Source organism: Ahaetulla prasina, chromosome 1 (assembly GCF_028640845.1).
Source record: "Ahaetulla prasina isolate Xishuangbanna chromosome 1, ASM2864084v1, whole genome shotgun sequence".
NCBI classification, from domain to species: domain Eukaryota; kingdom Metazoa; phylum Chordata; class Lepidosauria; order Squamata; family Colubridae; genus Ahaetulla; species Ahaetulla prasina.
In genome coordinates, this window is record NC_080539.1 from 170,937,674 (window position 1) to 171,009,762 (window position 72,089).

Genomic DNA, 72,089 nt, shown 5'->3' on the forward strand with positions numbered 1-72,089 from the left:
AATAAAAAATGGAACATATATCAGTAATAGGATGTCGAATTTGGTCAGCAGCAACAGCAAACATGCCCTACACCCAAGAAGAGCACCCTAGACCTGTGATGGCAAACCTATGGCACACGAGCCGTCACCCCAGTTCAGCTCCGCTGCACATGTGTGTGCGCTTCCCACCGTCCAGCTGGTCTTCAGGTCTCTGCTGCACATGTGGGGGGGCGGGGCATGCGCATGGGGCCTGCAGACACATGCATGGAGGCATGGGTATGTGCAGGCTCTTGTACGCATGCACAGGGGGGACAGGCCACGTGCGGGGAGGCATGCGCTCCTTGCATTTTGGGGGTTCGGGTGCACTTTGGGCACTCGATCTGTAAAAAGTTAGCCATCACTGCCCTATACCAAATCCTGGGAGAAGAACAAGGCCTTTAAGGTCGTCAGAACCAGTCATTGATGAGCATTTAACAGCCCTTGTACATCTCAGTGAGATCTTTTGAATTCATATTGGCTCTTGATTCAACCTCCTTAAGATCAGGGCAAGGAACCACAAACAGCCTAACACTCTTGCCAATTCTTTTTCTCTAAGAAGGGAACATTGTAAGAATCATTCCTGACAAGATTTATCTCTGCTATTTTATCAAAAAAAGCAGTAATAAGTATATGACATTCTTGACTTATGACCACAGTTGGGGCCAGAATTTCCACTAAAACGAAGCAACCTGATTGTTCAGTGAGTTGGGTGAGTTGCACCCAATTTTATGACCTTTTTGCCATTTTGGTTGTTAAGCAAATCATGGCAGTTGTTGAAGTGAATGATGAGGTTGTTAAGTGAATCTGGCTTCCCCTGATTGATTTTGTCATAAACTGGCTGGGAAGGTCACAGATGGCAATTTCGTGGCCCAGGACACTGCAAGTGACATAAATACATGCTCATCGCCAAGTCCCTAATTTTGATCATGTGACCAGGGGGATGCTACAAAGGTCATAACCATGAGGATTGGTCGCAAGTCTGTTTTTTCAGTGCCATTTTCACTTTGAACAGATGTTAAATGAATGATTTTAAGTTAAGGAGTACCTATAGACCAGGAGTCACCAGCCTTTCAGATCTCAGGGACCACTAAATTCATAATTTTAAATCCCGTGGACCACTAATATAATCTGCCTAAAGACCGACTGGGTGGGCGTGGCTGGGTGGGCGTGGCCAATTCGATGTCACTCAGGTCGAGGGTTGCCTCGCCAGCCTTTACTCGCCCCTCCCCTCCCAGCCACTCCTCGCCTGCCCACCCAGGCTCCTTAGGACCCCAACAGGAAGCAGTTGTTGGAGCTAAGCAGCCACCATGAGAAGGAGTTGGCAAAACAGCTGGCTCTGTTCAAATTGGATCTGACCGAGAAGGAGGCTCAGCAGAAGCACCTCACTGAGGACTATGAGCATAGGCTTTCCAAGGAGAGGGAAGGCCTACGGGAGTGCAAGGCCAGGTAGCAATGCCTGGAAGCTCAGCGGGCTGAGATGGTCAATCAGTTCCAGGCCATAATGCAATCCCACTGGAACAAGGCCCTCTGGCTCCTTGCCACCAGCAGCACTTCCCTCCAGCCTTCGCCCAAAGCCCCACACCAGGAGGATGAAGCAGACCCCAAATCGGAATTTCTCCCCCCCCACCGACCTGCACAAGAAGACCCTGAAGGGGGAGACTCTCTGCAGCAACAAAAGCGTTCATTGCATGTATCCAGTCCAGGAGGCATAGTTTGAGGACCCTTGATTTAGTGCAATATAAAAAATGCAAATATTTTTTCTGCGGACCACCAAAATTTTCTCGCAGACCACCAGTGGTCCACGGACCACCAGTTGGTGACCACTGCTATAGACAGAGCTTGACTGTAGCCCTGCCCATAAAGCAAATGATGAATAAGGGTTAATATTAGGGTAAATTTCATTACCATTTATGGGTCAATGACATTAGATGCCTTCCTATCTTTTTAAACAGTCAAGGACATTTTTTTAAACTTTGTCTTATGCTAACTTCTCTGCCTGATTGTGGGTCATTAGCGTTCATTCATTCTTATCTTTTCTTATTACCTAGAGATAGGGACTTTTAGTTTCTCTTTGTATTCCGAAAGGAGATAATTAAAACCAAAGCGCATTTCTCCTTCATCGGGGTGTATGTTGAAGATGAATTACACATTGAGACACTGTTGCTATGGTAACGGGGGGGGGGGCATGGGAAGCCTGCAAAAATCAAACAAAATGCTTTGGCCTGTCACAGCAGTAAAATATTTTAATAGAGACCCAATTTTATAGTAAAATACAGAAATGAGTCAATAGGATGCTAATCTGGAAAAATAAGAAGAAAAAAAGGCAAAAAGTAAAGGAAAGTGAAGTTTCTTTTAGTGTTAGGATATAATTGTCTGTTAAATGAAATTTCTTTCTAACTTGAGGATCATAGGCCTTGATTATTCTCAGAAAAGTAAGCTATGCAGAAACATGATGGCCTGTATTCAGGTTTAAGTCAGTGATTCCAAACGCCATTATAGAAGCATCCATAACCAACATTTGGACCCGGTTTCAACAGGAAGCACCCCATCTCACCAAATGGGTGATTTGAGAGCAATCAACCAGTGGAACAGCTTTCCTTCAAACATTTGGGTGCTCCATCACTGGAGGCTTTCAAAGAGAGACTGGACAACCATTTGTCTGAAATGGTATAGGGCGGTGATGGTGAACCTTTTAGTGACAGTGTGCCCAAACTGCAACCCAAAACCCACTTATTTATTGCAAAGTGCCAAAATGGCAATTTAACCTGAATACTGAGGTTTTACTACCTAAATTAATGATAAACGATCTCTCTTTCCCTCCCTTCCTCTTTCTCTCTCTCTCTCTCTTGTTTCCCCTCTCCTTCCCTCCCTCCCTCTCTCTGCCTCTCTCTCTCTCTTTCCCTCCCTCTCCCTATCTCTCTCTGCCTCTCTCTCTCCATCTCTGTTTCTCTCTATCTGTCTTTCCCCCCCTCTCTTTCCCTCCCTCCCTCTCCCTCTCTCTATTTCTCTCTGCCTCTCTCTCTCTTTCCCTCCCCCTCTATTTCTCTCTACGTCTCTGTTTTACTCTCTTTCCTCCTCCTCTCTTCCTCCCCTCTTTCTCTCTTTCTCTCTCTCTCTCTTTCTCTCTCTCTCTTTCCCTCTCTCTCCCTCTCTCTATTTCTCTCTGCCCCTCTATCTCTCTGTTTCTCTCCCTCCTTCCCTCCTTCTCTCGATCTCTCTCTGCCTCTCTATGTTGCTCTCTCTCTCCCTCTCTTTCCCTCCCTCCCTCTCTCTCTCTCCCTCTCTCTCTTTCTCTTTCCCTCCCTCTCCCCCCCCAGGGAGGAAAGGAACCCCTGAACTGGTGCTGGGTGGTGGGAATCTGACACCCAAGAGAAGCACACTGACTATCAGCTAGTCGGTGGAGAGCCAAAGACCAGCTGGCTGGCAGGGAGACAAGGCATCACAACATCGGCAGCTCTGCAGGAAAAGCAACTGACATCTGGGAGGCGAGAGCAGGCTGACAACGACGCAGGGTCGCATTGTGGCTCTGCATCATAATGGGCTCCAGGAGGAGGGGACCCATTGTGAAGCACACTAAATTTCACTGTGTTGCACAAGGCGCTGTGAAAGCAGTGGGCAGGCCATGGAGGTAGCAACAGCAACTGTACTGCGACGAAGGTGGAATGCTGTTTCGTGCAAAGGCAAGTGCAGGGGTACTTTGCTGCCACACTAAGGCTCCAGACATCACCACCACTGTGACAGAGTGACAGCTCTTTCATCCCTCTGCTGCGACAGGGTGACAGGGAGCCGCAGCAGAAGGATAAAAGAGCCACATGTGGCTCTGGAGCAGTGGGTTGCTGACACCCGCCCCAAGCATTTCTTTGCCTACCTAATTTCCAGCTCTGTCACATTTCTCTGTCACATTTCTCGCCATTGTGTGCAGGGAAACAAAAGTTTGTGGAACTAAAAAAAAAAGTTCAATCAATTCCAACTTTGCGAGATATTTTTCTTTCGCAAGAAGTTGGAATTGATTGAGTGAACTTTTTTTTTAGTCCCAGAAACTTTGTTTTCCTGCAAACGACAGTGAGAAACATGATGGAGAAACATGATTTGAGCTGGGCAGGGGTGATGATGGCGCTTGTGCCCACAGAGAGGGCTCTGAGCGCCACCTCTGTCACATGTGCCATAGTTTCACCACCACTGGTATAGGGTGACCTGCTCAAGCAGGGGGTTGGACTAGAAGACCTCCAAGGTCTCTTCCAGCTCTATTATTCTATGTTCTGTTAAATTAAGTATAACCTCACAAATTAAGTTGCACCTACAGTATGTGTCTCATACCAGAGGATTTCTGCATAACCAGATATGAGACTGGAATTAAAGAATTTTTTTAGAGTTGCTCGATGTTCTGGTTTCAGCTCAGAGTAAATTTTCAAATGAGTGCATATTTCATCTATGCATATTTGACCATTTTGTAGATTGGATATGGCACATCAATTCTACTCCGTCTGGTCCACAACAGCCAAGGGAAGGAATTCGTACTTGAGCAATTTTCATAATCAGTTAAAAGTCTTCAATAGTGAAAAAAATAATAATGCAGATTTGGCAGCTATTCTCCATCTGTTTCAGCAAGGCAGGATTTTCAAACTGCTCTCTTTGATCCAAAATGCAAATAGGAGTTATACATCTTTCTCTTATTATTTATTCATGTGTTTATTATAATTGTATACTGTATCTCTTTTCATCTCTGGATCCCAAGTGCCTTACCCAAATAAAATGTCTACAAAGTTAAACACAATGAGAAAATTTCCCCTGCTTTTTCTGAAATAAAATGAAATGCTTTTATTTGGTCAAAGACCAGCAAGATTTGAAAATGGACAGCGTAAAAGTGAAATCAAATGGATGAGGCAAAATATTGGCATAACAAGGTGTGTCTGCAATAAAAATGTAACCTATGATGGTGTGTTAATTACCTATGTAAGTACAAATCTAAAATATTATAATCTTCTTCTTCCTAGCGTTATTCCAATACTGTGGCAGGGTCCGCTTTAAAAAAAAATTACCATCTACGAGGTAAAAATATTTATCACCTAAAAGCAGATAGCTTATGTTTTTTTTCATGAACAAAATGTGAGCTTTATTTCTTTCCTTATGGACTCTCACTGGTTTTCAAGGAATCTCCACAAGCTTTCATTCCTGTTGACAATGCCTGATGGGGAAGAATACGTAGCGTTTGCCATTGTCCACCATCTTGTTTGGTTCACAACCGCTGTGCTGACAGTGGTCTGTATAACCAATGATCTAGAAGCAGACACAAGACAGCAAAAGTAAACGTATAACAAGGATTCCTGTGTACCTCAATTGAAGAAATGAATCAAGGTAAGGAAATAAATCTAACATCACTATACACTATGAACGTTTCAATGACCTGAACTGGATTCATAACTGAAGAAAAGTTTAAATGTCTTCTCTCTGAATTTCTCGGGACCAAAGGAATTTAAAATTGTAATTTTTCCATGTTCCTTGATTAACTTTGTTCAGTGTTATAAGAGCCCTGCGAAATAGCAGAACAAAACCAACAGTTTGTGAGAATAAAATGCCATATAATTTCATGCAGATGCATTCAAACTCTTCCTCCAAGTTTTCTCTCCTCAGAAATAAATAGGAATTCTCTCATGCAGGCTGCCAACAATAATCTTGTTTGGAAAATAAGGCCTTTCACTGCTATACTGAGCCCTTTGGTCTGCTGATTCCTCACAGCCTTCTCTTGAAGGTCACCCATGGACTTTCTAAAAATCAAGGGTAAACCTTGTTTGCAGAAGGAGAATAAGGAAGAGGAAGAGGAGGAGGAGGAGGAGGAGGAGGAGGAGGAGGAAAGAAATGGGTTCAGTCATAGGTATCTTGTCCAGGGAATTGATGATGCAGTTAAATGTCTTGCCATGTTCACTCATTGTTCTATCATTCAACCAGTTACTTTAAAACAGACGGAGGGAATGCCAGTGAATGGGATACGGATGGTTGGGTAAGTTGGAGCTTGGAGTTGGTCTATCTTTTGCCATCTCTAGACTCTTTGGTGGAAATGATTAGTGATCATTTGTCAGTAAAATGAGAGATGGCAATTTTGATGCCAACTTGAATGTCCCTGATGCTGGCCTTCTCCAGGCCAAGATCATCTCACTTAATCGGATGCAGTTTGTGAGCAACTGATGCCAACGAAGGGCACTTGACAAGCAGCCCTTTGCATGCTGGGTCTACTATCCAGACTAGGAAGACATAGCTGAGATTTGCCGTCCAGAAATTTATCGTTCATGGCCACACACATCTCATCTGCTTTTTGAGTGAATCATCAGAAAGCAACCTCCATCTCAGCCTGAGATGTGTAATTTGGATGCAATTTGGTTTCCACCTCCAAGTACTATTGCATCTGTGTCAGAAGCACTTAAAGCCCTTCCGTGGTAAAAGGATCAAGTAATGACATCACTATTCCCAAAATCCCCAAAGCTTTAACCAAAAACTGTCTACTATTGACCTCACCCCATTCCTAAGAGGTCTGTAAGGGGCGTGCATAAGAGCACCAATGTGCCTACCATTCCTGTCCTATTATTTCCCTTTATTATATCCAATTAATATAGTTATTACATACTTATGCTTATATATATGCTTATATATTGTATAGTTATTTTATGCTTATGCTTATATATACTGTTGTGACAAAATAAATAAATAAAATAAATACTGCCCAGGTGACAACCAGTTGGGACTTCCCTTTGTGTCCCTGTTAAGCTGCCCACCCAAGTGGTACCCATCTATTTACTCACAGTTGCCTGCTTTCAAACTGCTAGGTTGGCAGAGCTGGAGCGAGTGACAGGAGCTCATCCTGCCACATGACAGCAACCAGGTCTCAAACATGAGCCAGCTGATCATCAAACAGCATCCTAACCATGTGAGCCACTGCACTACCAATTCCAAATTATATTTGCTAAATAAATTCTGGCAGCCAAGCAAGGAAATAAATTTTATTTTGTATAAGGGTACCAATCTTATGTGAGAGATGAAGAAAAATCTGTCTCTACTTTCTTTTCCATCAATTAACATACTTAAGACCCTCCAGGATAAATGATGGCTCAAAAGCAGGGGTCTCCAACCTTGGTCCCTTTAAGACTTGTGGACTTCAACTCCCAGAGTTGGAGACCCCTGCTCTAAAGGAAGGGGAAGACCAAGGTGATCTGATTTGGGTTGCAAAAATCCAACTGACTATCACCTCGGAGCAGTCATCATCATCTTCAGGACTTCTTTGCTGCTATGTAGTGGTGTTCAGATTTTTGCAGTACAAGAGGTGATTCCCTAGGCCAAGCACCTAAAACCAGGTAGGATTTGGTTGCTGCCAAAATGCGAAACATTCTGATTGTATCGTGTTTTGTTTCTGCTGCACTATGAGTGATCTCAAATGGTTACATGAAACTTCCAGAGTTCAATCTGGTTTCCCTTTCCAAAGAACAGCTCGCTCCCCATTTTGTGCACATTACTTGCCATTTCCCTGAGAAATCACCTACGGTTTGGAACGTGGAAATGTAAAATTCCTTTTAAATAGTTTTTAAAATCTCCCCTGACTTCTGCTCACCCGTCTTGCTAACCAATATCCTCCGCACCAAGACTTCTTGGGAAGTGATTTACAGAGTTCTTTTTAGAGAGGAAAGCAAAACTATTTGCCAGAATATTAAAGCCTTGAGTTCCAGGAGCTACTGTTAAGCTACTAGCGGGGGGTTTTTATGATGGAAATAATGTTGAAAAATGATGCTCAGCCAAGAAGTCTGATTACAGAGATATGGTTGCTTCGTTATGGTTAGAAAGCACAAATTCTGCATTCATCACCTTAAGACAGTTTGCTCAGCCTCAGAATTCACATTAAGGCTACACAGAAACATTTCCCGTGCAGTTCTGAGATTCCGAGTGCTGAATTGGCTCTCCATTGGACCATTTTAAGAACCTTTCTTGCCAGATCTTTTAAAGAAAGAATAGATTTATACCCAGCCATCTTCGGAAAACTGGACATAATAGGGTTTTTTTTGTTATGGTTGCTGCTGCTGCTATTGTGTTTTTCTCCCCAGATTATGGAACAAGATACTCCATGCCAATGCATTGTAAGGTTCTGTCTGTCTGTCTTGTTTCTTTGTCACGGCATTAAAAATATATGGATATACTGAAATAGGAACTGATATTCTTTGCAAATACGCAACTCTAAGTCCTTTCTTTTGATAGTTGTGGAGAAAATGATGGATGCTGTAAAACAGCAACCTTGAGATAATATGGTACGTTATCACCACACTGTCACTGGTGACTAACAGAGGGTGCCTTGCTTCATTTTTGCAGGGCCAAACTATGGGTAGCTTGATAAGAATGAATGGTGAAAAGAAATTTTGTGTAGAACAAACGATATAAAACCAGACTGAAGTATTTCAACCAGGGCACCTTATTCACATCATAAATGATCATCTATGAAACATCATCTTCACAACATCTATGAAACATCATAGAAAAGTTATAGAAATTCTAAGGGATTTATGTGGGGGGCGGGGGAAATGTAGTCTCTACACCATCAGTGTAATAGATTCTAGAGCAGTGGCCCCCAAACTGTTGGGCCCCATAGAGGTTTTTCCATAGACCTGAAGGGGCATGTTTTTGTGTGCTGCCTACATCCTGTGGAAGGGGCTTTGCTTGTTTGTGCAACCCAGTTCCTGCATGCCATGGACCGGTGTCGGTCCACAAACTGGAAGTTGGAGACCTCTGTTCTAGAGAACATGAACTCAAAATGCAACAGATCTTTGGAATTCATACTGCCAAAACTGATAACCAGAAAGGCAAAATGCAGGTAACTCCATAGAATCCCAAATCTTTTTCCAAAGAAATCAGCTTATACAGGAGGTCCAATGTAGGAAAGATTTTTAAGCATATTTAGTCAACTCATTTAATAACTCATACAGAGGAAGGATATATGGTTTCCCCCATATGCACATTATTTTATACACATATTCAGTGAAAGCTGCTAAATTCCAGCCCCTCCCCAAAAAATCTCTGACTTATTGTTATTGGATCCCCCAACTCTTATCTCCAGCATTTGTCACCCACAAGACTCTAAGCAAAAGAGGGAGAATCATCCACTGTTTTTTCTTGTCAGCCACAGGAAAGCTTTGATTACTAAAGGAGAGTTGAAAAGCCTTAAAATTATTGCATGGTTTCATTTCTTAACAACTGGAAATTCCTCTATCCTAACTCCAGAAGAACCTTCTAGTTTTGTTGTTTAATTGGGCTACTATATTTGAGCTGCAAAAATTGAATTGACCCCTAAAAAGGTAAAGGTTCCCCTTGCACATATGTGCTAGTCGTTCCCAACTCTAGGGCTCATCTCCATTTCAAAGCTGAAGAGCCTGAGTTGTCTGAAGATGTCTCCATGGTCATGTGGCTGGCATGATTCAATGGCAAAGGCGCACGGAATGCTGTTACCTTCCCACCAAAGGTGGTCCTATTTTTCTGCTTGCATTTTTTACATGCTTTCAAACTGCTAGGTTGGCAGAAGCTGGGACAAGTAACAGGAGCTCACCCCGTTACGCGGCACTAGGGATTCGCTGAATTGCCTGGCCTTTTGATCAACAAGCTCAGCACCTTAGCCACTGAGCCACCACGTCCCTAGTGGAGCCTAGGTAGCAGCTATTCTGACATGTAGTGATCTGGAATTTTGCAGTCTGGAGTTTAGCAACCCAGATGCAGTAACCCTAACTAATCTTCCTAGCACCGTTCACTTCCTTTGCAATAATGACACTTGTCAATGGGATCTTATTTTCCCTCATTTAGTAAAGTAGTTAATTATGTTTCAGGCCATAATTGGCTAAGGGGCTCAGGATGTTTGGCAGCTGTTGCCTGACCAGGAACTGTGACCTCTTTCTCCCTTTTCTCCCTTTTGAGTGCTATGATGTCAAAATTCATCTGTACAACCATTAAATGCAATTGTGTGTTGCGTCCTTCTTTCCACCTAGTAAATCTTTCATCCAGTTCTTTTTCACCTATCATAATGTCTTTAGCTGTATTCATGTTACACACTAAACCATGGTGTAAATTAGATTAACCTGTCATGTTAAGCCATAAGTCATGCTTTATAATTTATAATAGCGAATTCAGGGATCCCAGCTAATCTGTAGTGTTTTGTTTGATTTTGTTTAGCACATTGCTTGAACTGTAGCATAAAAATGATGTTTTATATGGTTTACAAGTAATGTTGGCTTATAAAATAAACTAAGCTTAGGATCATAGTGCAGTGCACTATATCAATCCAGTTGTTACGACTTTATACAATGTGTGAACCCACTTAAAATACAAAATAACAGAGTTGGAAGCAGTGGTGAATTTTTTTTACTACCAGTTCTGTGGGTGTGGCTTGGTGGGTGTGGCTTGGTGGCCATGGCAGGGGAAGGATGCTGCAAAATCTCCATTCCCACCCCACTCCCGGGGGAAGGATATTGCAAAATCTCCATTCCCAGCCCACTCTGGGGCCAGCTAGAGGTGGTATTTGCCAGTTTTCTGAACTACTCAACATTTCCGCTACCGGTTCTCCGAACTGCTCAAAATTTCCACTACTGGTTCTCCAGAACCTGTCAGATCCTGCTGGATTTCACCCCTTGGTTGGAAGGGACCTTGGAAGTCTTGTTGAAGCAGGAGATCCTAAACTATTACAGACAAATGGCTGTCCAATCTTTTCTTAAAAACTTCCAGCTATGGATCACCACAACTTCCATTGGCAAGCCATTCCACTGATTAATTCTTCTCAATGTCAGGAAATTTTAGTTTGGATTTCTTCTTGATAAGTTTCTATCTGTTACTTCCTGTCCTGCCTTTATATGCTTTGGAGAATAGGTTGACCCCTCTTCTCTTTGACATCCTCTCAGATATTGGAAAATTGGTATCATGTCACCCCTAGTTCTTCTCTTCATTAGACTGGACATAGCCAGTTCCTGCAACTGTTCATCATATGTTTTAGCCTCCAGCTCCCTAATCATCTTTGTTGCTCTTCTCTGTACTCTTTCCAAAATCTCAACATCTTAACTTGTGTGTTTGTGTGATCGCATGCACTGTATGTATGTGATTACATGTATATGTATACACTCATGTATACAGTACGTATATTTATGTAGAGTACACACATAATCACATATACTTCTATTTCATAATGTTACAAAAAAATGTGATCTTCTTTGAATGGTATGAAATCCAACTACATGTCTCTTTTATTTGAAAACTAATAACAATGACAAGGCTTGTTTCAAGACCATAAATGAGAAATAATGAAGCAATAATTACAACCAAAGATAAAGTCTTATGGGATATAGTCCCAAGTTTATGTTGAGAAGCCTGCGCACAGGAGGGCCATGGTCTAAACTCCCTGTTTTCTGATTGCAAGATAGTTTGTATTGCTTTTTGAATGATCGCAAATATCATTTAAATTACAAGCAGTGAAGTTTTTTTTAAAAAAGATGAATTCATTTGACAATTGGTCTTTGGAAATTAAAGCCTCCATTTCTTGATCTACTCGTTAGCTACAGTACATGGTTGCTTCTTTATACATCTGCCTGATGGTTTAATCTATGTTCTTAGAAAAGTTACATTAATTTTACATGATTAAATATTGCTCTCTCTCAAATAACTTGTAAGCTAAGCTATGTGCCTTTCTTTGGGATTATGTTAATTCTCAAAGGAAACCAATCTGTGATTAGTGACAGGGATGCAATTTAAATTAAGTTCATAATTTTTAACTTTTCTTTTACTCAGTGCCCTCCTAACAAAAGAATATAATCCAAAAATAAGATACCCAGCAATTTAGGTTTGGTGATTCGCTAACAAACTTGAGTTAAAGCGGTGGTAGTGGAACAATTCACCAGGAAAAATAATAAAGGAGACCAAAAGACAGCAGTCATTGCAGTTGTTTGGAATGCAAGGTTTTGTGCAAACAAATTGGTCCCGCAATAGTTTCAGGACACTTACAGAACAAAGTCATAATTTTTCCAAGACAGGCAACAAAGATTTATTTTTATTTATATAAGCAATTCATATAGCCACCCACCTCATGGTATTGATTCTGGACAGCACACAAAGGATTAAAATCCACAAAACATAAAATAAGAAAGGAAAAACCTAAATTAGAGATGATAATAATCATCCATAACAGAACCTCAATTTAAAATTTCAACCTTAATCCATCGGGACCAAATAATAAACTCACTAATAGGGCTGATGTACTGTAATTTTCTGGTGCCTTGCCTGGGAGAACATCCAGGTCTTTAATGCCTCACAAAGGGCTATAATCAATTCATGTAAGCAGGCATGGAAAATTTTTCTATGAGAATCTGAAAGGCCGAGGCTGACATAACTCTGTCTGGGTGCCCATCCACACATGTATGTGAGAGCACGTACAGCCACTCATGCAGGGCACATTAATTTAAGGCAGTGTTTCTTAACATTACGAACAGAGGTGGGTTTCTGCAGGTTCTGACCAGTTCTGGAGAACCGGTAGCGGAAATTTTGAATAGTTTGGAGAACCAGTAGTAAAAACTCTGACTGGCCCCACCCCCATCTATTCTCTGCCTCCCAAGTCCCAGCTGATTAGGAGGAAATGGGGATTTTGCAGTAACCTTCCCCTGGAGTGACGTGGGAATGGAGATTTTATAGTATCCTTTCCCTACCACGCCCACCATGCCACACCCACCAAGCCACACCCACAGAACCGGTAGTAAAAAAATTTGAACCCACCACTGATTACGAACAGTGTGTGCACTTCGCCTGTCACATCATGCTGCCTGGAGAATTCTGGGAGTTGGAGTCTCCATATCTTAAAGTTGAGAAACACTGATTTAAAGATAGGATGGCAGGTTCTCAGCCCATACTGTATTAATACTACGTATGTCTTTGAATTTAACTAGATATGTTTTTCCTTGAAAGCCTTAAAATGCAACTACAATCTGTGATCTGGTTCCCCTTATCATGATTTTCACTTTGTGCATTAAATATTGTTAAATGGTTATAAATCATAAAAGAAGGCAATCATGCGATTGTTTCTTTGAGAGACAATGATTGGAGAAATGCAGAAATACAAGCTAGAACATTCCATGTCGTCTTTAAAAATACAGGACTCATCTTAACAGTTCTTTTAACCTTCAGCAGTGTCAGTTTGTGTTTATTCTTATGCTTCTGCACCACTAGAGTCTCCTCTTTTTAGAAAATTTCTTTCGTGCTTATTCTCTCACTTTCTACTCAAAGATAAATACCATAAAACCTGAAACAGAACAGAAATACTGCTGTTGTTTAGTCCTACAGCTGGTTTATCTATCTTTTGTTGTAATAAATAACTCTGACTTAGATAACATAAGGAGCCTTTATTATTTTCTGCTATGTGCCTTAATTAAACTTGGAGATAATGTACAGCACCTCTCACCTTTTAGCTGGAGAAGGAGGAGGAATACATCAGAATGAATCAGATTCCACCTCCCCTCACAACCAGGGGTGAAATGCTCCCGGTTCAGACCGGATCACGCGATCCGGTAGTGATGGCGGTAGGTGCTTCGAAGAACCGGTAACAAAAATCTCTGAATACCACCCCCCAAGCCCAGCTGAGCAGCGTGATCATCAGAAGTTTTTTTTTTTTTTACTTTTAAAAGCATTTTTTCTTTGGCTGATGATCACGCAGCTCAGCTGGGTGCTAGGCAAAAAATGTGGGGAGAAGTCCATTTTTCCTCCCAGCAGGCTCTGCTAGCCAAACCAAAAAACAGGGGTTTTTTTTCTGTTTTTCCTCCCAGCAGACTTCCCTGAAGCCTGATGGGAAGAAAAATGGACTCCCCCCCATTTTTTGGTTTGGCTATCAGGGAAGCCTGCTGAGAGAAAAAAGGGGGTGTGGGGGGTTGTTTTTGAGAGAGAGAGAGAGAGAGAGAGAGAGAAAGGAAGGAAGGAAGCAGGGAAGGAAGGAAGGAAGGAAGAGAGGAAGGAAGGAGTACAAACCTAGCACTAGAGGCAGCTTCAGATGATAATCCAGGGCTGGAAGGGACCTGGAGGTCATCTAGTCCAACCCTGCTCCAGCAGGACATTGCTAGTGAGTTTCTGTCTTTTGATCCCCCAGTCACATAGCCACGCCCACCTAATCACATGACACCCCCCCTCTACCAAGCCATGCCCACAGAACCGGTAGCAAAAAAATTTAGATTTCACCCATGCTCACAACCAATGTTAAGCAAGGTAAACGGGCACAAGTTCAGAAAGGAAGGCAACACGAAATTATGGTTTGATTTAGATTACAGAACAAAAGGGGTACCAGTAATACCTTTTGCCCTATCAAGGCAAAGCCCAGGTTGAATCATGCCTGAGAAATACTAAAAAGGGAAACGGAAAGATTTCCCCTGTTAATCATGCCTGATTCTAGGGGTGGTACACACCCCTAATTCATAGCCTAAGACCCAGCATTATCTGAAGATCTTCTTGGTCATGTGGCTGGCATGACTGGTACCACGGTGCTGCAGTGGTTAGAGTGTAGTACTATAGGCTACTTCTGGTGACTGCCGGCTGCCTGCAATTTGGCAGTTCGAATCTCATCAGGCTCAAGGTTGACTCTGCCTTCCATCCTTCCGAGGTGGGTAAAATGAGGACCCAGATGGTTGAGGACAATAGGCTGACTGTGTAAATCGCTTAGTGAGGGCTGTAAAGCACTGTGAAGTGGTATGTGAGTCTAAGTGCTATTGCTATTTAGTAATTGGACCTACTTTGGCTCCTGTTCTGTTTAGCTTCCATCTACGGATTTGGAAATAGTTTTCCAAAGAATGCACATTTTAAGCATGCCCTGAAGAATGTAGAGAGATCAATGTTGTCTACTCAAGCCTTTTATATATCTGAGGCAGCAGCAATTAAATGATGTAATACTAAAGGCTGAGAACAACTGATGTTTAGTGACAGAGAGAACTCTTAAAAAATAACTCATTGATATAGTCCTTATTACTATTTAAATTACTGAGAAACACTTTTTAGGTCTCATGATGTATCCCAAAGGTTGTTCACTGGTTGGAAACTTGTGTGAATAAAATTGAATATGCATTGTGGCTTAATACAATGATTAAGTGATTAAAAACAATTTTCCGCTCCAACAGATTGGTCATTTTAATTTCTCCTGATTAATTTATTAGTATTGTAACAGAGATGTTTACAAAGTGTGCCCCTTTTTTCATTTGATTCCTCAATTATATTCAGTACATACCATAACACACTGTCAGATGGAATTTTATAAGAATATAAAGGGACTGCGCAATGTTTAAAATGTGCTTTAGGAGTGGTACTTCAAAATGAGATATATATAATCTTTTATTGTTTTTTCAATGTATAAAATACAAAGCAAAACAAAAATAGGGAATTAATTTCCTTAACTGCAGAATGCTTATGAATACAAGCCCAACATCTATCTGTGACTCATTAAAACATTTGTATCTTTCCCAGTTTGTGCTATAGCCAGAGGTGGGCTGTTGCTGGTTCAGAGCGGTTCGGGCAACCTGTAGTTCCGACCACTGGCTGGGCCCACACACCTGCCCCAGCGCTATCCCATCCTATATATCTCATTCTCTGGCTTGCTCACCCGCCCACGCAGACCAGCTGATCGCCGCGCCTCCCCTGCTCTATTCACTGTGGCTGCCCAAGGAGGTGTGCTGGAAGCTGTGCGGATGAAATCGCCATGTGTTTGAAACTGCATGAAAGGTCACATTTTCATTTCTGCACTAGGCGAACCAGTTGTTAAATTATGTGAAGCCCACCACTGGCTACAACCATATAATTTTGGAAATAGACCTGGCTGCTTTAATGAATAACAGACAGCAGAAAGAGGTGAATTTGGGTATTAGTATTTGATATTGTCATCCTCTAATTGAATATGTTTATTTGACATAATCAGACTCAAAGTAGTGGTATTATGTACGATTCTCAGGCACATTTTCATCCCATTATTGAAATGTGCTTGGTTTCAGAAAACTTATATAATATTACACCTTCAACCCAGTGGTGGGATTCAACCACTTCGCACCACTTCAGGCGAACCGGTCGCTAACTTTCTCAGCAGTTTGGCAAACTGGTTGTTGGAAGAAATCATTAGGGCAGAGAACCGGTTGTTAAATTATTTGAATCCTACCACTGCTTCAACCCATTCCCAAAGTAATTTTAATGTACTGCTTAATCTTTGTTTTTCATTTACTTCTGAAGTTTTTTTTAATGCAGACGTACAGAAATAGAGTCATCACAATGCATTAAAATAAATTCGGAGGCATCCATGTAGATAGCAACCCGCATTCACGGAGCTCTGAAGCAGAAACAGGTGTGTTTCTTTAAGCATTTCAAAAGCACAGCAGACACATAAATAGATTTTAAATCTTTTATCGCTGCTAATTCTCTCGGTGGCTTACAAATAACCATTACTTTTCATTACTGGGGAACTGCCCTGGAAATGAGAAATGAATTTCAACCACTTCAACCTGATTCTGAGTCTTCAGTGCTTCCCTACCCCCAGCTGAAAATAGAGTTGTGTATATCAATTTTGTCTAAATTGCCATTTTTTTTGTCTGGAAATCTCTAGCCCAGAGACTTGTCATTTCTGTCTCATTCAGTTTATTACATCCTGCCAGCTATGTCCAGATAAACGGTAATGAAGGTGGCTTCCGCTATTCTAAACCTCATCTTCTCTAGCAACAACCTTTCAAAAGCACGACCATTATGGACAGCCTTAAAACTTGATCCACCGCTGATGACAGAAGACTTTAATTTGTGCTTGCCAGACAGCAGAACGGATCTCCAAAAGGCACATCATAAGCCTTCTCCCTTTCCCCCTGACTTAGAGGACCATTTCAAACTCTTAGTTTCCTCCCCTTTAGTATGAAGGTCATTCCCTTGAAGCAGAAATTAAACTTTAAAGAGCAACACGGAGATATAACAAATAACCCCTGGAATTTGGGAGCATTTATTCAGACACTTGTCATTTGGCAAAGCGTTTCATTTATCTCTGTACAGAACACTACGCTCAGTCCATCTAGAGTAAGGATATAGAGTTATAGCTCTGCTTCCATTTGATTTCAAATGCTACATGTTTCCATCCATAATCATTGGATGTGGATTTATATCTAAGCAGCAAATAATTCTTCCCTGGATATTAAAAACATAACCCTCTCTCTCTCTCTCTCTCTCTTTTTTTTTGACAGATGGATAAAAGACTCCAACAGTAGGGTTTGGGATACTTAATTTGGGATACTTTCAGTCCCTTGTTTTTGAAGGCAACAGTGGAAAATCTGCTATTTAAGAGAGATCTGCAAAGCGCAGATCCCAGGCTGAACCCACCCCTCAAAAAAGGTCAATGCAGGCCTCAAACCCTTAGGAATATGTTTCCTTCTCTTCAAAGTCCCAGCTTTGAATCCGGCTTCCCCATTTACTTTGCTTGTCAGAAGGTCGGAAAAGGGGATCATGGCAACCGTCATAAGTATAAGCCAGCTGGCAATCGTCCAAATTTTGATCACGTGACCACGGGGATGCTGCAACTGTCATAAATGTGATAAATGGTTGTAAGTCGCTTTTTTTCAGTGCTGTTGTAACTTGGGTCACTAAATGAACATTTGTTAAGTCGAGGTCTCTTGTCCCTCTCTCCCCAAGTCATGATCTGTCCTCCAGATGTCTATCTTCAGCCTCAAAGGCAAGGGGCAAAACTCAGCAGCTGATTGGCAATATTTACTCCTTGCCTCATTTCTCCATCAAATAAAGGAAGGGCTAGGACTGGGTGTCAAACTCAATTTCATTGAGGGCTATGGTTGACTTTGGGAGGGCTGGAGGGGGCGTGGCCAACTGGGTGGACTGGTCAGCTTGATGCCACTCCCCAAACTGCTGCCATGTTTCTCTTTGCAGTGGGTAAACTAGGCTGAAGCCATGCTAGCTTGATCTTTCCTCTGTGTCACACTGGGTAGACCGGACTGAAGCTACACTGGCCTGATTTTTGCTATTCACATCAGGTAGACCAGGAAAGCCCCGCGGGCCAGATCCCACCGCAGGCCTTGAGTTTGACACCCCTGAGCTAGAAGAAGAAATAGCTAGGATTTGCTTTTATTTATTTATTTTTTAAAAATAATATTTATTGAATTTCCAAAAGTTAAAATACACAATACAAAAAAAAGCACAATACACAAAAACAAAAACAAAAAAAACACACAAAGACAAACGCGTCAAAATTACATTACTCATAACAGCTTTTCCTACATCGGAATTTCTTATCCTATTTAACCTCTATATACAGATTCTACTTCTAGGTATCTCTATAAACCAACATTCTTATTTAAGTTATTTTAACCTCTATTCAGAATTCAGTCTCATAACAAAAATCTCTCTTAAGTTTTATGCTTACTCTCCAGCCAGGAATACCATCTATTCCATATTCGATAGTACTCAGTATCTACCCTCTCCTTCATTTCCATCAATAATCTGTCCATTTCTGCACATTCATATATTTTTATTATAATTTGATCCGGTGGGATATTTGAACGTTTCCAGTTCTGTGCTATCACAATTCTACATGCCATCAATATGTGTAATATGATATATTGTATATTTCTTTCCATTTTCCTTTCCAGAATGCCCAATAGGAATAGTTCTGGGTTTTGTTCTATTTTCTCCCCTGTTATTTCATCCAGCCAAATTTGTATCTTCCTCCAAAATTTCTTAATCTTAGGGCCAGGTCCACCACATGTGGTAGAACATCCCTTGTTTGTGACCACATCTCCAACAATTCGGGGACCTATTTGAAAACATCCTGGCCAATCTCGCTGGTGGCAAATGCCATCTATAAAACATCTATAAAAGATCTGACCACAGGCCTTGAGTTTGACACCCCTGAGCTAGGAGAAGAAATAGCTTGGATTTGCTTTAAAGTCAAGTCAATATGCATTCTCCTGGTTAAATATTAAATATGCATAATGAAACAATGGATATGCATCAGTTTTTCATTCATACTGCACATTCAACCGTAACATGTAACACTGGTCCATTTTGCACTTAATTTCACTTGCAAAATGTGGCTCATACACATGGAGCACAGTGATGAAAAGCCCACTTTTGCATTTGTGTATTAACCACATTTATATATGAAGCACAGGGAGGGATCTGTGTGAACAACCATTCTCATAGGTCTGTGGATACCTTGGCGAGTTCTTGGCCTGGTGAATTGTGGCTTGAACTGGAAGGATGGCAAGGAGAAGATGGAGAAAGTGCCATGAAAATATAAGAGTGCAATGTTAACCTCTGCTATTCAGTTGGAGCAGGGATAATTTAGGGAGACGATAACTATGCATGAGCAATTTGCACAAGATACTAAGTAGTGACAAATAGTTATTACTGTTGTATAACATACTGTTGTATAATATAATATTACTAATAATAGAAATATACTGTTCGTCAGAGGAAAGCAAATACTAAAAAATACATTACTTAGTATATGCCAAATTCAGAGAAGCTGATAGAGAAATTGGGGAATAATAGGTTGTGGTTGTTGTTGTTTTTAGAGGGGAAATTGGTGAGGAAATGATGCATCCTCTAAATTATAACAAATTGGCCTTTGGCGGTGGTTTCTGCAAACCAGCAGGATAGTATCCATTTCTCTGTGCAGAGAACTCTCCAGAAAGCAATTGTTTGCATTTCTGTTTAAGCAACTCCGAGACAAATATTCTGAAACAGATCGCCATCTAATTTAATTGGCTTCCAATGTGCAACCACGAATGGAAAATTCAGTAAGTGTTATGTTGCCGAAACTATTTAGGTCAAAAGCTCAGCTGGTAAAGCCCCTATCAGTCCTCATTGCTCTTGTGAAAAATCTCTCGGTGTGTGTGTATGTGTGTGAGAGAGAGAGAGGGAGGGAGGGAGGGAGGGAGGGAGAGAAACAGTTCTTTGCCCTCATATCCTAGGAAGCCAGATAATTTTGCTTCAGCATTGCAAGTGAAACTTTTGTGCCATTTGTCACTGGTTAGGTCATGAAGCGGGATTCATTTTTAAAAGAAGCTGCCAAAATGAGTAAATATAAAATTTCAGTGCTCTCCAATTATACAATGTGAAGCCAAACCGTTTTTTGTGTGTGTGAAGACAAAAAAGAAGAAAACATACATCTCTTTTTTTTCATATGTTCCTTTCCCATTTAAATTAAGATATGTGAAAGCTGTAGTTTGATTTCATGTACATATAGCGTAGGAAGTAAAATGTAATATCAAAATCAAATTAAAATGTTTCTCTCCTATCATCAGATCAGTTTGGCATTCCTAGGCATAGCATAACTGAACTGTCAAATCTCTTCTAAAGTTGAGATTGGGGTCATTCAATGCACCAGTTTTAGAAACTGATTTTTAAAAACCATTTGTCAGCAAAAGGACCATCAAAGCTGTAAAACCTGTAGCTAATAAGCAACATCAAGGAACTATTAGAAAGTTGGCAGACTAAGGAACAAACAACACAAAGATCCAAGTACAAGTCAGGTGCCCTAAGAGAGGCAAAAAACCCCCAAAACCCTGGTTCATCAAACCAGAAACAAGAACCTGGAGAGATTTATTTGGTCAGGAGTGCATAATTGCTTCTGAAATTATATTGAGATAAATAAATACTGTTTAAATGTTTATTGCTACTATACTAATGATAAATGTAAACAACCCAAAAAATTCTTATATTGATGTTAACTCCTCTCTTTTAAACTTATTTATTTTCTTGTTATAGATTTAGATATCATCCATCCATCCATCCATCCACTCACTCATCCATCCACTCATCTACCCACCCACCCACCCACCCACCCATCCTTTTGCTTTTCTTTAACCATGTATTCTCGCTTCTGATGTTTTAATTCTCCCATCCCTGCACATGAGTATCTGGTATAGGAGAATAACATTTCCAGTTTTGTGTAATGGTTAAACTACTGTATTAGAAACTAAGACATCATGAATTCTAGTCCTTCCTAGCATCAATGTCAACTGGGTAACATTGGCCAACTGGGTAATGTTACAATTTTTAATTGTACAAATAAAATCAGGATAGAAATATAAGAGTAAATAAATAAAATGTGAACAGAAGTTGAATTCATAGTGATATCAGATAGCAATAGTACTTAGACTTATATAGAATAGAATAGAATAGAATAGAATAGAATAGAATAGAATAGAATAGAATAGAATAGAATAGAAAAGAAATTATTGGCCAAGTGTGATTGGACACACAAGGAATTTGTCTTGGTGCATATGCTCTCAGTGTACATAAAAGAAAAGATACGCTCATCAAGGTGCAACATTTACAACACAATTGATGATCAATATATCAATATACCACTTCACAGTGCTTTACAGCCCTCTCTAAGCAGTTTAAAGAGTTGGCATATTGCCCCCAACAATTTGGGTCCTCAATTAATTGACCTTGAAAGGATGGAAGACTGAGTCAATCTTGAGCCAGTCAGGATCGAACTGTTGGCAGTTGGCAGAGTTGGCTTGCAATACTGCATTCTAACCACTGTGTCATCATGTCTCTAGTTGCTTACACTATCTCTGCATGTTGCCCTACCTTTCTATTATCCTTGTAAATATCTACTTAATCCTTTATTTGCTTTAGTAAGTATGCGTTGTATCATTTCATTATAGGGATATAGCTGAACTATTGACTATGGAAAAGTGTGTGAGATTAGAAAACTGCAATGAAACATAATTAGTTATTTGCATCTGTCCTCACTACAGAAGACATATGGTAGATTCAGAATTGAAAGGAATGAATCAAATAGTGGTAAAAAGAGGTGAAGGTCTAGATTTTGTTTGCAGAGAAATCAGAAGTGAAAGAACATCCATCCAAAAGTTCTTAAGTTATTCACATGTTCAATGGCTAATTTCCAACCAAAAATGTACAACATATATTACTAAAATGTGCATCTGTGCCAGAGGACTGGAAGGCAGCCAGTGTAAAATAGATTGTTAGAAAGTCATCTACAAAATTACACTTACCTTAATTTATGCTTTGAGAAAATTGAAAGAGAAAATTTCTCAGAACCAACTGAGAAAAATCCCACAATGAAGAAATAAATAACAGATTCAACTAAGGATCTGTAAAGTGTGCCCTTAAATTTGTCTATAAGTGACCTGGAGTTAGAGCATTAGTGGGTTTCAATTTTGTTCACTACTGGTTCACTCATGGGCACGCATGCCCATGCGATGCTTCTGCATAGAGACATCCAGGCAGGTGAGCGGAGCCTCCTGCCGCCACTGCTTCCGGTTCGCCCGATCTGGGGTGAACCAGTAGCAACCCACCTCTGAGTTAGAGGTGAGCCTCTAACTCAAGACCAAAGTACTTATAATATTGAAGGTTAAGAAAAATATTTTTTTAGTCAAAATAATTAGCAAAAAATTCTACACGAATATTTCCACCACCATTACCACCCCCATTATGAAGTACATGGATGAAATTAAACAAATTGGTAAGTATTGGGACAATAAATCCTGTAATGGGCCTTAAGATGGTAGTGAGTAGAAAGGCAAGGAATCTTAGTATCGGAAAAAAGACTATATCAATCTACTGAAAATTTCACCTAATAGATATGAATAAGCAAATTCTATTCTTGTCCAAGCAACTGAGAAAGAAAAAATATGAACAGGAAGTACAGTGATGAGTATATGAATATGTGGGCTAGAGATTGTCCTACACTTAGATATTTCTGCTGAAGAACTTTGTAGAATTATAAATTTATGCTATAAGGCACAGGACACATAAAAAATTCAGTAAATAATTCTGGATTAATTTTTTGGGATACAAAATTTAATTCTGAAAGGTCTTTTAAAATGGAAGTGGGGAGGAGAAGGCATGTACAAATACAATATAACTTTCTTATTTACTCAACATGTGAAATTCCATCCTCTTATGGATGAAACATTGGAGGTATTTAACTCGATGGACTCCGCACTTTCTGTATGTTTATTTGGCAATCCACAGTTGTCAAAAGTTTGAGAAATGCTGTTTTAATATTCTGGAAAAAGAAGGGTATTCATTCGTTCGTTCATTCATTCATTCAAATTTATTGGCCACCAATCTCCCGTGAAGTACAATGATGATTCCAATGCTTGAGATGGATTTCTAATAAGACTGGGCAGAAAATAAGAACCTTCTACACAGTTGTAGAAAGGTATTTCAATCACACGAATACATTTCCTGGTAGTGCATTTCTCTTAAATGATATTTAGCTGGCATTTTGCTTAGTAGAATCCCACTTACTTAACCAAAGTTCTAAAGATGATGCCAGAGCTGAACTGGTGGAAATTTCTTTATTCCCAGAGGTCATAGGATGATCTCTCAATAGAATCACTAGCAGTTAACTCAACCCTTTTCTATAACTCAACAACTAAAACAAAAACCAGAATTTGGGAAATGGAATTGCACCAATTTCTCCTCTTAACACCCTTATTTATGTGCAACTGTATTAACTGGATTTAGACAGGATCGTCGGGACACTTACATTATGATGACTTTGGTTTTGTTTATACCTTGTCCTGAGTGAAACAGTCTTTAATAGGCAGAAGCTTATTCAGAATTTTATAAAAAAGAAAGTCGCATTGTGAAAAGTCACATTTATCTCCAAATTGCACAAATGCCAACTGATACCCAAATGTAAATTATAGTGAGGATTTAAAGTAGCATTTTAAAATGTCATGCTGGATGTTTCACCTAACAGCAGGATCCTGCTAGTGGCAACGTATTCCCTTCTTCACATTTTGAAAGCTGCACATTTATTCCTGTCCTCTGCTTCTTGTTCTTTAGCTAGCTAGCAATCTGCAGAATATTTGTGCTCCCCTTTGGTATAAATCCTCCATCACTGCACAAGGGATAATGGTATAATTGCTTCTTATTTTCTGTTATCATAATTTGATGAACTGTCTTCCTCTAACATTTCCAAGCCCCATATAGCAAGAAGTAAGAACCACACAGATTTCAGAAAGAGATCTTTAATGCGAGTCATAATCTTGAAATCTGTAAATTAAGTTTTAGGCAGACTTACAGCAAACCAATTAAGGCAGAATCTCTTTGAAATGTTTTCTTCCTTTCTTCCCAGGGTGAAATGCTACCGGTTCGGGCCAGTTCAGGCAAACCGGTAGTGATAAAAACTACTGGTTCAGGTGAAACGGTAGTAAAAAAAAACTACTGGTTCGGTTGAACCGGTAGTTAAAAAACTACCGGTAGTTAAAAAACTACCGGCAGTTAAAAAACTACCGGTTCGGGTGAACCTGTAGTGAAAAGAAGCTACGGGTTTGGTTGAACCAGTAGCTAAAAAACTACCAGTTTGCCCAGACCAGTAGCAAAAAAAAGATACCGGTTCAGGCGAACTGGTAGTTAGAAAAAGTTACGGGTTCATTTGAACCAGTATTTCTGACTATCAGCTGTGCCACGCAGTTTATATTTGCTAGAAAGCAGGAAATCCTGCTTTCTAGCTAAGCTAAATCACGCAGCACAGCTGTTCCCCCCCTCGCTGTCTACTTACCTAGTGAAGTCTTCTTTTCCGCATGAAGCGCATATTTGGTGCACTGCGCATGTGTGCGCAGCATGCTTTTGGTGTGTGTTGTGCAGGTGCGCGTGCAGCACTTGTTTGGCATGCACTGTGCATGTGCGGGCAGTGAACCAGTGGAATCCGTGGAGGATTTCACCACTGCTTCCTTCCCAGAGCCTCCAATTCTGGACTATGTTGCCTTTTCTTCCACTCACGGGAACTCTCCTGCTCATTCCTGTAGATGCACATAAACATAAAATTATAACCAGAAGAGAGCCAGTAATGGTCAAGGTGCCAAGCTAAAAGCTGGGAGACTCTGAGTCCTATCTGAGGCATAATGCCAGCTCTGTGATCTTGGGGCTGTCACTCTCTCTCAGCCAAAGAAAGGAGGCAATGCAGGGGTGAAATGCTCCCAGTTCAGACCGGCTTGCCTGATCCGGTAGCGATGGCAGCGGATGGTTCAGAGAACCAGTAGCAAAAATCCCTGGCCCCACCCCCTGCCCCTGTTGAGCCCCGCCATCATCAGAGGTTTTTTTTTTTTACTTTTAAAAGCATCTTTTCTTCAGCCGAAAAAATGCCTTTAAAAGTAAAAAAAAAGCCTTTGATGATCCCGCGGCTCAGCTGGGATCGTCAGAACCCTTTAAACTCTTCTTTTTAACAACCTCTTCAGCTGAAGAGGTTGTAAAAAAAGGTTTTAAAAGGCTCCTCTGGCGATCCCAGCTGAGTTCCTCATCACCAGAACCTTAAAAAACATGTTTTCTACAAGCTCTTCAGCTGAAGAGCTTGTTAAAACAATCCTTTTAAGAGGTTCTGTTCGATGAGGCAACTTCAGCTGGGATCATCAGAGAAGCCTTTTAAAATCTTTTTTTCCTCTGGTGATCCCAGATGAGATTCCTGATCATCACAGGCTTTTAAAATCATTTTTTAAATAACCTCTTACAAGAGACCCCACCCATGCCCACCCAATTGCCCCCTCCCCCACTTACCTTATTGCTGCTTCTTTCGGGCTGGCAAAGCCATGCTTTACCTCAGTTGCATCAGCTAACAACTGAATCTGCTTGCCTGCAATCCATTTCCTCAGTGAGCAACTCAATCTGTCTGCTTTGCTGGCTGAGGAACTCTGGGAGTTGAAGTCCACAAACCTTAAAGTTACTAAGGTTGGAGACCCCTGATCTAAAAAATATAAATAAAATAAAATAATAAAATATTTGTGCAGCTTTCTGAGATTTGGTGTGTTTCTGTAGTGTTTCATTCTAACCACACAAACACACAAAATCTCACAAAGCTGTATGTGGCATTGTGTGTGTGTGTGTATGTGTGTATGAGTCAGTTGTGTTGTGTTGTGTTGTGTTGTGTGTATGTAAAGTATGAAAGTGTGAGGTTCCTGCTTGTTGCAGGAGCCATTTTGGGTGAAGTGCAGCTGCTTTTACATTGTGTGTGAGTCAGTTGTGTTGTGTGTGTGTAAAGTGTGAAAGTTGGTTTTTGGTACCTCTTATTGTTTTGTATACTTCGTTTATTTTATTATTTATTGTTATAGGCCACGCCCACCCAGTCATCTGACCACCAAGCCACACCCACCAATTAAGTCATGCCCACAGAACCGGTAGGGAAAAATTTAGATTTCACCCCTGAGGCAATGGCAAACCACTTCTGAAATCTTCACTAGAAAACTGTGGAGACTTTGTCCAGAGAGTCTCCAGGAATCAAGACTGACTGGCACAGACAAAATAAATAAATAAAACAAGAGGAATTAACATTTGCCATTTCTAATGCCTGATGTAATTACCAAAAGCTTTGAATGCCTTGGCTTCCAAAAGGGGTCAATATTTATGAGAGTAAAAATTAATTATTACACACTCAGAGTAATATTAAATATATAGCACTATGTTCAGTTCCTGGGGATAATGTTCGTGTATTTGTGCTAATTTCTTGGCAATAACAGGGAAGTAGAATGCCTTTGCCTTCCGGGATGTCATCCATGGATTGCTTCTCCATAGCTCCCAAGAATTTCATGATGGTGAGAGCTATTAAAAAGTGGCACAGCCTCCCTTCCACAGTTGTGAACTCTCGTTTCTAAAGATTTTTAAGGAAGGACTGGGGAGCCATTTCTTTGGGCTGGTGTGTGGATTCCTACTATGGCCAGGCGGTTGAATTAAAAGATCTCTAAACTCTCTTCCAGCCTTATCCCTCTACGATTTTATTATTGTATTCCTTGTCTAACCTAAAGTGGATCTAAAAACCTTGGATATCCTTGGATATCCTAGTGGTTCCTATCCAAGTACTGTATTAACAGGATCAACCATGCTTTGCTTTTTTGAGATCAGCCAAGGTTTTTTAGATCCATTACCAGCTTTGCTTTTCATTGAATCGAATGTAGGGTTTTTTGTATTGGTTCCATTCACGTTTTGTTCCTGTTCTTGGGTATATTTTGGAACCTAGTCTCCAGCATGCCAGCAAAATGTAACTCTTGGTCAAAAAGCAGCATTCTCCTATTAAATCTCAATAGAAATAAATCTCTCTTTAGTCAAGAGTAGATCCCCTGCTGCAAACCGTATTTAAAAGGCAAACCTGCAAAAAAGCAAGCAATGCAACAATCTTCTCTTGAATTTATTACATTGAAATGCTGCTTACTCTAATGTTGGCTCCAAGTTGTAAAGAAATACTTATTTGGAAAAAGTTCTTAAAAGTGTACACAGAAGAGTAGTTCTGTTGTAATCTATGATGCTTGCACCTGGCACAGCTGCTTGTCGCAGCCTACTAAATAATGCATTCATACATTTTTCAAAGGAGATTAAAACACAACTTTAAAAATTAATCCATGGAATTTATATCTTCCAGGGCCATTGAATAAATGTGTATGGAATCAACAGAAAATAAAGTAAGCAGAATCTGTGTGCTGAACCCAGTTCCAAACATTTTGAACACTGAACTCCTAGGCAGGCAGTGTTCAATAGATAAGGCTGTGAACAGGCAACATCTTTAGCCCTATGAGCACATCTGGACTTTCAAAAGCATGTCACAGTCAGTTTCAGAAATAGCTGCTGGGCATAATCATTAGCGAAACATCCCATGACCTGAGGCAAATTGCTGATAAAGTCCTAGTTCTTGGTGGCATTTCTGAGAAACCAGCCACATTTGGCAGCAAGAAGAAGAAATAAGCAATGTAATAATCAGTGACAGTAAGAACTAATAAGTCATCATAAGAATGAATTCTTCCAAGAGCTTCCATCAGCTATCAAATTAAGTTTGAGATTTTAAGGCACAGGAAAAAATGGAGAAATGTCAGAGATGGACAAGAAAGTTATTATGACACAATATATCTGTGAATCTTTCTCAAACCTATTTTACTAACAAACTTCTTACGTGGGCTCAAAAGCACTGGGGCTATTGTTTAGTAAATCCAGACGGTTGCAAGTAATTTATCATTTCGGACTCATTCTTGTCCCTAGCGTGTCTCAATGACTTATTAAGGGTACTGACATAAACCCACAGAAGGCAGATGATGCATGATTAGCTTCACTTAATGTTAACCGCTTCAATCTTGATTGCAGAAAATATGACTTCTGTAACAGAGTTGTTAATGCTTGGAACACACTATCTGACTCTGTGGTCTCTTCTCAAAATCCCCAAAGCTTTAACCAAAAACTGTCTTCTATTGACCTCACCCCGTTCCTAAAAGGATTATAAGGGGTGTGCATAAGAGCACAAATGTGCCTACCGTTCCTGTCCTATTGTTTTCTTTCATTATATCCAATTAATATAGTTATTGCATGCTTATGCTTATATATATATATGCTTATATATTATATAGTTACTTTCATGCTTATGCTTATATATAATGTTGTGACAAAATAAATAAATAAACAAATAAATAAATAAATAAACTTGATTTGGGATTCGTCAGACATATGTAGTCCAATGCTATTCTATGGGTTCAAGTCCTCTACTAAGAACTGACCTCATGGATCTTTGCATTTTAGTTGACTATGTACTATGCATTAGCTTTTGGAACCACCCAGTTCTTGGTGTTCAATGGTTGTAGGATAAAATAAATAGAATCTATCAGTATGATAGCTTCACTTAACTCCCAGGCCATTGAAGTAGGGATGTAACATTACACTTTGGTAATGTTGTGATAATGCAAGGTCACCAGATTTTCAAGAAGAAAAACTGGAACATGTTACATTACATAATTTTAGAGGTTCATTACTATATACTCTTGATTTAATGGAACATTATTTAATGGTCTCTGGACCAATGGACAAAATTCTGTCTGAATATTGTATGCTTCTATCTTATTCACCATTTATATGTGTATAAAATACTCATGTAAAATATATAAAATGCAGATGCATGCAATCCTATTCACCATTATACCTTTGTAAAATAGTGAATAGGTTTGTATGCATCTGCATGTTATATGTTTTAAATGAGCATTTGATACACATATAAAATCCTATTCAGATTTAACAGGGATTCTGGCTTAATGGACACTCCTCCCAGGTTAGTCCATAACTCAAATACAGTACTTTTAATCCAAAACTCAAGCTTCTCTGCAGTCCTTTGCAAAAATTACAAAGAGGGTGAAAGAGACTGAAAGTTCATGTTTGAATGAGATCCTCTCTAGTGAAGTTTTCTTTTTTTAGTAATTCCAAACTATTCATATTCCCCATTATGTTTCTACAGGGTGTGAGAAATGATTTCCAGGTCAAGCAGCATTAATAGATGAATGGAAGTCTTGAATCATAAGAATATCTGCACTACTATTAATCTTCTCATCATTCCCATCACCAATCTCTTTCCACTTATGACTGTGATTGTGACTTTGTTGCTGGTAATTTTTATGATTTATATTGATATTGATTGTTCCTGATTGCTTATTTGCACCCTATTATTATCATTAAGTGTTGTATCATTAAGTGTTAAATTTGTACCCTATGACCATCATTTGTGTGATAAATGTTGTCCCTTGATGAAGGTATCTTTTCTTTTATGTACACTGAGAGTGTATGCACCAAGACAAATTCCTTGTGTTTCCAATCACACTTGGCCAATAAAAATTCTCTTCTCTTCTCTTCTCTTCTCGTCTCGTCTCGTCTCGTCTATTCTATTCTATTCTATTCTATTCTATTCTATTCTATTCTATTCTATTCTATTCTATTCTATTCTATTCTATTCTGTATGGAATCGGGTCAGTTGGTCTTTTAGTTTTGAAGTTAATTTCCCTCATGCATCTATCTTTCGATCTTTACCCAACAGATGCTCTGCAGAATAACAGAACAAGACAATTTGTTGTTGTTGTTGTTGTTGTTTTGCATCTTCGTTGAGAGGGAGACAGTGCCCACCCTAACCTTTTCCACAGGTGAATGCAGGAAGATGGGAGCAGGAAAAGAATAATCAGGATACTACAAATTTGTCTCCCAAATGTTTGTACATACATATTGTACACGCACATATAGTCTCCATCTAAAAGGGGGGTGGAAGGGTGTTTTTTTCATCCTCAGCTGCAATTTCAGTGAAAATTTCAGCAAACACATTGGGGACAGAGAGTGCCGTAAGAATGACAAAGAATATTTCATTTTAGCAAAGTGCAAGAAGAGTCCCGAGGGAAGAGGGGTGGGGGAGAAGCATACAGAAGAGAAACGATATAGTGAAGAATAGGAAAGAAGGACAAAGCAACCTATGAGAAATTGTCTGAACCTGAATCCGCAGAAGTGACACGGCAGAAATAAATCTGGCGTGCCCTCTTCTATTATGCCTGTGTCTTCTGCATCTTGCAGAACATTCACATTTCATGACAGGCAAGTTTCTTTTGTTGGTATTTTGAAGCTATCAGAAAAAAGGAACTTAGAAATGCAAAGGTGTTGTCAGTAGTGACATTACATTCCAAACTTAGGCAGTCAGCCTTCAAAAAGAGGAGAAAGATCGGGGCATCACTGTCTGGTTCTTTTCCCCATCACAGCAAGATTGCACTATAATTAAAGTCAGAATTTCAAACACGCATAAGTGTTCTACATTCCACCTAGAAGCACTAAGGGAAAAAGACTAATATCAGGGAATAAAGCTTTCACTCCTCACGTGTGCTGTTTGTGAGCTCCAGATGCTGCCTGGAGAGCGGTAACAGAGAAGCTTAGAAATCTGTTTTCATTTTATTTATTTCCTTGATAACTCATCATTCTTTCCAGTCAGCATAGATACGCACAGCTCTTTCTATCCACTGAATTTCAATCTTATATCAAAAGACAGATAAAACTGGCTGTCACCTGCATTTCGTGGCAGCTCAGCCCATCTCACCTGATACTACAGTCCCCCCAACCGGTGATTTCATGTGCTCAAGGGAATATAATAGAGCCCTGAAGAACTCCACAGCACAGCTATGATGGGGCAGAAAAGAAAAAAAAAATGCCAGGGCCACCCTCTGGGATCAGCTGGCTGTATAAAAGACAAGCTGCTAAAGTTATATACCCCGGTATTTCAAGACAAACAGACTTAGAAAAGGTACATTGATCCATCTGGAATATTAAAGTCCCTGAGAGTTTCAGGAGAAGAATAGAATAGAATAAAATAGAATATAATAGAAGGGAAGGGAAGGGAAGGGAAGGGAAAGGGAATAAAGTCCCATCACCCATCCGTCTCCTGTAATAGCTCATCCCATAAGATGTTTCCAAAGGCATACCTATAAAATGAATTGAAATTGACCAAGAAAAGAAAACCACATGCTCATTTGCCTTGTTTAATAGGGCATATTAAACAAGGCAAATGTGATAATAAATTAATTATTATTAATTTATTAATTAATTCACTATTTATTATAAATATTTACTATTTATTTACTAATTATTAAATATGCTAATAATTGACTTTCAGTTGTTTCATCTTACAAATTAGGATTTTTTTCAGGAATGGGTCAATTATTCCCTTCTTAAAAAGGCTGATTTCACCCCTTTTTAAAGGAGGACTTTGTAACTTTTTGAGCAGATATCCCATTCCCATAAGTAACTAACCACAAAGAGCAGGGATCAAACACAGAATTAATTCAGCATGTATCTCCAGGATATATATAAAATAAATAAAAAACCCTTTTGCACTGTGTATTGGACTATCTCTGAGGCTTCTCTGCATAGTATGCACTTCAGGTTCTGTCTAGTATGGTAGATCCCTGCTTTTATGAATCTGGTGCTTAGTGCTTGCTCTTGTAGCTGCTACAACCAACGCCTCATTGCTGACATTTTAGTCAGGAAGCCCTTTCCAGCCACTGATAGGATTTCTCAATATCTACCACCTCTTGCCATGTCACTTCTTCTGCTTGATCTTTTTCCCACTTCTGCTGCTGCCTCAGGTATTCTCTCAGCAGCTCATATTTGGATGCCATATTACTGAAGTACTCCTGGATGCTCTGGGTTTCATCCACAAGAGTAGCTTTGACACTCACCAGGTCCCAACAGCCCTCTTTCCAGCTGGTGTACAGTCTCAGGGCTTAAGGTGGAAACCTCAATACATTGTGAGGACTTATTCTGAGTCTTCACATTGGTGGATTTCATGTCCTTCTTTGGCCAGCTCACTATTTCAGCAGGGCATCTGATGACTGGCAGAGCAAACATGGTGACATGGATCTTTATCTATTGAGTTGGCTCGTCAGGACCTGTCAGATCCTTTGGTGGTACTTGGATGTTGCTGTTTTCTTTGCCTCCTCCTCCTCATGGTTCCAATGTGACTGTGGGATACCAAGGTACTTGTAACTGGTCTGTATGTCCACTATGTGACCCTCTGGTAGTTCCATCCCATCAGTCTTAACTGCTTTGCCTCTCTTGACTACCATCTAGCTACATTGCTTTAGTCCAAATGACATCCTGATGTCCTCACTGTAAATCTTTGTCAGGTGTATCAGCGAGTTGAAATCTTGTTCATTCATTGCATACACCTTGATGTCATCCATGTAGAGAAGGTGGTTGATGGTAGTTCCATTATCAGTATTATATTAACCACAGACTCTAACTCATGACTGACAAAATGATAAATTTTGACAGTCATTAATATCAAAATGACTTGCAAATGAGTCAAAGGTCTCTGCACGGGTATACCTATTTCTTTCTCTTGACCAAGCGGCAACAACTGTCTCCCCATTAGAATAACCCCACTGAACAAGGTACCAAGAAAACAGGAAAGAGATTTTTTTTCCATCCTCAGAATCACAAAGGAGGCTCAAGAATAAACTCCTATCTGGATTCAATCAGACTTGGAATTAGTGTTCTCCACTTGAAGTATTATCCCATTTCATGGTTCTAGAGCAGGGCTGTCAAACCTGCAGCCTGCGAGCAGGATTCTTCACCCGCTGGCCATGCCTAGGCCTGGTTTAGTGAAGGGGGAAAAAGATATATCACGTGATGACGTGGTGACAATGCAAGTCTGACACCCCTGTTGTTGTTGTTGTTGTTGTTGTTGTTGTTGTTGTTATTATTATTATTATTATTATTATTATTATTATTATTATTATTATTATTATTATTATTATTATTATTAATTCGATTTCTATACCGTCCTTCTCCCGAAGGACTCAGGGCGGTGTACAGCCAAAATAAAAACAAACAATACAATATAAAATTAAAACAAGAATTAAAAAACTTATTACACAATTGACCTAAGATTTTAAAACATTTAAAATTCTAAAAACCCATTAAAATTCATAATATAAAGTTAAAACCCACAAAAATTTAAGCCAGCCCCACACGAATAAATAAATGTGTTTTCAATTCGCGGTGGAAGGTCCGAAGGTCAGGTATTTGGCGTAAACCAGGGGGAAGTTCGTTCCAGAGGGTAGGAGCCCCCACAGAGAAGGATCTTCCCCTGGGGGCCGCCAGCCGACATTGTTTGGCGGACGGCACCCTGAGAAGTCCCTCTCTGTGTGAGCGTATGGGTCGGTGGGAGGCATGAGGTAACAGTAGGCGGTCCCGTAAGTACCCAGGCCCTAAGCCATGGAGCGCTTTAAAGGTAGTAACCAGAACCTTGAAGTGCACCCGAAAGACCACAGGCAGCCAGTGCAGTCTGCGCAGGAGTGGTGTTACATGGGAGCTACGTGGAGCTCCCTCTATCACCTGCGCAGCTGCATTCTGGACTAACTGAAGCCTCCGGGTGCACCTCAAGGGGAGCCCCATGTAGAGAGCATTACAATAATCCAAGCGAGAGGTGACAAGAGCATGAGTGACTGTGCATAAGGCATCCCGATCAAGGAAGGGGCGCAACTGGCGAACCAGGCGAACCTGGTGGAAGGCCCTCCTGGAGACGGCCATCAAATGATCTTCAAACGACAGCCGTTCATCCAGGAGAACTCCCAAGTTTCACACCCTTTCCTTTGGGGCCAATAACTCACCTCCAACAATCAGCTGCGGCTCTAGAGCATATCGACAACTATGCGAGAGGGCATATAAGCATGATATTGGATTCCGAACAGTGGCCAGGGCTTTGACAGGAGCAACAATCATACCAACAAGAGAAGTGTCCACAACCCTCCATTAGCATAAGTCCATTATGGTGTGTGTGGACCAATTTAATAAAGTCTCCTATCACTGCAGAATAAAGAAGGTTCAATAAAGAATTATCTGAACGTGAAAAAAATAGTGAAATGATAAATCCTCTAATTCAGTTCACCATCATCCTGCAGTCGGAGTGTTTTGTTACATGTGTTGGAATAATTGGGATATAACGTACAACCTATTTCCCCTGCACATTTCCCCAATCTTTATCCATTGTAGCAAAGTACGGTACATCTAACAAAACTTTGCACTTTGGAAAGATGGGAATATTTCATTCTGAGTTTCAGATGGTAACTGATGAACCTTCACAAAGTTTCATGCTTTGGTAATTAATCTCATACAAATGACTGTTTGTCCCTTGAAGATAATTCAGAAGCTGGAATCACCTAGTTTGAGCTGTGGATTTTTAATTTTATTTTATTTTTAAAAATCTCTCTTGCAGATGTTGGAGTTTCGGATTTTGTAGGTATCATCTGCAGGCTTGACAGTTTTAATATTAAAATCCGTATGTGGTTTAATTTTGTACCTAACCATATTTAATGTTTAATATTTGCTATCAAAAAGTTTCTATTTCATTTTATTTGATAGTTACTAACCAGTGATATTCATTACTAGATGTACTGATGCCTGGTATTCCATGCAATGTCAAAGTAATTTTTAAATGTTAATCTTCACTGTCAGTCTTCTGCCAAGAATTTTTGTACGTCTTCCAGAGAACCTTCTGCATTATAGAGAATCCCCACAAGGCGATGTTAGACTTCACTTTATATGGTTATGAATTATAAAGATATCCTTAAGTACAACACAGTCATTCTGCAGTCTATAATACTGGTCAGAAAGTAGCTTGAAAAAATATGAGAAGCTATCAGTGCATTGTATATGATAATATCTACAATTGGCATGCAATAATATTTAACATGCAATAGTACTGATAAATGCTGTGGTGTTTTTTATAGAATTGCATTTGAGAGATAGCAGAGTGATTTGATAAATAACAACAGGTGGTTTCGCAGCTGAGAGCTTATTATATACTGGGATGAAAATGCGCCAATACTCAAAATAAGCCACAATTTTAAGACAATTTTTGTGTTGAATTGAAAGTGAATAGAATAGAATAGAATAGAATAGAATAGAACAGAGTTGGAAGGGACCTTGGAGGTCTTCTAGTCCAACCCCCTGCTTAGGCAAGAAATCCTACATCATTTCAGACAAATGGTTATCCAACATCTTAAAAACTTCCAGTGTTGGAGCATTCACAACTTCTGGAGGCAAGTTGTTCCACTGATTAATTGTTCTGTCAGGAAATTTCTCCTTAGTTCTAAGTTGCTTCTCTCCTTGATTAGTTTCCATCCATTACTTCTTGTTCTACCCTCAGATGCTTTGGGAAATAGTTTGACTCCCTCTTCTTTGTGGCAGATATTGGAACACTGCTATCATGTCTCCACTAGTCCTTCTTTTCATCAGACTAGACATACCCAGTTTCAGGCACCATTTTTTAAAAAAATATGTTTTAGCTTCCAGTCCCCTAATCATCTTTATTGCTCTTCTCTGCACTCTTTCTAGAGACTCCACATCTTTTTTACATCATGGTGACCAAAACTGGATGCAGTATGCAACAGAATGCAGCAAAAGTGAATGAAATGCATTCTTAAAAGAATAATGCCGGAGAGGATAGAAATCTCAACTTTAATTTCCTGATAGTGACTGGTAAAGGTACCTGAAGAGAAGAATCAAGAAAAAAAAATTGTGATTGATATTCTGCAGAATGGCTGATGGTCAGAACAGATTTACAGAATTATATCAGAGGTGGGTTTCAGCAGGTTCTGACTAGTTCTGGAGAACCGGTAGCGGAAATTTTCAATAGTTCGGAGAACAGGTAGTAAAAATTCTGACTGGCCCCACCCCCATCTGTTCTCTGCCTCCTGAATCACAGCTGATTAGAAGGAAATGGGGATTTTGCAGTAACCTTCCCATGGATTGGGGAGGGAATGGAGATTTTACAGTATCCTTCCCTTGCCGCGCTCACCAAGCCATGCCCACCAAGCCATGCCACGCCCACCAAGCCACACCCACAGAACAGGTAGTAAAAAATTTTGAAACTCACCACTGAATTACATGAATTAATTTTTGCAACGAATTGAGGAAATAAAGTCATATCTACTGTGTCTAATATTTCATTGTATCAGTCCTCATCCTTCTCCTCACCAACTTTCCAGATAAATTGGTTTGGGCAAAAGTACTTGAGGGCGAGGAAGGAAAGTAACACAGGAACCCATTTTCTCCCCAGAGAAAGCTCTCTGGCACATTAGCAGCCTAATTCATTCAGCAACCCTGTTCCTTTTGCTTTTCTAGGCTGCTCCTATCCTTTTGGGATTTACTATGTAATGGTAATTATATAATGATAATTTAGAGACCTACTTAGGGTGTGAAAGCTAGAAAACTCTTGGATTTTTATTTTTTTCAGAATTTGACCTGCAACTTCTCTCAACAACGTTTTTTTTCATTACTTTTTACTGTTAGTTTTAAATGTGATTTTCGAGTCCCTTAACTGCCTTTCATCATTCTTTCCAATTTAATATTATTTTAAAATGGAAGGATATGTTTAAGGTATTTTATCTTGCGCTGTATAAACAGAATCATGTAATATGTCACTATTATTTTAAGAGATTGTCACGGGGAAAATCTATGGGGTTGCTTAGAGTCACATAATCAGTTAATCCATCACTCAATCATTTTAATATTACTGTTAAAACATTTGCCACAAAACTACATTTATGACATGGTCCCAGATCTTCTATCACTTTTGAAACAAGGACTGTGTCTTTCAGGATCAACACCTTTCTTTGTGGTTAAACTTAATTCTAGACTTGGAAAATTCCTTGGTTACTAAATCTCCTTGACATTCAGATGGACATCTCAGTTTTGGCACTTATCCCAGTTAAAGGATAATGGCCTATTCGTTTCCGAGCAAGGCTATAAACGTAGGGCTACCAGTGGAGCACAGACAATATAATGTCTCTGATCTCTTGGCACTGCAGTAAGCAATCAATTGTTGTGTTTAAAGCTCCATTCTCATCTGCAATAAAGATTCTTTTTCTGGAAACCTTTGAGAGATGACTTTAGGGTTAAGCTTCTGGCCATGATTTACTACGGAGCTTCACTATGCAACTTGTAAACAGAAATGAGGCTGGACCAAGCAATTTTGTCAAAAAAAAACCCTCCCCCCAAAAAAAAACCCAGAATGAAAACAGATGAAAAAGAATTGGGGGGGCTCTTCCCATCTTCCTTTTCTAGGTCATCGCAAACACTGAAGAATGATAGTACAGAAAGCAAGGCGGTGTGAGCATCCAAGACAGTTGTGTCTCAGGATGAAGAGATTCCTCACACTATCAGGCAATTAGTACTAATTAATTCAGGCAATTAGTAGCACCTGGGCTTCTAGGGACACCTACACTCTCCCACGCATGCACAGCAGTATTTAAACCTGCATCTTATTTTCAGTGCTGCCAGCAATTCTGGTTCTCTTTTCCCATAGAGAATAACTCTTCCCTTCATATATAACTTGATCAGTTTTGTATGTAACCTTGGCTAGATTCCTCTTAGGTGCATTATTTTAGTAGGACAGCAACAGATACTTGATTCTCCTTTAGATCATAAATGCTTTCCTGCTTGTTCCAACTATGAGCAGGGCTTACGATGCCACAATTTAATGGGACAGCTCCTGTTGTATATTCAGAGGTGCCAGGTTCAATCCACAGCATCTCCAACGGAAAGGCTCAGCCCGGTCCTGAGACCCTAGAATTAGAGTTGAGAATAAAAAAGTACCTTGGATATAGCAGGCTTATATTTCCTACATAGGATACAAAATGGCTTCTCTTTATTCAGAAATAGTGCCTCCCTTGTGTCAAAAGATTTCTTGGCTCAATTCAGAGCAGACCCAGAAAAGTATATTCATTTTCCCCAAAGAGTAAAAACAAAATAACACAAACAAAACCTCTGAACTCTTCCTACACATCTTAGTCTCAATCATCAAAAGAATGACAAAGCCTGAATATCTGATTTCCATAATGTGTTTTCCATGATGTTTTTATGTCTCAACCAAGAAACTGAAGATTCTGCAGAACCACATTCCTCAGGGTTTTTGAGGCCAGTGTTGTATTCAAGATACTGGGACTTTTTACACAAATCCCATAGGTGCATCCTATGTCACTGCAACAGACCTGTCCTCTTACGGTTCACTGTTATCATTAGTCCTCTGTTCCTACCTTGCTTGCATATCTTTCAGAATCCGCTGACTAACCTACATGCCTGCCCCAGTAACACAATTATATGGCTCTCAGTTTCTTTGCTACTTGACTTCCTATTGGACAGTGTTACCTGTCAGGGAGCCTGTATCTTCTGCCAAGAGGTGGGAAACCATCTCTCTCCTACTAGGAACTGGCTTTGTGGTCATTCTGCCTCTTCTTATTTAGAATGTTGCATTTCTTCCCAGTTCTGTCCTGCCTACAACTTGACCCAACTTTCACATAAGCTTACATCTCTGAGCACTTTTTCCCCTCACAGAAGTGGATTGTTGGATGACTGCTGAGCAATTGCTTCAGCACTTTTAGCATCTTTGTCTGACAGTGCATAGCTATTGACCTGACACTGGATTGTTCCCAAGTGTATTAAATCAGCTTGCTCTTGATCTAACCACTAGAGTGTAAGTAGCAGAAGCTAGAATGCCGCAGTCCATTTCCTAGCAGAGATTAAAAGTAACTGTAGCAGTTCTTCAGGGTAACTTATCCTAAACAGGCTTCCCATTAAATTCTGGGATTTACATCCTACTAGATATATATATAGGATTGCAGTATTAAATATCACCCTTAAGAGAGTCTTGCAATAGCCTTAAAGGGCTGATTTCAGTATCTCCTTTCAGTGGAACAGAGTGCTCTTATCAGTGCTAACTCATTCTACGCAGTGCTCTAGTCCATCGAAAATTGCTTTCTCTGCTAGGCTTATTATTATCCTGTCCCCAATAGTAGTAGCTAGAAGCAGATGCTTCGGAGGAAGTGTGTTTATTGCCAAGTGTACTCAGCGTAGAGCAATAATGAAGTACTGAGTTCTTTTCAATAGCCCCAGTTTCAGGCGGTCTAACGTTGGGAGCCAATCCAAATTGACATTTTGGTTAGAAACATGAATAGTTCACCACATTAATATGGAAAGCTTGTAAGAGCACCAGGATTGCCTTTGCTTATGTAAGAGGCAATGGATAGATGGAGAGTTCGAGCATAGGAGATCCAGGTTTAAATTCCCCCCCTGGACAATGAGATCCACAAATTGATTCTTGTCTGAACACAAATTAAATACAGGTAGTCCTCAACCTACAACCACAATTGAGCCCAACATTTCTCTTTGCTAAGTGAACCATTTGTTAAGTGACTTTTGCCCAATTTTATGACCTTTCTTGCCTCAATGGTTGAGTGAATCACTGCAGCTGATAAGACAGTAACCCGGTTGTTAAGTGAATCTGGCTTCCCCATTGACTTTACTTGCCAGAAGGTTGCAAAAGGTGATCATGTGATCTTGGGACACAGCAATGGTCAGAAGTATGAACCAGTTGCCAAGCATCTAAATGTTGATCACGTGGTCATGGGGATGCTACAAAAGTTGTAATGATGAAAAATGGCCATAAGTCCCTTTTTCAGTGCCATTGTAACTTTGAACAGACACTAAATGAACTGTTGTTTGCTGAGGATTACTTGTATTACCTTTAAAATACAGTCACAGAGCCACTTCAGTGTGCTGGCTAAGGCACTAGCCTAGAAACTGGGAGGCTGTAAGTTCAAGTCCCACGTTAGGCAGAAAGCTAGATGGGTGACCTTGGACCAGTTGTTCTCTCTCAGCTCTAGGAAACAGGCAATGGCAAAGCACTTCCAAAATTTTGCCAAGAAAACTGTTGTGACCAGTCCATGTAGTTATTTATTTATTTTATTTATTTATTAAATTTTTATACCGCTCTTCTCCCGAAGGACTCAGGGCGGTGTACAGCCAAAGATAAAACACAATACATATACAATTAAAACCAGCAATTAAAACCTAGCAAATTACAAAAGGCTGATAATTAAAAGTTTAGATTTAAAATTATAAAAGATTTTAAAAAACCCAATAAAAACCCCAATTTAAAATTAAAATTATTAAAATCATTATGCCAGTCCCGCTTGAATAAATAAATATGTTTTTAGCTCACGACGGAAGGTCCGAAGATCAGGCACTTGACGTAGGCCAGGGGGAAGTTCATTCCAGAGCGTCGATGCTCCAACAGAGAAGGCCCTACTCCTGGGGGCCGCCAGCTGACACTGTTTGGTTACTAGGAGTCATAAAACAGACTAATATACAGCAGACAGCAATGCTTGTTTTTTTCTCTTACTTCAGAGACAATATGGAGGACGTACTATATACAATCAGGAGCTTAATGCAGAAGGTCTGGGGAAGCAGTGATATTTAAATATTTCTTTCAATTCTGTCAAGCTACTTAGAACAATTACTATATTTTTCGGAGTATAAGACGCACCGGAGTATAAGACACATTTTAGTTTTGGGGGAGGAAAATAAGAAAAAAGCTGATTGGCAGGTGGATTGGCCTCCTCAAATACCCCCAATCAGCTGTTCCCAGAGGTGAATTTTAGCAACAGGTTCCTTGGTTGTGAGCTCTGTGCCTTGCTTTTTTTGCTTTTTTTTTTTCTGCCTTTGAAAGCCTCCAAAACAGAATTTCAGAAAAAAAGCCTCTGAAGCTCTGTTTGGGAGCTTCTTTTCTGAAGCTCTGTTTGGGGGCTTCTTTTCTGAAGCTTCTTTCAGCCTCTGAAACCTCCATTTGAGAAGCTGGGTAGGGCTACATTCGGAGTATAAGATGCACCCAGATTTTTACCCTCTTTTTTGGGGAAAAAGGTGTATTTTATACTCCAGAAAATACGGGTAAACATCCCAACAAAACCCTACTGAGCCTTCTCTTGGACTGACTGTTCTCTGGCATTTCATGATAATTCAAATATTTGAAGAAGCCCAGCATGTTCAGAATATATAACATAAACAAGGTTACCAACATAGGAATTACTAATAATGCACATAACCAGAGCTCAGAGATACAGCTGGCACTTTTCAACTGTCTGTCAAATTAGGCCTAAAAGATAACATCAGAGAGATAAGAGGAAGAGGAATATAACGTGGTATTTGTTTTGCAATCTGAAAGTACATTCAGGAGACTGCCCTTCAAAAGTCACATATTCTTAATCCAAGGAGGGATTACTGAAACACTCTAAATTCACCCTGTTTTATAATATGTTTAAGAGACTGACTGAATCTCATTATTTAAATATTAAGTAAGGACCCCATGAAATCCCACTGCAGATTATTTATGGGGAAGGATAGAAATGAGCCAGAAATTAGTCTTTGCTAGAATTTGATCTGGTTCACTGTATAGCCACTGAAAAACGAAATATTAAGATTTGCCCTAGATTCTAGATAGAGTGTAGCTCAGGTAGAAGCACCCGTTTAGTCCAGTGGGCACACCTGGTCTTTTAAAATCATGTTGAGGAAAATTTAATAGATGCCATAGTGTTGCTTGTTTTTAAAGTGACTGTCCTGCTGAGAAAGATTGGCCATGAAACACTCCTTTATTAAAAGAAAAATAGATGAAATTATTCTAACTTTCCAGAATGCTTCTGACTATGCCAGCTTAACTGGACAAGGTAGGTTCAACCATTAGCTTCAAACATCCACCATTTCATTTTCTGAGCCCTATGTGGGGGCTAAAAACATTCTTATCGATAGAACAAAACACATGGTTTCTCATTTTTTAAAACTTAATCCTATCCATTAAAATTTTATCCTTAAATTGAAATGGGGAGTGGGGGGAGCATTGCTCACCGAAGGACCTGCTAAGAGGTGCCCATGGATATCATGTTGCCAAAGATTCTTCTTGATTGAATGACCATTCAGCCTTAAAATGTATTTTTGCAGGCGAGGAGAGTTGTAAATCCCATAAGTCCTTTTTTTTTGTGCTGTAGAAATTACCATATGAAACAAAAGCAGCATTTCCAGGCCCTACAGTGAAATTACTATAAGCATAAATGTCCATGGCACCATATTAAGTTGAACAACAACAATTAACTATATGGACATGTTTTTGTAGCCAGAAAACTGTTAGGAATCATAACACTCCTATCTTGACTTTCTGCCCTCAAATTAGAACAACCAGCTGCAAGATACTTTGGATAATCATGGCCTATTTGATTTGCCATTTATTGCAACAGATGGCATCTGATACAACAAACTCACAAGCAAAGCAAAACTTGTGGATATGACATCTTAATAATACAAAATGGCCAGAGGGTGGGGGATTACATCAGAGACAGTGGTGGGTTTCAATTTTTTTTTACTACCAGTTCTGTGGGTGTGTCTTGGTGGGTGTGGCATGGCTTGGTGGGTGTGGCATGGCTTGGTGGGCATGGCAGGGGAAGGATACTGTAAAATCTCCATTCCCTCCCCAATGCAGAGGAAGGTTACTGCAAAATCCCCATTTCCTCCCAATCAGCTGGGACTTGGAAGGCAGAGAATAGATGGGGGCGGGGCCTGTCAGAATTTTTATTATCGGTTCTCCGAACTACTCAAAATTTCCGCTACCGGTTCTCCAGAACTGGTCAGAATCTGCTGAAACCCACCTCTGATCTGAGACCCACCCCCCTTCTATAACAAAGGCTACTATTTGGGGGCATTTCATCCTGAAAGGTTCAAGAATGTCCTGATGCTTTCGCCCTTTCTTATTTGTATCAGAGCATCTAAAGAAGGGGGGGGAAAGATCTTGGGAGGGTTTTGCTTCAGAATAGCAGCCTTTTGTCTCATGGTCACGCTTTATTTATTTAAAGCATTTCGATAACCATGCCTGTTAAAAAAATCTCCAGATGCTTTCTAGTGAGATATTACATTATACAATACAATATATAATTTATTGTAGTAAAGTACCATAAGTGCATGTAAGGCATAAGTTTAAATAAAGATTTGAGAAAGATATTGATTGATCCAAAGCCGTCAGATAACTGAAGCAGGAGTGGGGTGGGGAATAGCCCAGAGGCTATTGTTCCTTTGACTGTGTCAAGTGCCTGGCTTGGGATGTTATAAATAGAAGAAGAGATTTTGTTGGTATGTGAAAGTGTTGCAAATATCATGTTTTAAGAACTTTATAGAGTTAAGGCATCTGTATTGTGAAGCTGCCTCTCATGATATAAAAAAAAAAGGAACGCAACCAATTAGATTTATGTTCCCGAAACTCTAAGGTAAGCACATGTTTTCTGCCATTTTTCAACAAGAATATTTCCCTCTTTGTTTGCAGGAGTACTTAGCTTGCAGTGATGTGTATATGTCTGTGTTTGTGTGTACTGTCACAATTTTAATCATGCTTAAGTCACATCCAACATTATACATGTCATTAAACCAGGGGTGAAATGTAAAATTTGTTACTACCGGTTCTGTGGGCGTGGCTTGGTGGGGGGTTAATATGACTGAGTGGGCGTGGCCAACTTTTTTTTTTTTACTTTTAAAAACATTTTTTCTACAACCTCTTTGGCCGAAGAGTTTGTAGAAAAAATGTTTTTAAAAGCCTCTGATGATCAGGCAACTCAGCTGGGATTGCCAGAGGAAAAAAAGCTTTTAAAGGGTTCTGATGATCCCAGCTGAGTTGCCTGATCACCAGAACCCTTTAAAAAAGCTTTTTTTTACAGCCTCTTTGGCCAAAGAGCTTGTAGAAAAAATGCTTTGAAAAGGTTCTGACAATCCCAGCTAAGCTGCGCAATCATCAGAGGCTTTTTTTTTACATTTAAAAGCATTTTTTCGGCCAAAGAAAAAATGCTTTTAAAAGTAAAAAAAATCTCTGATTATCGTGCTGCTCGGCTGGGCATGTGGGGGATGGGGGGGCAGGGATTTTTGCTACCAGTTCTCCGAACCACCCGCCACCATCGCTACCGGATCGGGCAATCCGGTCCGAACTGAGCCTGAGTCCTTCAGGAGAAGGGCGGTATATAAATTAAAATGTTATATTATTATTATATTATTTCACCCCTACATTAAACCTCCACAGTATGTATGTATTGTATATACAGTATAAACAGGATGGAAACTTCTTCATTAAAGTTATGGACCATAATCTACCAAGCTTGTCCTATATTGGTTGCTGGGTTTAGGACTGAGAGAGAAAGGATCGATCCAAAGGCACCAGCTGGCTTCTCATACACTTCTCATAAACTAATACACACAAATAAACACACACACACACATACACACACTTTAAGTATACAGAAACATTCTTTTTGGGGTAAGTAACCATTTGCATGGGACAAAAGGACATTAACAACATAAAACTATAACTTTTTAGACACAATTATAAATTCTAGAATGAAGATGCTATATCACTGTATATCGCTATGGCAGCTGGTAAAATATTTTGGAAGACTTCTGATTATATTCAGGTTTCAGTCTTATAGCAAATAAAATTATCCTCCAAATAGGTAGGTATCCTCCATGATGAGTGGAGATATGAAGGTAGGAAACGAGTTGCTATAGAGAGAATATTAAAGGAGCACATGACTTAGAGTCCGATTCCTCTAAGTCATAAGGGTAAAGATATAACAATAGCAAACAGGCTATTGTTATATCTTTCTTCCCATATCATGGAAGACAAGGTATCAAAGTGAGGTAGAGAGAGAACTTTACGGAGCTGGACAGACTATTTATACATAGATTGCTGAAACGTGAAGTATTTCCTGTTTAGACCCTACTTTTGTAAGTTAGCTTGATTGTCATGAGAAACTATATTGAACTTCTATTGTCATATTAAGGCTCTAGCTCTCAATAGGCCAAGGACCAACAGATCTTGACAGGAGTAATTATTAGAGGAATAGTGGCAGCTTGTAGCCAATGCCTGGTGTTTGCAGTTCGTAATTATAGCTGGTCTTCCAATCCTTCCTGCCTTCCATGTCTGTTCAGTCTTACAAATGGTTGAGTCTTTTTAGTTCAAATGAATTCTCACCTCCTATTCTAGAAAGGCCACCTGCTATCCTTTCCAAACTGTTTTCTCTTCCTCCTCTTCCCTCCCCTCCTCTTCCTTCCCCCAACTTGCCTTCTCTAAATGCACGGTTTCCCTAGCAACTGTCTCCTAGCACCAGTAGCTGAGACTTCCCTCTACCCAACATTCCAAATTTTTGGACCAATATTAAAGAGCAATTACAAGTCCATCCTCCTATAATCCAAACTTGTATATAATGTTTCAAAAATCTTCTCTTCTCCACCCCTACACACACACACACACACACACACACACACACACACAAAACCCCCCAATAACAGACTGTGTGTCAGACTGTGTTGTAAATGTAGAACACACTTTACTAGGTAGCAAAGTCTCATCCAGTACTACATTACTTTCTAGGTAATGTAGTACTTTAATTTAAATTCACTTTATAGTCTGTGCACATGAGAGTAATGCTTAAAGTTTAATTTTGCTTGCTGCTGAAAGCAATATGGTGGCTATCAACGGAGGAGGGATAGCGCCACTGCTTATTTATGCTCTCAGGCTGCATAGAAATACCCTGGGAAGCTCTAACTGTGGATCAAATAAAATCCTGTGACATGGATTATTTGTGGTTGTCTCATAGCTGTGTGCTACATTTCTATCTCTTTAAAGTGATCCTGTACATGTTTGGGCAGATTTTCAGACTAAAATAATAAACTATACATCCACTAATGTTGGAGGTGATATTATGAATTTTATCTATAGCTACTTATTTTGTAAGCTAATTATTTTAACAAGCAGCTCCTCCATTCCGTTTGGTTTGGGAATGTTATAGTAGTACGAAAGATTAGATTTCTCTTCCCTATCTCCAAACTATGAAGTTATCTGTATAACTTTTTAAATAATTTGCAGTTTGAGATATACACATTTATTTATATTTCAGATTTCCGCCCATGTTCCATCAATACCTCTTGCCTGAAACATACAAGCAATTACAACGAGTATAGAAACAGATAGCATATAGTGGAATAAATTGTGCACATTTTTATAAATGCATTCAACTTTTGAGTGTAACTATATGCTCCATGATATAATGACTTGTAACCTTTCGGACAGAAAAACACAATTTATTCAGATTAAGTAGGATAATTATTGGGCTATTTGTTTATCTTATAGCTTTGTGACAATAACAGTAAGATATCCAAAATTATCTTTGGATGCAAACCTAATGTAGTCAAGATTTATTCAAAGCTTTTCTTCCCAATGCAAAAACAACAGCAACGTATTTCTCCACCCACCTAAACATCTAAAAGGGAGAGAGAGAGAGGGAGGGAGGGAGGGAGGGAGAGAGAGGGAGGGAGGGAGGGAGGGAGGGAGAACATTTCTATTCATCCTGTGCTTGGGATGAGGAAAAGCAGGCTGGTAGAAGAAACACTGCCCCAACCATGTATCATCACCATAGCATAGCAACAAGGTAGGTAGTGAGGCTGCCCTTTCAGGAAGTGCCATGGATTTCTTTCAGACTAGCAAGTAATTCTTCCTTTTAAATCTGAGTTGGATTTAATGACAGCCCCATTATTCAGAGCTCTGACCGCCCCATTATTCCGGGTTCTCCTGCTGACCATTTCCAAACCCCAAATCCAAACTGGGAGGTTCTGTCACTGGAGTAATTCCATTTCCTTGAGAGATCTAAAATAAAAGCCCTTTAATAAAATGATTTTGGTTTCCAAAAGAAGAGAATTGTTGGGATGAAAGTAAATGCTTTTGCATGATGGGGAAGAGGTGTCCCACCAGAGTCTTTCTCTATAGGCTTTTTCTTCTGTCAGTGAGGCAACACTTTTTCTCATTCCATGAAGTTGTTATCATAGAAGTTGAGGGACAAAACAATAGAAGAAACAAGATGAGCAAGTGAGATGTCTGGTTCCTCCGGCAACCATAGCAATGATGGAGCTGCAAAGCACATCAGCCAAATGGGCAGAGCTGCAGCAGGCTAGTTGGAGCCCAGCAGATTGCCAACTAATGAAGGCTCCTCCTGAATTGACCTAGAATGCACCCATGGGAGACTTTGTGCCAACAGTAGAGGGACAAACACTAGTTTAAAGCTAGCGTATCATAGCTTTAAAGGCCATAGTAGCAGGCTGGCAATGGAATGGAGGCTTCATGGTGAGGACATGTCTTGGGAAAAAATAGTTAGTCACATATTTGCATTATAGCAACTTGGATATGCAGATGAGCTCATTGTCTATCCAAATTAGCATCAGTTAATTATTTCCCAACCACTCGAACCAAAATGAAAGACCTTGAATTTGGGATCTTCTGAAAGATTCTAACATTATTTCATGGGAAATTAGGATGTCCTTCTCACAACACTATTCAGGTCAGGGAGTCAAGTATGTTGTGTCTATCACAGATAATGTGTATTCTGGAATCGGAAAAGATGTTGACAGTTAAATTTGTTTTCTGTGGAAGGTACTGTAGTTCTGTGTTCACTTAGAACACGGGTCCCCAACCCCTACGCCATGGCCCACTACAGGGCTGCATCTGGAACTGGGCTGTGGAAGTGGTGAGCAAGCACATCTGCATGCACAGCTCCACTTACGCAGCAGGCAGGCGGGCAAGCATGCGCAAGCCATTCCATTTGTCCTCGCCACTCACAAGGAACCATCCCCTCTCCCCCATTCCAGTCCACAAAGCCAGAAAAGACCACTAACTTACTTACTTACTTGCTTACGTACTTACTTACTTATTTATTTATTTATTAGTTTGCCAAACATATACAAGCAGATATGAATATGAACATGGACATGAACGAGGGAAATGAATACAAATAAATGGGGACAGTAGGACAGGGACGGTAGGCACGCTGGTGAGTTTATGTACACCCCCTTTACGGACCTCTTAGGAATTGGGCGAGGTCCACGGTAGACAGTTTAAGGTTGAAGCTGTGAGGGTTTAAGGATCTAACAATGGAGTTGGGTAGAGCATTCCAGGCATTGACCACTCTGTTGCTGAAGTCGTATTTTCTGCAATCAAGTTTGGAGCGGTTTACCTTGAGTTTGTATCGGTTGTTTGCCCGTGTATTATTGAGGTTGAAACTTAGAAGATCAAAATGAAAACAGAAGACTGTTGGATAGTTTTGCTGTCAATCATCATCTTATGTTCCTCTCTTTCTCTCTCTCTCCCGCCCCCCACTCTCTCTCTCTCTGTTTGTATTTGTACATCTTGTTTATAGGAGAACTGTAAGTCATCAGGTTGTCTAGGACTTCTAAAAAATTTCATTGGTTGGAAACATTATAAAGACAGAGAGATATTAAAGAAGAGAGTGAATTAGAAAATTAACACGCTATATGTTAAGGAAGGAAGGAAGGAAGGACAATAGGACTACCTGCTATATTGAAAGGAAATACCCCAGATCCATCAGGAATTTATATTATTTTGAAACAAAGGTGAGATGTAAAATAAGAGGAAAATTCCAGTACTTATATCTGCTGGGAAAAATATATATTTTACAATGGCCTCTTCACTTATTATTGAATACACTGAATAGAATGGTCTTTTGTCTATTGAGAGTTTGCTTCCATTTTAGTGGAGAAAGTCATTATGTAAGAATATAAGCATTCTTCTGCTAAAAATTCACATATCTCTTGACAATTAGGACATACGCTATTTCAGAGCATCAGTTATTCGTATACAAAAGCACAGGAGCCTGAAATGACAACTTTGCAATCCTCCTCTGAATATCCATTTAACCTTCTGAACGATCTATGTGGTTGGAAAGAATTTTAGTTGCAAATCGGTAGGCTTCCACATAGCACGTTTGCCTTGGGGATTCCAGTATGTCTGAAAAGCATTTCTGCCACTACCATGTAGTTATAGTTACATGGTGTACTGCTGTTTTACAAGGCAGGTGGGAATTGGTGATATTCCAAAAAGTGGCTAAGAGCAATTTTGCCAAACTGCATAATTTCATAACGTGTAACACTGGTGTACAAGGAGAAAGCCTCGGAAATGAAAGTAGCTTAATTTTACCAGAATTGGGTCACTAATAAAGGAAAATTAAGTCCTGAGTATTAATTGGCTCCAGTTTCCAAGATACAGCTTCAGGTCAAAATTGCATCAAAATAACTCAAAAATTACAAGGGGGATGTGCGATTGTGCTCGTAATGTTTCTGCAAAATGTGATATATTGTGTTTCCCCGAAAATAAGACCCTGTCTTATATTTATTTGAACCCCGAAATAAGCACTTGGCCTTATTTTTGGGTAGGTCTTATTATTTTGGGGCTCCTCTTGCTGTCTTACCTGATTTCCAGCTCTGTCTCCCTCACCCTAACCAGAGGAAATAGCGGGAATTAGCTGCATGTGCATTTAAATATTTTTGTGGAGGGCTTATTTTCGTGAAGGGCTTATTTTCGTGGAGGGCTTATTTTTGCAGCGGGATTATTTTCGGGGAGGGTTTATTTTAGTGCATGCGCTCAAAAGCCCAATTGGGCTTATTATCTGGGGAGGTCTTATTTTCAGGGAAACACGGTAGCAATGAAAATGGTACTACATCAATCATTATAAATTTATCTTTTTATTGACACCAATAACAACATATTGATACCAATAACTTTCCATTCATTTATTGGTTTTTCATGTAACATTTTCATGCTTTTTGCATGAAAAACGGACAAGCTCTAACATCAGATTAAACGACAAGATTCCATCTTTATTCGGTATCTAAACTGCCCTTTTTGGCTTTTCTCTTGCGAACTGCAGTAGGATCATCCCTGGGGAGATTCCAGGAGTAATTGGCAAGCATGGACAGACTCCATTTCCCCTGGTATCTTTTCTCCATGCCTGCGATATCCTGATGAAATCTTTCCCCAGGCTCATCACTCATTGCCCCACAGTTCAAAGGAAAATAGTCTAAATGCAAGTGTAAGAAATGAATTTTCAGTGACGTGTTTGCACCAAGTACTTTATAGGACCTAAGCAAATTTCCCACTGTGTTTTTCATAGTCATCTGTCTTGCTGTTCTCAAAGTGAAGATAAATTTATACACTTCCATGTCATACCATTCTCATCATTCTACCATACTTTGTCAAGAGGTTACAAGGCATCATGATTATTAGACACCTCCCTCCCTTGTAGGTAAATATACTCCCCTGTGTATAAATCTTTATTGTGAAATTTCTTGAAAACTTTAGCCAACCAGCATCTTTATCATCTGTTTTCTAATTCATCCAATCAAAATATGTAAAATTAACAAATTTTATCTCAGAGATTGATAATTTCCCAAAATTTGTAGACCAGTGTAATCACTTTCTTACGAAAGGCAACATCACCAACTTGCCATCAACTTATCATGACTTCTGTTGTGTATTCCAGAGGCTGAGCTGTCATCATCTACATGACTTGTAACAACTTTTGACCTCAATATACTGAATTGTAAGATTATTGTCATATACTTAATAGCCTGTGATTCCTTAAACCTGGTGTGCCAGCAGCCTGAGAAACAAGTAAGGCTTCCCTTTAATTCTCAAAACTAAATTTATGTTAGGAAACATCTACTGGATATATTTTAGATCAATGGTTCTCAACCTGTGGTCCACGGATTCCTTGGGCAGCCACAATGTCATCACAGGGAGTCTACAAAGAATGGAAGAAATGTTATGATTTAACTCTTGAGTTCAGTCTTCTGGCATGGTCTGTGGCCACAAAAGATATTTAAAGGAGGACCATGGTGAAGAATAGATTGAGAACCACTGCTTTAGATCACAGCTTTCTATCATTGGTCACTTTGAGGTCCAAAGCAACTGGTGGGTATTAGATTGTCTAGCCTTAAACTAAATCAGGTCCAGTTTTGGAAATTCAGAAACCATTATTTATTTTAAAGGAAATGCAACACAGACTTGCCAGCTATTAGCTATCAGGAAATGGAAAAACACACATATCACTGTTTACAAGGGAGTCCTGTTCAAGTGGATTAATCCAGAGCTTTATATTACAGAGGAAGGCCTCTCAATGAGACACCAAGGCTCTGACTTCATTTGCCACCTGACTGAAGCAGAAATATTTCAATGGCTTTAGATGAGATACAGAACTCTCCATCTTCCTAGCACTGACATCTGGAGAAATGTCATTTCCTGTTAAGAAGGGGGATCATAGGGTTATGAAATAATAGAATATAAGGCCAACAAGAAATCTTGAAGATCAGCTAATCCAGCAAAGAAATGCACTAAAACCGCCTCTCCAAAAGATGGCTAACTAGCTTCTGTCAAAATATTTTCAGCAAGACAGTGCATTCCTTCCTGAAGCAGTTTGCCTCATTGCTGAACAATTGTTAATGCTGGCATTTTTTTTTCCTGATGTCCAACCAGGTAATTTAAGCCCACTGTTTCTTGTTCAATTTTTGGAACAACTCTGAACATTTCTGTTCCATCTTCCATATGGCAGTCTTTTAGATACTTTGATAGCTATTATGTCTCCCTGCAGGCTTTTCTTCTCTAGGCAAAACATTCTGACCACCTCTAACCAATCAGAATAGAGCTGGAAAGGGATCTTGAGGGTCTTCTAGTCCAGCCCCCTGCTCAAGCAGGAGACCCTATACCATTTCAGACAGGTGGCTGTCTAGTCTCTTCTTAAAAACCTCCAGTGATGGAGCACCCACGATTTCTGAAGGCAAGCTGTTCCACTGGTTAATTGTCCTCAGTGATAGGAAGTTTCTCAGTAGAATACAACCAATTTATCATGACTTTTCTTGCTCTTGACACTATACCTCTGTCGGTACAGCTAGAATTCCATTTGTAGAATTGTATTTCAAATTCTGATTTACTTTGCTCCATGCCATATCTTTTTATCCATGTTAAATCTTTCAGTTAACTGTAAACTGGAGAACCATTGACAACGATATCATTCTACTTTAATTATTCTCTTGATTTGATTTGAAGTTCTTGATAACTTTCCAATCAATTCCAATATATCAACCATTTTATCTTTATCTATCATTTCTCTTCTGTAATGTTTCTTGAACTGAGATCCATAAAGGTGTTTTTGGACATATCCTATCCTGGGTTTATATCTGTTCCATATTCTCCATATGGCATATCTAATTGGATGATATTTGAAAACCACATTAACTTTATCAAGCAATAAATACTTATGCCATCCAAACTTTAGGTCATGAACTTCTAACTAAAATTCTCTGTTTTTCAACAACATCCATTTTTTTTTCAGCCAGGCCAAACAACAGGCTTCTTGTAGGTCCTTTTTGGGAACAGTGACAAGCCTATTCAGGAGAACACGGGCAAAGATCTTCCCTGTGATGGACAATAGTGAGAGACTTCTGTAATTTCCGCAGTCTGGTTTGCTTTTCTTATTTTTGTAGAGAGCCACCGTGAGGGCCTCATAGAACTCAGCTGTCGTGTCCCACTCCTCCTCTGACAGCTGGGTCTGGGAAGTCTGTATCAAGCGTGGCCACGAAGCCTCTGCAGCTTTGCCAAATTCCTGTCAGAGTTCTCAGGGCAGGCAGGAATCCAAGGTGTGACTTCAGCAACCAGATGAGACTTTGCCTGACTCAAGGAATGCCAAAAAGCAGATCCTTTATATAGGCCATGGGGTGTGGCTCCATGACTCAGCACTTATCCAGGCCTGCCCCTCCCTTCCTTTTGCTGACGTCGCCTCTCCATTCTTCGGAAGCGGGGATCTGTCCACGTTTTGTCTTCCTGCTCAGCTGCCGGCAATTCTAGCTCGTGGCTGGCTTCATGCTCACATGCTATAGGAGGGAGGTTTGTTTGCTCAGTCTGTCTGGGCATGGTGCCAGGGCTGGGGGCTGCCAGGCCATTCTTCTTCACTATCAGTCTCTGGCTGAGAGAGCAGGAGATGGGAGGGGCCCGGCTGCGGAGAGGAGGGCGGGCGAGGCACAACATCATCAGGCATCTCTTTGGTGGACCAAACGTCTTCGAAGAAATCTTGGAATGCCTGCAAAGGACTTGAGTCTAGTGCTTTGAAGACCTCAGCAGGAATGTCATCATGCCCTGTGGCTTTATTTATGGTTAGGCTCTGTGCATGCGCAAGATGGCTGCTTAACCGGGAGATCGGGAGGACGATGATTCGGTGAGGAGGGGGATGGCGACGCCCAGGCGGCCTGCCGAGCAGCCTGCGCCCCCCGGCTAGGTGTATTATCACCAGAGCAGCCGTGAGAGGGGTCTTGGGACCTCCTTGGACTCACGGCTGCCGAGACCGAAGCTGGGGAAGGGCGAGCTGCGAACAGCGGCCATTTTACTACTCGGCCGGGCGGGAGCCGAAGAAGGAAACAACTAGGCATGGAGGAAGGACGCCGGTACCCAGGTGGCCTGCCAAGCGGTTTCGCCCCCCGATCCGGTATGTCATCTTTCGGGCAGCCGGGGGAGAGGTCTGTGAGCCTCTCTGGACCCCCGGCTGCCGGGAACGAGGCTGGGGGATGGGCGAGCTGCAGATGGCTGCCACGGGGCTACGGACGAGGTTGCGGCTTGGATCTGGTTGTTGGGGAAGCTGCAGCTGGGTTTCCCCCCCGTTTCGTCGTTTTTTGACATTTGGCGTCTTCGGATGATTTCGGGGCTCTCCAGCTCTTCTTGATTTCCCCTGACCCCCCTTTGGACTTGGTGGAGGGGCCTAGGGCCTAGGGCCTAGGGTGAAGGGCTGTGAAGGATCCCCCTTGTGGCCCCTACTGGAGGTGTCCGGGCCTAGTTTGGCCTGGTCAGGCCTAGCGGGGCCTGCTTCTTCTCGGACTAGGAGTTGCATTGTCATCTGCAACACGGGTCAGCTGCATTCGTCATCTTGCACTTTATATGGCCGGCTGGAGTTTGTGGGTCATGGCCATTTTTGGAACTGTCCGGGAAGGTGATTGGAGACCGACTGGTGTATTGGGGCCCTACTCTGCAACATCTACCGAGGAAACATCCATTTTGGAAATATCGGTGACGCCACGAACGGGGGAGATGAATACCACCTCTATTAGGATGGATTTTAGGACTGAGCTTGCGCGGAGTAGCAATAACTTTTTACCACCAGACTGCATCTGCGATTTATACCATCTTGTATCAGCTTTAAGCCAGCCACCATCTGAAGATATTTTGGAAGATGGGTATCCACTTGGACTTGGCATTACATCCTGCCACCCCAGACATTACATTGCTACCTCTTATCGTCTGCTTTCTCCTGTTTACGCTTTTAACTTATTTATGCGATATTCTGCCTTAGAACTCTTGCGCCTGCGAGGTGCCCCCGCCTCGCAGGAATGGCCCGCCGCATTATCAAGGGCTGGCCTCAATGACGGGTCTTGGGACCCACAGAGGTGGCATGCGAAAAAAAAGAGCTTTTGGGGTTTTTTAGATAGGGCTTTTTTAAGGGGTGGGAGGGTTAAGGCGGGCGTTGGGGGTAGCCCGTCGGGTGGGGAGCCAGTCCTCGCGCGTGCTCGTGACGGTTCTTTAATAGGTTCGGAGGTTAGGGGGGGAGATTGCGTTCCTGCTGGTGAGGGTGGCCCGATTTGCACGGTAAGTGGGAGGGGCAGATACGGCGGAAGGGGGGGATCATATCGTTCTGGGGGGGCGCGCGCCCGATGTTTGCAGGCGATCGCGCGCCCCGATCCCTCGTCCTTTTCCCGTTCCCCGGATGGTCAAGACCCCCAGAGCCTGGGCCTTCGGCTGATGTTATGCAACGCACGGTCCGTAGTTAATAAGGCCCCCCTAATATACGATCTCATTCAGGGGGGTGCTGCGGACCTTATAGGCGTTACGGAAACCTGGCTGGGCACGGAAGGGGGTGTGCCCCTTGTTGAGATGTGCCCGCCGGGTTCCCGTGCATCCCATCAGCCGAGGGCTCAGGGTAGGGGTGGGGGGGTGGCGGTTGTGATTAGAGAGAGTCTAGAGCCGAGGGAGACCACTGTACCTCAGATTGCCGGGTGCGAATCCCTCTTTGTGAGATGGGGTCATAGGTGTCAGATGGGTTTGCTGATCACGTACCTGGCTCCTTGCTGCGTGACAGCTGCCCTGCCCGAGCTCCTGGAGGTGCTGGCTGGGTGGCAGTTGAGACCCCAGACTTTTAGTCATGGGGACTTTAACTTGCCATCGTCCGCTCATCATCGACGGCAGCTCGGGAGTTCATGGCTTCCATGACGGCCTTGGACCTGACCCAAGTAGTTGATGGCCCTACTCACATTGGGGTGGCACTCTGGACCTGATTTTTGTCTCTGGTCAGTGGTTGAGAGATCTGGACTTAAAGGAAATAGTCACTGAACCTTTGTCATGGTCAGATCACTCTTCTTCGCCTGGACTTTCTGACCGCCATTCACCACCGCAGGGAGACGGAGCCGACACGCTGGTTCCGCCCCAGGCGCCTGATGGACCCGGAGGGGTTCCGGACGGAGCTTGGGCCATTTCCTGAGGGTCTGGCTCACGGCTCGGCTGAGGAACTTGTTGCGCCTGGGAACGGGCCGCGCGGGGCCTTAGACCGTGTCGTGCCTTTGCGGCCTCTGACCCGCGCAGGTCCCAACCGCCCTTGGTTCTCCGAGGAGCTGAGAGGGATGAAGCGCCGGAGAAGACGCCTAGAGAGTTCCTGGAGGTCTAGCCGCTCAGAAGCTGATCGGACACTAGTGAAGTCCTATACTAGGGCTTACCTAGTGGCATTGAGGAAGCGAGGCGAGCTACGCCTCCTCCCTCATTGCATCGGCAGATAACCGCCCAGCCGCCCTGTTTGGGTGACCGCTCCCTCCTACACCAGGGGAGCGGGATGACCCGCTGCAGGGACGTGCTGAGGAGTTTAACGGTTATCTATACGATAAAATCGCTCAGCTTCGGGATGGTTTGGACCAAGATTGCGTGATACGGGTGAGACGGCTGAGGGTGGTCTTGGTGACATTTTATGGGATGAGTTTGACCCTGTCGCCCCGAGGACATGGACAGGTTGTTGGGAGGCTGAATGCCACCACGTGTTTATTGGACCCGTGCCCTCCTGGTTGGTGCTGGCCACGCAGGAGGTGACACGAGGCTGGCTCCAGGCGATTACGACCGCTTCTTTGGTGGAGGGTGTCTTCCGCCGCCTTGAAAGAGGCGGTGGTGAGGCCCTCCTCAAGAAGCCTTCCTGACCCGCTGTTTTAGGTAATTATCGTCGTCTCCAACCCGCTCACGGCGAAGGTTGTAGAGAGTATGGTGGCATATCAGTTTCCTTGCACCTGGATGAAACTGTCTATCTAGACCTGCTCCAGTCCGGTTTCCGCCCGGTTACAGCACGGAGACGGCTTTGGTCGCGTTGGTGGATGATCTCTGGAGGGCCAGGGATAGGGGTTGTTCCTCTGCCCTGGTCCTATTAGACCTCTCAGCGGCTTTCGATACCATCGACCATGGTATCCTGCTGCGCCGGTTGGAGGGATTGGGAGTGGAGGCACCGCTTATCGGTGGTTCTCCTCCTATCTCTCCGACCGGTCGCAGTCGGTGTTGACAGGGGCAGAGGTCGGCCCCGAGGCGCCTCACTTGTGGGTGCCGCAGGGATCGATCCTCTCGCCTTCTGTTCAACATCTACATGAAGCCGCTGGGTGAGATCATCAGTGGTTCGTGTGAGGTACCAGCTGTACGCGGATGACACCCAGCTGTACTTTTCCACACCGGACCACCCCAACGGTTATCAAGTGCTGTCCCGGTGTCTGGAGGCCGACGGGTCTGGATGGGGAGAAACAGGCTCAAGCTCAATCCTCCAAGACAGAGTGGCTGTGGATGCCGGCATCCCGGTACAGTCAGCTAACCGCGGCTGACCATCGGTGGCGAGTCATTGGCCCCGATGGAGAGGGTGCGCAACTTAGGCGCCCTCCTGGATGAACGGCTGTCTCTAGAAGATCATTTGACGGCCGCTCCAGGAGAGCGTTCTACCAGGTTCGCCTGGTGCGCCAGTTGCGCCTTTCTGGACCGGGATGCCCTATGCACGGTCACCACGCCTCGTGACGCCTCGCCTGGATTACTGCAACGCCTCTACATGGGGCTCCTTGAAGGGCATCCGGAGGCTACAGTTAGTCCAGAATGCGGCTGCGCTGGTGATAGATGGAGCCCTCGTGGCTCCCGTGATAACACCCATCCTGCGAGACTGCACTGGCTACCTGTGGCCTTCCGGTGCGCTTCAAGGTTTTGGTGACCACCTTTAAAGCGCCCATGGCATAGGGCCGGGTTATTTACGGGACCGCCTACTGCTACCAGATACCTCTCACCGACCTGCGCCTCACAGAGAGGGACTCCTCAGGGTGCCGTCAGCTAGGCAGTGTCGTCTGGCGACGCCCAGGAAGGGCCTTCTGTGGGGCTCCCGCCTCTGGAACGAACTCCCCAGGACTCCGCCAACTTCCGGACCTCGAACCTTCCGTCATGAGCTCAAGACACATTTATTCATCTGTGCAGGACTGGCTTAGATTTTAAATTTATAGGGGTTTTAAATTGGTTTTAATATTTATATTTCCATTTTTAATAATTGGGCATTAGAATAAGTTTTTTAATGATTATTTTGTATTTGTATATAGATGTTTTATATGCCTGTGAACCGCCCTGAGTCCTTTGGGAGATAGGGCGGTATACAAATTTGAATAATAAATAAAATAAAATAAATAAATTTGAGTTCATCTGTGAGATTGATTTTCTGATTTCTTCAGTGGAGGGAGGGAGGTCTAGGCTACCCAACACTGGCAGCTGAGGAATCTGCTCTTAGTTATCATGCACAACTGTGGATGGTCTAAATGTCTATGGAGATTCTCAGTCATCCAGGTCATGATTATCCCAAAGATGCTTTTTTTCAAGGGGCAACTGGACTTTCTTGTTTTTCTCTGAAGTTGTTTTACTTGAAGAAACTTGTTGAATGAGAAGCGAAATGTTTTCAAAGAAAAACAAGAACATCCATTTGTCTCTTGGGGAGGGGTGGGGAAGCATCTTTGTGGATGGCCAGTACATTGGAAAAGTGTTTAGCCCAGTGATTTTTCAGGCCTACCTGGTCTTTGATCAGATAATAAAAGCAAATAGAAAAATGAATATAAATATTACACAAATAAAGAAGATCAAATCAAAAACACTGGAATATATATCTGCAGAAGGAGTTAATGAGCTTACCTATAGGCTGGTACACTGTGCCAGGGGTGAAATGCTCCCAGTTCAGACTGGATCACCCAATCTGGCAGCGGGTGGTTCAGAGAACCAGTAGCAAAAATCCCTGCCCATCCTCCCCCCATGCCCAGCTGAGCTGTGTGATCATCAGAGGTTTTTTTAAAAACTTTTAAAAGCAAAGTTTTTTTAAAATTTTGGCTGAAAAAATGCTTTTCAAAGTAAAAAAAAAGCCTCTGATGATCGCACGGCTCAGCTGGGATCAGAGGCTTTTAAAAGCATTTTTTCTACAACCTCTTTGACTGAAGAGGTTGTAGAAAAAATGCTTTTAAAAGGCTCATCTGGCGATCCCAGCTGAGTTGCCTGATTGTCAGAGGCTTTTTTTCTTTTAAAGGCAGAAAAAAATGCTTTTTTAAAAAAAGAAAAGGCTTTTTTTTTGCCTTTAAAAGAAAAAAAAGTTGGCCACATCCACCCAGTCATATTACTCTTCCCCCACCAAGCCATGCCCACAGAACCAGTAGTAACAAATTTTACATTTCACCACTGCACTGTGCCCTAACCAGTGGTACAGTGTTCTTCTTCAGTTTTTCAGCTCTTTTTTAAAAGTTTTTTTAAAACTTTTCCAAACTTAGTACAGGCACATTTGCTACCAAATTCAAAGGAGACATCATTCGACCAATTGCCTGTGTTGGGCAACGTCAACCTTATTCCAAATATAATCTGTAATATTTAATCACTTGTTCATAGAGAGCTTGATAGATGTTCAGAAATATTCTGTACTTGGCAAATTTAGAGGACAAGATATTCAGAAATAATAATTTCTTACTCTTGATCCCACACACTCATACACACACTTTGTACATGGAAGTAATTATATATTCAATTAATGGAAAAAATTAATACAGTGTGCAATTGAATATTTTACAAAAAAATCAAATATCCCTATAAGAAAGGAGCTTTCTAAGTGAAAGTTTAAATTAGCTGCAAGCTGGACAAATATATTGCTTAAGTCTATTTTATAGTATGAAGAAATTGAATATAGAGGGCACAGGAAGGTAGGAAGAATTTATCAAAAGACAATAGCTACAGAGAAATTTCTGATTAATCTCAGCCTACTAAATTGTACGGTATGGATATTATTATGGAGGATCATTAAACCTCACTACATTTCAGATTGTGTTCTCCCTTAAGCAAGTCTTTAGCCATTGAATCACCTACTTTTTTTTTGTTGTTGTTTACATTTATATCCCGCCCTTCTCCGAAGACTCAGGGCGGCTTACAGTGTGTAAGGCAATAGTCTCATTCTATTTGTATATTTACAAAGTCAACTTATTGCCCCCCCAACAATCTGGGTCCTCATTTTACCTACCTTATAAAGGATGGAAGGCTGAGTCAACCTTGGACCTGGTGGGGCTTGAACCTGCAGTAATTGCAGGCAGCTGGTTTTAATAACAGGCTTCTTATAGCCTTGAGCCACCACGGCACCTTCTACAATCACTGAGGAGCTATTAGAAATAATAACCAATATTGGTTTATCAAGGCTATGAACACTTAAAATCAGTACAGTCCAGACTTTCTAAACAGTGTTTAAATGAAGATATTTTTAAAAACTTTACTACAGAATAACAGATGATACAACAATGACATTCTGTATAAACCATTGGAAGGCCATTTTATAATGCAATAACCAGTGGTGGGATTCAGCCAGTTTGCACCTATTTGGGAGAACCGGTTGTTAACTTTTTAAGCAGTTCGGAGAACTGGTTGTTGGAAGAAATCTTATTTTGTTTTTTTCACTTTACAGGGCTAATTATGTAAGGAAGGAAGGAAGGAAACATTGTGGTGTTGTTTCTAGCCTAATCTTTATTGCTCTGATTACAGAAACTGCCTCTCTGGTTAACCTGTATTACATTGTAACAGCTAAGGCAAAGCACCCATAGACGTGACTGACATTGAGTTGGCCATGCCCACACAGTCACATGACACCTACCCAGCTGGTCATTAGGGCAGAGAACCGGCTGTTAAATTATTTGAATCCCACCACTGGCAATAACCCATTTTATTTATTACTTTTGTATGAAGAAAATGCATATCAAAGCACATTTTATATCCTATTATATGCTGTGTGTTCCAAAATAATAATAGAAAATAAAATACATTGATTTAAGATGCAGGTATTACACTAATTCCAATTCCCACGCATCCATTCAAAATCCAACAAAGAAGATACTAAGCGCTTGACAACTATGCAACATAAGCAGCAAAGACTTTGCTAAGCCTAAGATGCTTTTATGGATTTAGAAACAACACTTCTTCTATCATTGGGTTTCATTGGCTTGAAAGTGGAGAGTCCCTCCATTATTTTAGACAGGTAGCCAAGAATAATTTTGCTAGAAAAGTTCATCAACCTATTCTATTCTAGTTTGCATCCAAAATAGAGTCTGAAAGACTAAAATATCACCTTGAGTCTTTGCTGCTTACCATATTTTTCGGCATATAAAACGCACCGGAGTATAAGACGCACCTTAATTTTTTTTTGGGGGGGGGACAAGAAAAAAAGAATTTTGCCTCTGCCTATCAGCATCAGGATCAGCCATGTCCAGACTTCCACTTGATTTTGATAATGAGCAGCACAGTTATCTGTTTAAAACAAACCCTATAACTCTACATGCGTTTAACTGGAATGAGTGGGGTGGGGGATGATTTTCTTTCTTTTTTTAGAATTTAAGTTTTATTAATTAGGCAGTACAGTGATAAATTACAAATATATCTTAGCATTGCAAACATCTTTAGTCCATTATCCATTGTCAGGTCAGAATCCTAAAGTCAAATCCATATTATGAAACAAAGTGCATAGCTAAATGAAACCTCAGCACACAAACTGCACAGATGAAACAATGTATTTGAAGCTGTAGGTGTTGCCGCAAGATAATCTTTTGCCTTTACAGCAGCCACATAGCTCTTGCCGATGGGGTCTCATGAGGTCAATGTGCCTTTTTTTCTGGGGACAGGAGCAACGAGTCTTTGAACAGATTTGGCATTGAATTGCTTCTACTTTATAGGGATTAAAGTTATTTTGGCACTTGCGACAAAGCTGCTTAAAGTATACTTTATTGGTTCCAGAAATGCACCATACATAGGCACTTTCCCATCTGGTCTTACAGTCATTGCAATGGAAATAGCCATATTTCTGTTCTAAGAACTGGAAGGTGGTTCTTCTGCCTCTTCGTCGAGGAGACTCCTGCCTTCCTCAGCCTTGCCTCCTTGTCTGACCTGCTGCTGGGCAGAGTATCCGACGACATGCCCTGGCAGCTCGTCCTCCACTCCCGCCTTCTCTTTGGCATTGCCCTCCCCCTTCTCTAGGGACGTTCCCTTTTCCTCAGACTCCTGGTTGAACTGAAAGGAAGGTGGCCCTTCAGGGTGCGCCTTCGGTTTCTCCGCCGCTTCGGGCAAGGTGAAGAGTTGGCAACCGGGCACAGGCGAGTAAAAGCCTGGGAACAGTGGCTCCCGGCTGAACCGACCCGAGGGGCTTTGAGGTCGGGCAGCCTGGAGCGGCCAGGATACGAGTGAACATTGCACTATGACGTCCACCCATGGGTTCACCTGAACGCCCACTTCTTTGGTTTTACGGAGCCGCGGGGTGAGGCCCAGGCTGATGTGAGACAGCAACGCCTTTAGCTGCGCTCACTTGTAAGTGTCCAAATAATCCGGCGAAGACACCAGAGGAGTCACGGAGGGGGCCATGAGCACCCCTCGGTAGGGATTAGAGATGCCACTGCACTTGCTTTGCTTCCAGCTCGGCTGCTTCTGCTTGGGCGGTAGCCTTGAGGCCACGTTGTAGCTTGGGGTAAAGCTGGTTCCATAACTTTGATAAAAGCTTTGCCGCCACCGCCTAAGCCCTTTCTATGCTCAGGGGCCGAGCCGAGCCGAGCCGAGCCGAGCAAGAGCTGTGAAACATCCCTCCTTTCCAGCCATTGCTGCCCATTGGCCTGATTCCCCAAGGCAAATTTCAGAGCCGCGTTTCAGGTGGCGGCCAGTTCCCCTGCAATGGGCAGTTGGGAACCAGGAACCTTTTTGGATTTGAGGAGGGGATCGCAGTGTTGCCACCTGAAAATGCTCCTTCCTGTTGCACATTGCAGAGCTGCGCACCTTCATCCTCCTTCTCATCCTACTCACCACTTTCCCAAGGAGCACTTTCAGGCGGCAGCGCTGCGATCCCCTCCTCGAATCCAAAAGGGTTCCTGGTTCCCCACTGCCCATTGCAGGGGAACTGGCCGCTGCCTGAAACGCGGCTCTGAAATTTTCTTTGGGGAATCGGGCCAACGGGCACCGGTGGCTGGAAAGGAGGGATGTTTCATGGTTGCCGCTCGGCTCAGCTCGGCATAGGCGGGGCTATATTCGGCATATAAGACGCACTCAGATTTTTACCCTCTTTTTGGGGGTAAAAAGGTGCATCTTATATGCCGAAAAATACAATAGTTATTGTGTCACTAGGGCAGATGGAGAAGAAAGCAATCATTTCTCCCAGCTTTGAAGACATCAATATTGATGGCTGTCCAGGAGGTTTCTAGAGCACACCCCAGATGTTAAAGAAGTGGTATGGCTGCAAGAGTCAGGAATACTGTTTCCACTTCTATAAAAAAGTTTGCAGTCTTCTTTTTCCTCCAACTGACCATTAAGAGAAAGCAAAAATTATCACTGAGTCAGTGTCTCTTCTTGTGAACTGTAATAGTTGCTTGGATACCAACAGTGCTCCATGTAAAAAGAGGAAAAATACCTGGCTTCTTCTTCTTTTTCTGTTTTCAACACATCTTTTGCATATCTGTTTTTTATTCAAAAGAAAAATTAAAAAATAATAATTGTTTGTCTATAAATTCAACATTTTTCCCTGATGAAAATTCCCACTAAAACAGGGGGGCATCCACAGGGGAAGGTCAAATAAATAAATAAATATGGCAGCAGTAGCTATTTGAACAAAGCCCTTGTTGTGACCTAGGTCCAAGTAGTTTTTACCAGACACAATCAGTCTTAAACAGACATATTTTATTAGAACAGCTCAGAATTACTTCATTCTCAGCTTAGTCCAAATTAATTCCAAAACAAATTCTTCATAAACAATCCTTCAGCCTTATCACCAACCTTTGTCTTCTTTGGCACCCTGCCAAAGGCTTTTCTTGGCAAAACCCCATGAAGTTCAGAAGCAAAAGACGCTGAAAAGAAACAAAATGTAGCAACGTTGCTTTCCTACAAAGATCCCAAGAGCTGTTGCTGCTTTTTTAAGCCTTCTGGGAAGGGGCAATCATCTCCTGGCCTTAGTCCTGAGTTGTCTTTTTTGCTTTAGCTGCTCTTGCCTTCTGACAGCTCTTCACATGCGTGCACTAGGAACAGACTCCTCCTGTTCCTCTGCCTTTCTGCTGTCTGCCTCTGGAGCTCCTCAGTCTGCGCATCGTTCCCAGATGGCCCTGGCCCCATCTCTGCCTCCGACGCAGAGCCCTCATCCGGGCCTTCCCCTGGCTTCAGGTGTCCCCATTGGCCAGCCAGCAATTTAACACCTGGTTCACCTGAACTGACTCGAACTGGCTGAATCCCACCACTGCGTATAAGCAAATCAAATCAAGCCCAGAAGTTTTTATAGGGTTTATGATCTTGATCAGGAGCTGACTAGGATTACAATGGAGTTCACTGATCATCATTGACTTGAGAAATCAGAATTGGGAGGGGTGAAGGTAAATGTTCCTGCAAATACAAAAATAGAAAAAGATCTGGTACTGCAGCATCAAGAATCCCAGCCTTATAACTCTGCCATTTGTGCTGAACTGCAGCTGAGCCATTAGCTCAGTGTTCTGTTTCAATTACCCAGCCATTAGAAGAGGTTAGAAGTTATTTTGAAATGCTGCAAAATTCATTATGAGAGGGGTGTGTGTCTGCCAAATAAATAACAATAGCCCTCTGTTGTATGAATTTTGACTTTTACCATGACATTTGGTTGAACATTTCTTTGGATATTTAATGGAAATTTGTGTAGCTCGGAGTTGGTTTCTTGAGTAGCTCAGCTTTCAAAGAGGATTCCTAATTTCTGGGTCCCAGAATACTACATATTTAAACTCACCATATTCGGGCTAAATTTTACCTTGTCTTTTCCACATTTGTTAAGCTTCTAGAGATGACCCAAGGCTTCATACTAAGTTTCATATTCCTAAAATGCCTTCTTTTTTATGTTATGAGCAATACAGTTTTCAGGAAGAAAAAAAGAAGTGAATGACACAATTTATGATTAAAGAGAAAAGGCATTTGGTGCCCTAGCAGGAGGCAACAATATTTACAAATGCAAAGAGAAGAAAATGCAAACATTAAAGCAAGGCTTATTATTTATTTATTTATTTATTTATTCATATTTTTATACCGCCCTTCTCCGAAGACTCAGGGCGGTGTACAGCCAATAAAACGACAGAAATCCTAAACAAATTAAAATACTATAACAAGTTTAAAAATCTGATTCAACCGCTGTATACTTAAAATATTAGCTAAAATTTTATCAAAAACTAAAACCCTATTAAAACCCTATTAAAACCCACTAAAACCCCCCATACTAAAATCAATCAGGCCAGCCCCGCTTGGTGAAAAAAGAAAGTCTTGAGCTCGCATTTAAAGGTCCGGAGATCAGGGAGGAGACGGAGTCCCACCGGCAGCTCATTCCATAGAGCCGGGGCCCCCACAGAGAACGCTCTTCCCCTGGGGGCCCCCAGCCGACATTGCCCAGCTGACGACACCCTAAGAGGGCCCTCCCTGTGAGTGCGCACTGGATGCACCGGACAATGGGAGATAACTGTCGGCAGCAGGCGGTCCCGTAAATATCCCGGTCCAATGCCGGGATATTAGATAATGAAAGCATGCTAATCCAGGAAATAAACCTACATGCAGAAATATATAGAATTATTCTCCTCTCCTCTTTCCCAAATGTATCTTGCAGTACTGAAGTGTCTATGTTTGACTGCAATTTTCTGGTCTGCAAAACAGCCTATCCTCAGTATTTTTCTTCAGACATTTTGCAGCTTTCAAGTGCATCTTCAATCTGCTTATTTTGGAGAAGCGGGAATTTTGCCTCCAAACAAGCCAATAAATATCATCCTGTCCTTAAGCAAGCACTCGAAGAGCTCATGTGGCTGAGACACAGACAATATTATTGTACCATGGTTGTACGAACAACAGATTCAAAAAAATATATAACTCTTTCCACTTACTGGAGCAAATAATTTGATTCCTAGGTTGTAGAAAACAATCTGAGAATTTGAAAAAAATCATAACATAAAAAAAGAAGGCATTTTAGGAATATGAAACTTAGTATGAAGCTTTAGGTCATTTCTAGAAGCTTATCAAGTGTGTGAAAACTAAGTAAAACTTAGCCTAAATATGGCAAGTTTAAATATATGCTGAGACCCAGAAATCAGGAATCCTTCTTGAAAGCTGAACTATAAGACGCACCATTTTCCACCCAAAAAGAGGGTGAAAATCTGGGTGCGTCTTATACTCTGAATGTAGCCCTGCCCAGCTTCTCAAACGGAGGTTTCAGAGGCTGAAAAAAGCCTCTGAAACTGAAAGGGAGCTTCAGAAAAAAAAGCCTCTGATACAGAGGTTTCAGAGGCTGTAAAAAAAGCAAGGCGCAGAGCTCACAACCAATGAATCTGTTGCTAAAATTCACCTCTGGGAAAAGCTGATTGGGGGTATTCTGAGAGGCCGATCCACCCACCAATCAACTTTTTTCTTATTTTCCTCCCCAAAAACTAAGGTTTTATAGTCCAAAAAATACGGTAGTCAAAAAACTGAGCTACTCAAACTTGTTTAACAGAATGTTAGTAAGATGGAGGAGACACTGTGTAACTTCAAGCTGTGAATAGAAAACTGAATAATCTCCATGCTAGTATAGGCTAGGATGATTATTTGTAAAAATGACTTTTATTGTGAAACAACTTTATTTAACATAGTTGGACATTCAAAAGGACAGTTATTTTTAACCCTTTCTTATTTAGCCCTACTCTATTTCAATAATCTGTTGCTTAAATAGTAAAGATGTGGGGAAATTGTAGTGTTCAACTATTCTGGAATTATAGTTCCCCAGCTTTGAAGCTTTATGTAAGAAAATAGGATTACCATAATTATAACATCCACTATCGTGAAACATTTCAGTTCAAGGTTTTATTTGGTGGTCAGTAGAATTTTATATCCTGCAGTTAACATTTTCTTCCTCACCTTGAATCAAAATGTTTGATGATTGTAGTATTTGATACCATTTTCTGATATAAAGCTTCAAGCCTTGTGATAAACTGCACCTATTAAGTACACAATATAAAGTTATCTGGTGTTCATGCATTTACATTTTCCCCTTCAGATTATAAAATAATTTTGAAATTGGTCAGACTAGGAATATGGATGAAGTCCTGCTAACCTTTGATGTGCCATTTTATAAGACTGTTGATGTGAAAGGTGCCAAAAGCAAAACCGTGGAAACCTCAGGACATGAGAAAACACATTACACAGTTGTGTTGTCCCGCTGTGCAGACGGCAACAAATTGCCATCTATGTTAATATTCGAAAGGGAAATCTTACCAAAAGAAGTGATTCCAAAAGGAGTTGTTGTGCATGTCCATGAGAAAGGATGGATGGATAAAAATGGAATGAGAGTATGGATTGAAAAAGTGTGGTAACTCACCCCAAAACCACTGATGATCTCACCCAGCAGGTTCATATAGATGTTGAACAGGAGGGGCGAGAGAATCGACCCCTGCGGCACCCCACACGTGAGGCGCCTTGCGGTCGATCTCTGTCCTCCTGTCAACACCGTCTGCGACCGGTCGGAGAGATAAGAGGAGAACCACCGAAAAACAGTGCCTCCCACTCCCAAACCCCCCAGCTGGCGCAACAAGATACCATGGTCGATGGTATCGAAAGCCGCTGAGAGGTCTAAAAGGACCAGGGCAGAGGAAAAACCTCTGTCCCGAGCCCTCCAGAGATCATCATGTAGAATGATCTCTTTCCTCAACTGCCTTGGCCAATAGGATGGTGCTATAACATCTTGCAAGATACATGTTCTCCATTTCACTGTCATCGTTCCGAGTAATGAACTCAGGGAATGTCAGGATTCTGACACTTTGTTCAGGTTCAAGAGATCCTTTATTGAGCGCATCATATCGGCACTTAGAAAGGTGAAGCTAGCTCTAAATTATTCCTGTGCTTAGGGATAGTTAAAAGAATAAGACCTCCTCCCCTTTGTCTCTCAGGTCCCATTGGCCAATTGGTTCAGATCAAGGTTCCCACTTAACTTCAACAGGTGTCCATTGACATGACCTTGGTTCTCACGCCAGCTGATAGATGTTACAGCTAGCAGGCTGAGGCACCACCTTCCTGAGCCCCCACCATACTCTCCCCCTCCCCCTTCAATGGCAACCAAGAAACGAAGCAGAAGGAAGTACAGCTTCAGCTGAAGTCATTTTGCAGGTTGACATTCGCCTTGAAATGGCGAATGAAATGTATCCCTCCCAGTCTATTCCCTTATTGTTTTCCCCCACAGTTTATGCTTACCTTCTGTGAGCTGAACTACCTACAGAAAGAGGGAGGATGATGAGCAATTAACACAGAAATGGTAGTTATTTTAAGCCATTTAAGGGGATTATCTCTGAACTTTCACCACATTTTACTTTCATTAATTTTCTATCCTGTTTCTTCCTTATTATGCCCTCTATAACTCTCCTTGGGAAAAGCTTGGATGCATTATTTATTTTAATTAGTGAACTCTTTGTCAGCAGATGCAAATCTTGGATGTAGTCGCTTGAACGAAGTTTACATGGAAGCCAGTTCATTAGCTTCAGTAGCCTTCTAGCTAGGTAAGTATAGGCAACAATCTGTACTTACAAAGCTTAAACCAGGGGTCCTGAAACTACGGTCCGCCGAAGCCATTAATCCAGCCTGCGCAGGATCATGAGGCTGCCCCCCACATCCCCCACCTACTCGCCAGCCCCCACCTGCCTTCTGGAGGCCATGGAGTCCAAAAAACAGGCCCATTTTTGAACAGCAAAGAAGTACTGGAGGCTGGGGAGGCCAAAAACAGGACACGCGGAGGCCTCTGGAGTAGGGGTGAAATGCTCCCAGTTTGGTCCGGTTCGCCCAAACCAGTAGTAATAAAGGATATTGGTTCACCGAAAGGGTGGTAAAAATGTAAAAAAAAAAGTTCTGACGATCAGGTGAGTGACATCCGACCTTCAGAACTTTTCTTTTTTTTAACTTTTTAAAGCATTTTTTACTACTAGGTAAAAAAAAAGAGGCTCTGATGATCACAGCTGAGATGCACGATGGTCAGAACCTTTATTTTTTACTTTTAAAAGCATTTTTTTTACAATCTAATCGGCTGAATAGGTTGAAAAAAATGCTTTTAAAAGTAAAAAAAGATCGTGCGCCACAGCTGATCACACACCCCCACGCGCTGTTCTACTTACCCCATGCCTCTTTTTTGTGTGCACTGCACATGTGTACGTGCGCACCTCGCAGTTGGTGTATGGTGCGGACTGTGCATGTGCGTGCAGCGTATGTTTGGCATGCACTGCGCATGCACAGCCAGCGAACCGGTAGTAATCTGGTTCAGATTTCACCACCGCTCTGGAGGCCAAAAATGGGCCAGTTATTTGCCTCTCCGACCTCGAGAGAGAGAGAGAGAGGGGGGGGGGAGAGAGAAACACACACACACACATATACACACACAGTCAGAAGTCCCTCATACACACTCTAAAGCAGCCACATCCCTTCACTAACCTGCTTACCACCTTCAGGAACATAGCAAATTAAAGTTTAATTTGTGTGTATTGTTTGGACTGCTAAATTGGCCACACCCACCCAGTCACATGATCACCTAGCCATGTCCACCCAGCTGGTCCAGCCCCCAAATAGTCCGAGGGACTGTGAATTGGCCCTCTGTTTAAAAAGTTTGAGAACCCCTGGCTTAAACTCTATTTGGGTTTAGATACTGGACATACGGTATTCAATTATTGGACTTGTCTTCAAAGATCACATACATTTAGATTTGCTAACACATTGCCACATTCTATGGAAATGGTCCTTGTGAGGGAACCACTTAAGTCCATTAATATGGCACTGTTTCTGTTGTCAGCTTTATTTATGGCTTTGCAGATGAAGCAAGCCTTCCAACACAAGTCTACTAAAGTACACTCCATTATCTCTTATTAATGGGAAATTGTCCATAAATTGCTGATGCATGACTCACTTTCTCTGACACAGCTGCAGTCTTTTTACCCCATGGGGATTTGAAAAGCGGGGAGGGTGGAGGATTGAGTGATCCTGAAACAGTAGAGTTGAGCATAATGTTCTTCTATAAAATCCTCCCTTGAATCAGAATGGGAGCCAGAAAGTAGATCTTTCACAACAGTTAAAGCAGCTTCAGTCCAAGGATCTAACAAAAAAAAAAGGAGGGGAAAAATAATTATAGTTGGGAGAACTAGTAGAAAGAATGGGAAAGGAAACTGAATTTTAATATATTATTGCTTCTTAACCTTCCTTTAAATGTATGCACTGTAGAGAAAACGCAGCATAATGTAAGCTTGTATTGGGTTCTTGTATCATTAATATTTTCATCTCGCCCATCAGAATTCATTGGTATCTCAGGAAGGGGAGGTTATTGGTGTTTTGAACTGGTTCTGCAAGGTTCTAAAGAGAGGGAATTTAGATTTTTAAAAATACTTTGGCTCACATAGAATCCATTTTTATTGAACATGGTTTGAAAACTTGCATCTGAGATCTTCCACATTTAAAGCTATGTTCCAATACTGAGTTTTTTATGTGGCAGAAAACAAAAATTCAAACCCTATCCAAGTTGTCCCATCCTTTGATAAAAGGAGTCTTAGCACTGTTAGTAGGAAAGTCCCAACCACGGTCTATCCATTATGCTAACTGAAAAGAAGGTTTAACTCAAATGGAATTGAATTGAAATATGATTCTGTTTTCCAAAATAGTCAAGCTGGAACCACAAATTGGGAATATTTTTCCCCCTGTGACAAACCAGCTTAAAAATGTAGAGCTTTCAAACTATATAAACCTGCACGTTTGTTCTCAAGTTTAGCTCAGGTAGCCTGGAGATTGCCATTCAGATTCTTAGCAATTGGTATGTACATGCTCCACTACATTCCTTGCCAACATGAAATAAATGTACATGAATCTATATTTGTCTACCTCTCAACCAGAAATAGACTCTTCAATGGCTTGCATGAAACAACACGTTTTTTTTCCCCCAACAATGAAACTATGTAAAAATGTAAGAGAAATGTTATGTGACGTTCCCTGAAGTTGACCACAATTTGGATGGAGGTATTGAATTTATGCAATTATCATCCTTATTCCGTTTCAAAACAGGTTTTGCCAGAACTTTCACATAATCAAAATGGATCATTGGTATTGAGCTCTATCCATCCTTGGAAAACAGTCCTTGTTTAGTGACCATTCACAGTTGCAACAGTGATGAAAAAATAACTTTATGACCATTCCTTGCACTTATGACCTTAAGAGAGCTGCAAAGCAAAAGAAAGCTGATCTGAGATCAGAAGCACAGCTGTGGTTTCCCTTAGCGACTATGTTACTTAATTACTGAATTGCCAATTGTAAATATGATTGTTAAATGAAGACAACCTTTAGTTATATACCCAACATTCTATACCACCCTGAACTATGTTTACTATTTTGTCAGGACCTTACTTTGGATTATTATGGGATGAGCAAGAAGGATTTGTTGTTCGTCTTTTTCCTTATTTGGGAGAAGAAAATACATCCATCTTGGAAATCAAGAGGGAACTACTTAACATTTTGCCCCACAAAGTACCTAAGATTTAGAAAAAGTCCACTGTTTGGAGTGGATTAACATATTATGGATTATGTTACTCTATTTCATTCCTCAATGAATCACTGGAAAAAAAATCAGAAAACATGCCAGTGCAATCAAAGGAATTTTTTTGCAGGATCCAATCTGAATTTAGGACCAGAATTTTAGTACCAAGCTTTCAGACTCATTCTGGAGCCCTTCCGCAGGGATTTTTCTCTCTCTCTCCAGAATGTGTTTCTGGAGATAAAGAGGTTTCCTGAAGATGGGCTCCAGCATGAGTCCGAAAGCTTCAAAGACTTAAACTCTGGTCTTGGTGACTGACTCAGATTGGATCTTTCAATATTATCCTGGGACACGTATATTAGATTTCATCTGAAAGATATTTTTGTATGCTTTTGTGTAACATACAGATTTTTCAAGTCATTTAAATGTTTGCTGTTGTATAGAAAAGTATACTCAAATCGGGGGTGAAATCCAGCAGGTTCTGACAGGTTCTGGAGAACCGGCAGCGGAAATTTTGAGCAGTTCGGAGAACCAGTAGAGGACATTTTGAGCAGAACTGGCAAATACCACCTCTGGCTGGCCCCAGAATGGGGTAGGAATGGAGATTTTGCAATATCCTTCCCCTGGAGTGGAGTGGGAATGGAGATTTTGCAATACCCTTCCCCCAGGAGTGGGAAGGGAATGGAGATTTTGCAGTATCCTTCCCCTGCCGTGCCCAGTAAGCCACGCCCACCAACCACACCACGCCCAGCAAGCCACGCCCATAGAATCTGTAGTAAAAAAACTGGATTTCACCACTGACTCAAATACATACTTTTTTGTACACAGCCATAAGATCCACTTCTTCCCTGCTCAATTCACTGCGTATACATTTTAATTAAAGGCGTTGGCTCTAATATATTTCTTTCCTACACTGCATCCCAGATATAAATGGGCTTATACAGGCTTTCCTCACTAAAAATGATGAGCCAT

General features: G+C 41.3%; 1 protein-coding gene and 1 long non-coding RNA gene across 2 annotated transcripts; one reads left to right on the top strand and one right to left on the bottom strand.

The window, feature by feature from the left end:
- The first annotated feature begins 5,294 nt into the window (after positions 1 to 5,294).
- Positions 5,295 to 36,718, top strand: LOC131197497 (uncharacterized). Its single transcript, XR_009154963.1, has 3 exons — positions 5,295 to 5,373; positions 29,267 to 29,414; positions 35,674 to 36,718. It is a non-coding gene; the product is annotated as an uncharacterized LOC131197497 (long non-coding RNA).
- A 24,391-nt stretch (positions 36,719 to 61,109) lies between these two features.
- LOC131196898 (zygote arrest protein 2.S-like) lies at positions 61,110 to 61,984 on the bottom strand. The gene is given in 2 exon segments (XM_058180388.1): positions 61,110 to 61,485; positions 61,554 to 61,984. Coding segments are annotated over 2 exon segments (807 nt in total).
- Positions 61,985 to 72,089: the final 10,105 nt, after the last annotated feature.